Below are 70658 nucleotides of genomic sequence, written 5' to 3' on the forward strand. Positions count from 1 at the left end.
TGTTGAAATAAATTCATTCTATGATGTCGATTTTTTTATTCCTTTGGATGATAATTTTGATAATTTTGTTCTTATTAAAGAGACGTTGGGTGTTAAAGAGCTAGCAAGAATGATCATTAACTTCGACAGTGATGGCATTAAGGAGAATGATGTGATGGTACGTGCACTTTATGTAAGTGGTTCTTACACTTATGCACCAAAGAAGCTTGATTTGGATTAGAATAATTGAACTACTCCTCCTGCTCGTCCATCTATAAGGAGCCACTCTTCTTAGAGTTGAAGGCTCTCCCTATTCATTTGCAATATGCATTTTTAAGATCCAACAAAACTTTGCTTGTAATTATTACAACAGACTTGGGTGATTCAGAAGTTGAAGCTTTGTTATTATTGCTACAAAGATTTAAGAGGGCCATAGGTTGGACAATTGCAAATATTGTGGGTATATCGCCTCGTATGTGTACACATAAAATTCAACTTGAACCGGAGTGTATTCAAAATTCCAAGTATAGAACATCAGTGTCGATTCAATCCTCCTATGCAGGAGGTAGTGAAGAAAGAGATAATCAAGTGGTTGGATGTTAGTGTAGTGTATCCCATTACTGGTAGTAAGTGGGTCAGTCCAATATAATGTGTTTCAAAAAAAGGTGGTATTACTGTGGTGCCTAATGTGAAGAATAAGCTAGTGCCAAAGAGACTAGTCACTGGATGAAGAGTGTGCATGGACTACAAAAAATTGAATTCATGCACTCAGAAAGACCATTTTCCCATGCCCAACATGGACCAAATAGTGGATAGGCTTGCGGACAGAGGAGTGTGCTACATTTTTATGGGTATTTGGTTTAAAACAAAATGACTATTACATCAACAAACCAAGATAATAATACCTTTATTTGTCTTTATGGATTTTTGCATAAAGACGTAAGCAATTAAAGTTATGTAACACTCCATCCATATTTCAGAGATGTATAGTATCATTCTTCTCTGTGATGGCAGAAAACACCATCAAAGTGTTTATGGATGATTTTTCAGTCGTTGGTGAATCATTTAATGATTGCTTAGTACACTTAGAAAATTCTCTTAGAAGGTGTGAAGAATGCAACTTGGTACTTCATTGGGAAAAGTGCCATTTTATGGTCAAAGAAGGTATAGTGCTTGGTCACAAAATTTCAAAAAAGGGGTATTGAGGTAGATAGAGTGTAGAATGAAGTGATTGAGAAATTACCTCCATCGATTTTATTGTAGGGTGTTCATAGTTTTTTTGGTTATATTGGGTTTTATAGTTGATTCGTCAAGGATTTCTCAAAGATTGCCAACCCTCTTTTTAGGATTCTTGAGAAAGAGGTGAAATTTGAGTTTACTGAAGCATGCTTGAAGGATTTTCAATGCCTAAAAGAGAAATTGATGACTACTCCTATCGTAATATCCCCAGGCTGGTACTTGCCATGGGTTGTACTAGGACAACGAAAAGAAAAAATCCTTCACCCCATATACAATGCAAGAAAGGCACTAAATCTTGCTCAAAAGAACTACACCGTGGCAAAAATAGAGTTATTGGAAGTTGTTTTAGCCTTTGAGAAGTTTACGTCTTATTTGATTTGGACAAAGGTCATTGCTCACATTTATCATGCAACATTGTGGTACTTAATGTCAAAAAAGGATGCAAATCCTTTACTGATTAGGTAGGTTTTATTGATGCAAGAATTAGTTCTTGAGGTGAATTATAGAAAAGGCACTGAAAATCAAGTTTTAGATTATTTGTCTTGACTTGATGAGGAAGCTAAGTATAATTTTGAAAATGGGCTAGAGATTGATGATATTTTTCCAAATGAAAAAATATTAGTAGCTTACCAAGATCTATTTCCATGAATTGTAGACTATGAAAATAATCTAGCAAGTGATCTAATCCCAGAAGATCTTTTCTTTTAGTAGAGAAAGAAGTTTATGCATGAAGTAAAGAAATTTTTGTGGGATGAGACTTATTTATTAAAAATTTATGCAGATGGGATTATTCGTCGATGCATACCTTAGGTGGAGATGATGAGTATAATTGAGACTTGTAATTCTTTGCCTTTTTGGGGTCATCATGGAGGAACCCACAACTCACAAAATCTTACAATGTAGGTACTATTGGCCAACAATCGACAAAGATGCTTATGATTTCGCTTCTTCTTTTGATCAATGACAAAGACAAGAAAACAACTCCAGATGAGATAAACTTCCTATTAATCCTATCTTAGATTTATAATTGTTTGATGTATGGGGCATAGACTTCATAGGCCCTTTTGTGAGTTTGTTGGCATGAAATATATACTTGTGGTTTTTGATTATGGAAGCAATTGCATTCCCTAACAATGAAGCACGTAGTGTCACAACATTCTTAGAAAAATCACATCTTTTCTCGATTTGGAATGACACATGCTATCATTAGTGACGGTGGGTCATATTTTTGCAATCGTCTATTCAAAAGACTGCTTGAGAAAAATGGAGTAAAACACAAGGTGGCGACAACTTATAATACACAGACTAGTGGACAAGTTGAGACTTCGAACAGAGAAATCAAGTCAATCTTAGTGAAGATAGTAAATTCAAATAGGACTGATTGTCACGAAAGTTAGATGATGCATTATGGGTTTACCTAACAGCCTTAAAGACCCCTATTGGTTGTTATCCTTATCAATTGGTGTATGGAAAGGCTTGTCACTTTCCTATTAAACTTGAGCATAAAGTACTATGGGCTTTAAAGAAGCTAAATTATTAGTGGCAAGATGCATCCAAGTCAAGGATGAATAGTATGAATGACTTGGATAAATTTCAACTCTAGGTGTATGAAAGCTTTGCACTGTACAAAGAAAAGATGAAGTTTCATCATGATTAAAAAATTGATAAAAGAATATTTAAAAAAGGTGATCAGGTATTGCTCTACAACTCAAGGCTTTGCTTGTTTCCAGGTAAGTTAAAGGCTAGATAGTATGGTCCCTTTAGTGTGCTAAAGGTGTACCCATATGGTGCTTAGGAATTGATGTGGGATGGTGAAGCCCCATTCAAGATGAATAGGCAAAGAGTAAAGCACTACATAGGTAACACTAAGGAAATAAATATCATTTTTGAAATGGAGCTTGGTGATGTCTTTGTAACTAAGGAAACAACGTCCTACCGCGACGTTAAGTCAAGAACTGCATGGGAGGCAACCCATAAGTCTAGTTGGTGAATCTGAGTAACCAACTTTGCCACGTTGTTCCATGGTATTAAATCAAGTGTTGCATGGGAGGCAACCCATGATTTGTACTTATTCATTTATAGGATAAAATGTTTGTTCAGTGTGCAGGACTAATGGTTGTAGAAAAGGTCTAGAAAAGTTGAAAAATTCAGGTCATACGGACTCTTTACAAGTCATATATTGATGGTAAAACTCGTGTGTAGAAGTCATAAGGACCTGGAAGGAAATTCAGAATTAGGTTAAAGTTTTAGGAATCTTTAGGACTCTAAGAACAAGTTGTACCTTCAAAGTACCACTCGTTAAATTGAGTCATATCCACTGCAAAATCCAGGTAATGTTCCAGGCCCTTACGAGTTCAAGAAAATACCCATAAGCTTGGGTAAGAGTCATAAACATGACTCGTACGTAACCTTACCAGGTCAGGGCTGCGGGTCAACATGTCCCAGAAATTATTAAAAGATTAAAGTGTACCTGATTTAGGTACTCGATATTTAAATCATCTCTCAACCAAATATTCCTCTATTTTTGATTGAATTTCAAGCTCCTAAGGCACAAAATCATTGTGAATCACACACCTACTTTCTCTAATTCCATCACATTGTGTGAATTAGACTGAATTTTGGGAAGAAATAGTTGAAATCAGAAAAGCTAAGAACTCAACCAAACATGTATGTTTTTGAACAAAAAATCCTTACATTTCCAGTTAAAAATTTAGATGTGTGTTATTTTCAACTTGCTTTAAGTTAAATTTACGTGTAGGTTGATATTTGATACCCTAGTTCTTATGATTTGAGTTAAAAATGGAAAATTAGGGTGAAATTGATTTTGGGTGTTGTTATTATGTGGTATTTTGATAAAAATGGGGTAACATTATTCTACAAGTCGAGGGTAATTTTGGAAATTTGAATTGGAGTCATCTATGAAGTTGAAATTCGATGTTGCAGTGGATACAAGTCATAGTACAACTCGTACCCATTCATAACAACATAGAAACCTGACTCATATCCATGTTACCCATTCTAGAACCAAGTATAGGTTCTAGAATGGGTAAGACTTGACTATATGAGTCGTACCCTACCTATACGATTCGTTCCCTTTACTCGTACTGACTTGGGAAGAAATAATATTAGAGGATTGTTTCTTGACAACATACAACTATTGCTGATGAGTCATACCATGTCAATATAACTCATTAAGAGGAATCATAAGATATCTAGTGAATAATCCTTTATAGAGTATTTAGCATACAACTCGATCATTCAAGTCGTACCCAATCAATACGACTAGTACCCCCTAATTATACCCTTAATAAAACTTGCACACTAATAGTTATTTTATAATTTTTGCTTTATTTTATATATTTACTAACTAATTAATGTGTACTTTTCGGTCTTATGCCTCCCAAGGGTGTTTAATCATCTAAGCAAGTGCCTAAAAAGTGTAGGAAAAGGGCACACTCTTCAAGTTCTTAGGATACTAGGTCATCCAGCAGTAGCAGTGACTTATATGAATACCCAATGAAGGGTAAGGTTGATCGAAAAGGTCAAAACTCTGCAAAAGGAAAAAAAGTAGCAACTCTAGAGGACACATCTCAGAGGAGACAATAGAGAAAGAACACGAGCACATGACCTTCACACTCACATCCACCTTTGAAAGGCGATGTTGAATCTAGTTCTAAGGAAGAATGCTCAGAGAATGTTGGTTATAAAGAGGTTGATGCCACACAAGTTGATTGACAGGGCTCCCCATTGGCTATCACAAATGCTTCGGTACCAACATTGAATGGTAGGGGTATCCTGACCTGTAAGATATATTAACGATGGGTTAAGCAGGCTCCCAACTAGCAGAATTAAATGAAGTTTGTATTTTGAAAGAAGTTTGATGAATACTAGGTTGACAGAGTTGCCCAGTTTTGAGGAATAATTCCATATGTATGGATTCCAATGGATGATTACTGCACTCGGGAATAATAATAATGTGCTAGTAAAGAAATTTCGTATGACATACAAAGGAAAGTTAAAGAGGCAGTATCCCCAGGGTCAATTGTTAAAATGTGGTGACCCTATTACTCCACTAATTACCCGAGGAGCGCAGGTAGATATTTCATCATGCACTATTAGCAGATTTTTATATGGACTAGATTATTAGCCTTTAGTAAATACTGGTGAATTGGATTACCATCATGCACTCTAGTATTTTTGAGATACTATAGATACCCTAGGTTTTATTGTTTATTAGGTTTCATTCTTTAACATCTTTTGTATTCCAATATATTCTATTACATACTTTACAATTATTCTTGAGATTTTGGGTTTTAGTTCAATTAAAGACTTTGGATTTTATTCATCTCATTATTGTGTATTTAATTACATGATTTCTTCATTGATATTCATGGATTCTTGCAAGAACATAAGTGACTAACTTCCCTGACTAGGGTTGTGGAAAACTTGGTGGATTAACAATGTAAGTGAAGGTGGAGATTAATCTATTCTAAAATAGTTGTATGTATCATAATATTTTGTATCATAATTGACTTCATAGCTATTGTAAGATCATGGGGATAGCTTTTATTCATAATTGTCCTTACAAGGAAGTTTGGGATGAGGAAAATAGGATTAAGACAGTAATTGGAGATTTACTTCCATTCTATTATTCTTCCATCTCACCTAATCAAGTCGAGCCTCAAAAGGTAAAAGGTGAAATAAAGTCATAAAGAAGGAGCCATCAAGCAATGCCTTGAAACTCACAAGGTAAAAGGTGAGATTTATCAACACGTTCACAAAACTGTTGCTAATACATTACTTGTTGACTCTACATACAGAATAAATAAATAAGTGGGTTGAACACGAGCAACTTACAGAGTTAAAAAATTAGGGGGAACACAGTCCTAGTGTTCGTATTTTATTGTTTAAAACTCAAAGCATTCAAGTTCGGCTACTACTTATAAATTACTTCCAATTTCCTCTATTTATTTTTCAGCACTGCTCGTGGATTCCATATTGTTAAGAAACTGTTAAACATTTTCCCTAAGGGATGAACACAATCTAGTTTGGTTACTATATTTGACATCGACTACACATACTTTATTGGAGGTTATTTGTGGGCGACATCAGCTATGATTTAGAATGGTATGACTTGTAGTGAGTCTTTGCTACTCGCATAGTTTTAATAGTCATTAGAATAAGAACCTAGCCAAACAAATTAGTCAGGCTATAATTAGGGCCCTAAGACCTGTATAGACATCCTATGACTCATACGGAGAGTTGTAGTCTGGGAAGTGAGCTCAAAGGTCAAAAAATATTTAGGGACCAAAAAATAGAGTGTTACATGGATTATATATAAGTTTCTCATAGGCCATTGGCGTGGGACATTCAAGTCCTTAGAAAAGTTGTTAGTTCTCCTTAATACTATAGACCCTAGGAGAATTTTTACTAGCATTGAGGTAAGGTCTTTATTGTTTGAGCACATTTGAGATCGTCAATTTGAGGATAGTAAGCTTTGCTTTCTATGTAATCAGGTGTTGAGTGGTGAGTCCAGAAGGAACACCATAGATTTTGAATATGTTTTTAGATTTGATGATTTCCTTTGTGTTCTATAGATTAATGACTTGATTCAGTAGATTTTGCATGAGGCTCACAACTCTAGATATTTCATTCATCCTGGCACAACCAAAATGTATAGAGATTTGAGAGTCATATTAGAGGAGTCATATGAAGAGAGATATAGCAAACTTTGTAACTCGTTATCTATGTTATCAATAGGGAAAGGTCAAACATCAATGACCAAGTGGATTGAATCAGACATTTCTGTAATGCCCTAAAATCTGATCTCGTGATGTCACACGGTGCTCAAGACTACGAGTAGCCTTAAGCTAACCCTGTCTGCATACTACTGAATAATTTGAACATAACATCTGAAACATAAAAACTAAATAATCTGCATCAAAACTAGTAGTCTAATAAGCCTCTACTACTAATACTAGAGAGTCACTAGGACAAACCCCTAGCAACTCGAACTGTCTGAAAGAAATGCTAAATATCATAAATGGATAAACTGCAAAATCTAAATGAATAGGTCCCTAAACTATGAGGAATCACCAACTGTCTTATGTAGATAGAGATTGTCAAACTGCTCACGCTATTGATAATGAGCACCTGAACTTACATTATGAGACAATACAGCACATAGATGTATATGTGGATCAGTATCTTGAGGTTGTACTGATTATATGGAGGTGATATGCATAAGTAAAACATCATCTCATAATCATCATTTATAAAACAATGCATGCTAAATGTTAATGACTCACATAAGCTGGAATATCTAAAATACTGGGATGTGTAGCAATAATAAGCAAAACATACTTTAAAAATATTATTATCCATAAAAGTTAGTTCTAAAAGATGTACTAAACTCTGTCTTTTTAGTTTCTAAGTGTAAAAGAGCTCACTCTAAATCTGAAATCTGAAAGCTAAATTTTGGCTATTATCGTTTTGAGATGCATATTTTGAATAAAACTGTGAGCCTTTACACTTAGTTTTCTAAAAGCATTTATTTCCTTCTTTTAATTTTATTTTTAGGGTTTGAAAAATATATTTTTAATCTGCAGGGAGGTTCTCTTCACCTACATAAACCATGTAAGCTAACATAGAGTCCAACATATCATCTTCCTAAGTAAGATACCTCACGTGGGGGAGAGGTGTCATACTCTTTCCAAGGAGTATAACCTGAGATAAGTAATCATATCTGTAACTATCATCCACATAGAAGTGGAAATAATCTAATAATCTATACCTACATTGGCTACGTAGTTCTATGGAAGTAGGATGTGCTAAACCCACACTTCCCGCTTGGTGCTAAATACTACTCCTTTTTTATTTGGTATGCTCAATTTGTTGAAAATCAACTTTAAAACTAGCATAAAGGTTTATCTAAAACCAATGATGCATTAATCTTGTAAAATCTGTAATAATCTGAATAGTAGATTCCAAACCTAATCTGAGGATCAAAAGATCAAAAATTTATTGTAAATCTGATTTAATCTGTTTATTAGATATTTAAAGAATCATTTTTCTCAAAATCACAAAATATAAATTTAGGGCTTAAAACCCTTGTGTCAAAGTCATGTCAAATATCATATTAATTATGCTTGATAATGAAAACAGTGATAATTCATCTCAAAAACTGAAAATAACTGCAATAAGCATGAAAATACGAAAATAAACATGCAATTCAACCTGTAATTCACTTGAAATCTTATGATCTTATAAACGGCAACATTAGGTATGAACCCTAATTTTAATTTCATGGAAAATCAAATAACTTTGTAATTTAAAACAAGTTTTTGTCACAAGGATGAAGGAATTATCCTTGTTCAAACCTCACATACATTAATTTGATGATCTAGATGCTAGAACTTGAATCTTGGATCTCTATTAATGTTTTAGAGATGACTTCTTAGAGTTTTTGAATTGGGAATTCTCAATCTTGAATTTTCTTGGAAAATAATGGTAGAATTTGGGTTTCTTGGAGAAGGAAATTTTGATTTCTAGGGTTTTGTTTTTGAAAATAATGGTGACTAAAGAGCATAAAGTGCTTGAAATATGATTAATCTATTATTTTTGGACGGATTGGGGGGTTGGATATTTACCAAAATACCCCCTTTAAACTTTTGTACGAAATGGGAAAACATATATTTTCCTGATCTGGGTGGGCACTGCGATGCACCACTATCGCGGTGGCTTACTAGAAATCGATGAATGGAAATTGGGCAGACTCTGCGATGCGGAGACATCACGGTGCCCCTTTGAAATGCCATTTTGGCAGATGGCGCGTTGGACCCCTGGAAAATGACAAATGGGAAATTAACCCTCTCCAAGATGCGTCAATATTGCATTGGGCCATTGGAATGGCTCAATTGGGAATTTACACTGATCAGCAATGGACTAATGGTCCAAACGAAGGTGTTTTTTGACAGGAACTTAAAATAGTCATAACTTTTTACTCGGTTATCGGATTTATTCGAATCTTATATCGCTATAAAGCTAATTCAATTTCATATGCAATGGAAATTCCAAATTTGAGGAATTGCACACCAAATAAAAGTAATTATTTTTAAAGATATCTTGTAACACTTTAGGGACAAATTTATGATTGTAAAATCATAGGGTATTACAATATCTCCCCTTGAAAACTTTTTTCCTCTAATATGGCCATTTAAAACTGAAATTTCTAAGGAATCTGAGAATATAACATAGCATCCACAACTGAAATAAACTGCGAGTTTGAATCTAAGGAGTGTATAAACTTTCATGAGGAAAACTATATAGCTGAGTTTATAAGTAGAAATGAATTGAATCAAGAAAGAGTGTTACCTTCTGCTACATCTAAGTTTGCGTATAGTGAGGGTACTTGGCTCGCATATGTGCTTCTACTTCCCAAGTGGCACCCTTAACAGACTGATTCCACCAAAGAACTTTGACCAAGGGAACTTCTTTATTAGTCTACAGATTTGATGATATAAAATCTCAACAAGAATCTCTTCGTAAGAAAGACTATTCTAAATATCTGAGCTTTCTAATGGAACTACAACATTGGTGTCATCGATACTCTTCTTAAGCATAGAGATGTGAAATACAGTATGAATTGCTGACAAATATGTGGGCAAATTAAGCTCATAAGGTACTTTCCCAACACGACTCACAATTCTGAAAGTGCCAACATATCGGGGACTAAGCTTTCCCTTCTTTCCAAATATCTTCACCCCTTTGATGGGTGAAATCGTCAGGTACTCTAAATCACTAACGTAAAACTCGAGGTCCTTTCTTCTCACATCCGTGTAGGATTTCTGATGACTATGGAATATTTTCAATCTTTCCCTAATTGACTTAAATTTCTCCATAACTTCATACACTGCATCGAGACCTAGCAAAGTGGCCTCACCCACCTGAAACCAACCTATGGGTGATCTACATGTCCTCTTATAAAGAGCCTAAAATGGAGCCATCTGAATGCTAGAATGATAACTGTTATTATAAGCAAACTCAATCAATGGCAAAATTCTCATCCCAACTGCCGTTAAAATCAAGAGCGCATGCCCTCAACATGTCGTCTCAAGTTTGGATGGTCCTATCTTATTGACCATCTGTCTAAGGGTGGAAAGCTGAACTAAGATGGACTTAGGTACCAAGACCTTTCTGCAAAGCTCTCCAAAACAAGGAAGTAAACTAAGTACCCCCATCTAATATGATAGATAAGGGAACCCCATGCAATCTACCTATCTCTTGGATATATATCTTAGCATAATCGTCAGATGTATAAGACATATGAACTGGCAAAAAATGTACTGACTTTGTCAATCTATCTACAATAACTCAAATAAATAATGATGACGACGCGAGTGGGGTAAACCAGTCACAAAATCCATATTTACCTCTTCCCATTTCCAAGTGGGGATACCAAACTCTTGCAATGTACCATCGGGTCTTTGGTTCTCTACCTTAACTTGTTGAGAAGTTGCACTTTTGGCTACAAACATTGCTATATCTCTCTTCATACCACTCCACTAATAGATTTCCCGCAAGTCACAGTACATCTTTGAGCACCTGGATGAATAGAATAACACGCACCATACGCCTCAGCCATAATTCTCTATCTCAAATCATCAGCACAAGGCATACACCATCTATTCTGGTATCTCAACACGCCATCTTCCCCTTGGGAGAAAACCTCTACTTTTTTATTTTTAACCGACTCCATTAGTTTGACCAAACTAAAATCCTTATCTTGTTTCTTCTTTACTTTTGAAACTAGAGAAAATTTGGAACTACTCTGAACCCAAACATTCCCTTCAGCTGAATCAACTAACCTAACACCCAATCTAGCCAAACGGTGAACTTCTCGAGCTACCTCTTTCTTATTATTCTCAACATGGGAAACACTACCCATAGACAACCTACTAAGGATGTCTACCACTACATTTTCCATGCTCGGATAATACAACACACTCATATCATAATCCTTCAACAACTCCAACCACCTTCTCTGATGGAGATCCAACTCCCTCTGAGAAAAGACATACTACAAAATTTTGTGGTCCATGAACACATCAACATGTACACCATACAGATAATGTCTCCATATTTTCAAAGCAAACACCAAAATAGTTAATTCAAGATCATGGGTTGGCAAATTCTTTTTATGAGGTTTCAACTGTCTAGAGGCATAGCTATAACCTTACCACTCTGCATTAACACACAACCCAAACCAACTCTAGAGGAAACACAATAAACAACATAGTCGACTATACCATTAGGTAATGCAAGAATTGGGATTAAAGTGAGTCGAGTCTTTAACTCCTGACAAATCTTCTCGTAGGAATCTGACAATAGGAACTTAACTTTCTTTTGGGTCAATCTAGACATAGCAGACGCGATAGAAGAGAAACCTTCAACAAAATAGCAGTAATAACCAGCTAGATCCAAGAAACTTCTAATGTCTGATGAGAGATAGGTCTAGGCTAATTTCTTACGGCTTTTACCTTTTGGGGATCAACTCTAATACCCTCACAAGAAATAATACGACCAAGAAAGGCTATTGATCTTAGCCAAAATTCACATTTGCTGAATTTGGCGAACAATTGTTGCTCTCTTAGAGTTTGCAAAACAACTTTAAGATGATCTACATGGCCGTCCTCATTACGCGAGTATAAAAGGATATCATCTATGAAAACTATGACAAATATGTCAAGATATTGTTTGAACACTCGATTCATGAGGTCCATGAGACCATAATGGGTTTTAAAGGCTGTCTTTGGAATATCACATTCCCTTACTTCAAGCTGATGATAGCCGGATCTAAGGTCTATCTTTGAGAAACAACTTGCACCTTGGAGTTGATCAAATAAGTCATCAATTCTCGAAGGGGGGTATTTGTTCTTAACTATAACCTTATTCAGCTGATGATAGTTAATGCACATTTGCAAAGAACCATTTTTTTGCACGAATAGAATGGGAGTGCCCCATGGAGAAACACTAGGCCTTATAAAACCTTTATCTAGTAGATCTTTGAGTTGTTCTATCAGCTCTTTAAGCTTTGCGGGATCCATATGATATGGAGGGATAGAAATAGGCTAAGTATCTAAAGGAAGGTTAATACTGAATTCTGTTTCCCTATTGGGAGGTACCCCTAGCAAATCTTCTAGTATGATATCAGGAAACTCATTAACCACTCGGACATACCAAAATGTTAGAGTCTTAGACTTTGTGTCTGTGAATCAATCTAGATTATAAATACAACCTTTGGATATCAACTTTTTGGCCTTAAGGTAAGATATGAAATGACTCTTGGGAGACACTGAATCACCTGACCACTCAAAGACTGGCTCATTTGGGAATTGACATTTCACTACACTGGTGCGATAGTCTATAGAAGCATAAAATGAATGGAGCCAATCCATACCAAGGATAAGATCAAAATCAACCATGTATAACTCTATCAGGTCTGCTAACATCATTTTATGGAGGACAACAATAGGACACTTTTTATAGATTTTTTTAGTTATAACTGACTCACCTACTGGAGTAGAATCCAAGAAAGGCTCAGGGATCTTTTATAAACTTGTCTTAAAATTTACTGCAACTAATGAGGTCACATAAGAAAAACTTGACCTAGGGTCTAACAACACACAAACATCAAGATGAAAGACATGAATCATACCCGTAACCATATCAGGTGAATCTTTCTGCTTCTGATAGGATGGTAAGGTATAGAATCAATTATAGCATTGATGGCCGCCAGTAATAGATGATGCACGGTTAGAAGGAGTTGGGCAACCTAACGGAGCTGATGCACTAGTAGCCTGAGTTTGGGGATGGTCATACCTATTTCCTTGCTTAGCATGCGGATAATATCTAATGCTATGACCCAACTTACTAGATATAAAATAACTTTTTTGACCCACCAAACACTCACTAAGATGATTCCTACCATACTTAGTCCACGTAGGATAACTAGGCCTACCTCCCACGCTACTCTAGGATCTAGACATAGAAGACTTACCCCACTATTCTTTCCTATTTCTAGGTGTAGGAGCACTGGCTGAAGAAGGTGCAGCCATAGATGAATGATTCTGAAACTACAAATGATTTCCTTCTCCAAACGTATTCTGACCATGATCAAATTGCGCTATTATAGCCCTCTTATTTTCTCTCTCTCTTTCCTTCCTCTTTTCTACCTCAATATGCTTAGAATGTATCATTAATCTAGGAAGATCCATATCTCCAATGAATATATTAGTCCTGCACTCCTTAACTACCAACTCAGATACACTGGTCACAGACTTACTCATGCTTGACCTAGGGTCAGCCGTTTTTGTAGGGGCATACTAAGACAACTGGTTGAACTTAAGAAAATACTCTTTCACAGTCATTGAGCCTTGCCTTAGGTTCATGAAGTCTTGTATCTTAGCTTCCCTTATCTTATATGGGAAGAACTTTTCTAAGAATGTATCCTAAAAAATTTGCCAAGTCATAGGAGCTATATTCTCTCCTCTACTTTTCTTATACATCACCACCCAATTATAAGAAATAACTTTTAGCCTATTGGATGCTAATTCCGCACTCTCCTCTTTAGAAACAAGAATAATTCGAGTGAAGTACCTGTCTTACTGAAGTGGGGCTGTAGCCTGATGGATACTTTAAATATTAGCTGTCACAGCTTGGGATAGAACTTGAAAGAAAACACAAAACTATGTATGTGACATATTCTTATTCAAGGGATCTGCGGGCTTAGGTGGCTAGTTATTATTTCTGAGGGCATTAGCTCAACGAGGAAGAATTTTTAATTGTCACATAAAAGAATGAGTTAAAAGAAGATAAAGACACTGTAAGCATGATAGATCATGAAAGAAAGATAAGATTACCTAAGAACGTTCCACAGCCTCTTGCTCAAAGATGTTATGTGCTTCACACCCATGATCAAGACTCTATGTAATGTGACATGTCGGACTCCCTAGGACTCTCGAAACCTTAGGCTTTGATATCAAGTTTGTAACGCTCTAAAATCTAATTCGGAGACGTCACATGGTGGTCAAGACTACGAGTAGCCTTAAGCTAATCCTCTCTGTATACTATTGAGCCTGAATCTTATAATAATGGAAATATAGAGATTAAGGTCATGCTAGAATACAGAAACTATATGTAATATCTGAGAATAATCTAAACATAACATCTAAAACATCAAAACTAGTAGTTTGACAAACCTCTACTAATAATAATAAAGAGTCACTGGGACAAATTGTAATACCCCATACTTCTACTTGGCTTGAAATTGTCCAACGTACGTTAGAAACTTACTTTGACAGATGAATCCACTTTTATAAAAGTGGAATTTTTAAGATTTTCACTTTTATTCATATGAGAAATTGAATAAGCTTTCTATTAGGAGAGAAAGTTATGGCGGAAATATAGAAAGTAGTCAAAAATACCCAGGTACGATGGTGAAGGACGATGGACCATCGGGCTAGCGATGGACAATCACCTAAGCCATCGTAGCAGGGTTAGTTAGACTATATTCTACCTAAGAGTGATGGCTTAGGCCAACGGACTATTGAGCTAGCAATGGACCATCACCAAGCCGTCGCAACAGAGAAAATGAAACCCTATTCTACCCAGGTGCGATTGTCAAAACCGACAGACTATTGACCCAGTGATGGTCCATCACACCCATCGTCGTATAGTTTGTTTTATTATTTTAAAGTCAATTTTAAAAGGATATTTGAGTTTTATTCCACCCATTTTAACCCCTAATAATAGCAGATCAGGGCTCATAAGTTCATTATCTATCTACAATATCAAATTAGGGTTTTGTCTCAAGGATAATCCCTAAGAACAAGATCCAAATCATTCTTCAAGAACCTATGAGATTCCAAGTTCTTCAATTCAAAGAACTTCAAGAAACTCACAACCCAGGTATGTCATGTATTGATTAATGGGTCCTTTTAACCCACAAAGATCAAGAATCTCTTTTCAAAATCTAAGATTTGTGTATTAATGAATTTTCATGATTTAAATTGAATTAAAATTCATGTTCATGATGTTGTGGGGTTTTTATTTGTGTTTAAAATTGCATATTCCAATAATTAACCCTAGGATGTGGTGATTTACATAATAATCATGATAAACCCTTAAATATACATGTTGATTGATGTATCCATGATTGTTAGATATATTGATGATTGTATAACCAAAGCATTCTCCCCATGTGTTAGATTAAATGCCTATGTGAAGGAAAAGTGCCATACTAGTATGATACTATGAAATCCCCATTTATGTACAAGTTTATGCATGTGCAGTGTTTGATGAAATGTATTAGCCAATGAATTATGTATATATGTGTTGACATTGTGGTTCTTTAGAAGTTGTACTTCATGAAATCTCCAACTATTATATTATGGATTATGATGTTGGTCGTGTATTTAAGAAAATCATGGTTTTTTAGTTTCTTACCATCGAGTCCTGGAGGTACTTGTATCCAAAAATTTTGCTGTGTGCCTAGAATCAATGTCATATTTTTAAGATACTCTCATTACAGCCTTGATCTATTGAATTCAGTCAGTCTCATGACTCATGAAAACTCAATAATCTTAGTAGTATTCCGCTAGTCAATGAAACTTAGTTAAATCAGTCCAGTTCAATTTAGATAATCACATTCAATATCTATTCATATGGGAGTAGAAATTAGCACCGAGTAAACCTAAGGATGGGAACCCTCCTATTATATGAGAGTGTGATTCTTAGAAGCAATCCTTGCATTCAAGAACTATGTAGCCAGCGTAGGCTGAGACATCATAGCCTATTTTATGAGGGTAGGTAATGTGGCTTAACCTGTTATATGAGGGTTTCCACTATTCTCACTTGAGTTGCCTATTATGTAAGGGTTAGTCACAGATTGTCCTTACCAGTGGTGCGGTATTGACACCCTTCCCATTAGGGTTATGGATTGGACCCCAACTCATCTATATTATGTTATTTAGGGCATGTTGGTTATAGATCAGGACTATCAGATACAGTCATTCAGTCTCAATAAAAGAACTCAAATAGTTCTTCAAATTTCAGGACTGTCAGATACAGTCAACTCAGAATAGTGTGAAACTCAACTAGTTCAATCAGAACCTAGTTTGGCTAATACAGTCGCTCAGTATTACTTATTTCAATAATCAGTATCTCATGTTATCAGTACCAAGACTCAGTAATCTTGTTATCATGAACTTAGTTATAGTTACTATGTATTCATGCATGTATTCTCATGTTTATGTTATGTAGTCAGTTAGTATAGTTCATGCATGTGAACCCTTTGCATTTAGCCTATGTAATATGCATACCAGTACATTCAAACGTACATATGTATTTACACTATGGTGTTTCATACCATAGGTTTAAAAGCACGAGCTTCAGACAATAGTAGCAGTCCAATCTTAATAGTCAGAGTTAGCAGTGAGTCCTCATCCCTTTTTGGACATGACCATTACTTGATTATCTCATTAATTAATTTATTTAATTAGTTGGAGTTAGTTGGGGACATGTCCCATCAACTCCTTATTCAGACAGTTTAGAGGATTTCAGGCTAGCATGTTTAGGTAGTTATTTTTGTTGTTTTTGGTATGTCATACCCGCTCAGATGTTATGTTTTATCATTTATATAGTTGTTTTGAACCTTATGTCCTTTAAGACTTTATTCCCGTATTTATATAGTATGTTGTATAGTGTCCAGGTACAGATATCAGTCATGGGTTAGCTTATGGTCTATCGGGGTCATGATCACCATGTAGCATTCCCGGTACTAGATTTGGGACATTACAAACTTAGTATCAGAGCCTAAGGTTCAATAGTATCCTAGAAAGTCTAAAAGCCATATCTAGTAGAGTCTTTTTCATGGGAGTATTGTGCACCATATTTATGTGCAGAAGGCTATAAGATGTTTTAGGAATAATTTCCCTTCTTTCAGTTATTATGTCGTGCCAGTGAGCATAATCTCAAGTCAATCTCTCAGTCTAATTTGTTTCTCCCTTTCTTCTATCAAACATGCCTCCTAAAAGAAGAAATAGGAATTAACTAGCCTCTCAACCCGAAGATCCTTTGGGAGAACATGTCTCTTATGAAGAGTTCAGAGCTGTATTCACTACTCTCGCTCAGTTAGTTGCTACTCAGAATGAACGACCAACTATCTTTCTAGGTAACCTAGCGGCCAATTTAGCTGAAGCCAGGATTTGAGACTTCACCCGAACGAATCCTCTATCATTTCTCGGGTCTAAGTTATATGAGGACCCTGAGGACTTTCTTGACCAACTTTAGAAGGTTATAGATATAATGAGGGTTACTTCTAGTGAGAGTGTGAAGCTAGATGCATATAATTTGCAGGACGTTACTCATACTTGGTACAAATAATGAAAGTCAGAGAGGGCTATAGATACAAGGCCTATTGAGTGGAAGAATTTTCTACTGCCTTCTAAGATAGATTCTTTCCCCTTTAGCTTAGAAAAGCTAAAGTGCTAGAATTTATCAACCTTAGGCAGGGCAATATAATGGTGAAAGGGTATTGGCAATATAATGGTGAAAGAGTATTCTCTTCAGTTTACTCAACTAGCCAGATATACTCTTCATATGGTTATAGATAACGGGGCTAAGATGAGTAAGTTTATTTCTAGGGTAAATGATAGTGTGGTCAATAAGTGCAGGTCCGCAATGTTGAATAGTGACATGAACATAGGAAGGCTAATAGCTCATGCTCAATAGATAGAGGGGCAAAAGATTAAGATGAGGGGGAAGAACAATATGAGCGCAAGGTCAGGTAGTTAAAACTTTGCTCATCCTAAGTCAGAGGGAGGAAACCATTCTCAATTTTGTCCTAAGTCAGTAGTTCCAGCTCTTTCTTTAGCTAGTGCTCCATCTCCTAGATTCAGAGATGGCAATAGAGATAGAGCGCTACGCTTTAAGTCTTATGACAGTGTTAGTAGTGCCCACACCTATCATCTTTGCCAGACTTATGGCAAGCACTATTAGAGTATTTGCAGAGCTAGCAGTGGTATTTATTTTGGACGTGGCAAGCTAGGCCATAGAGTCAGAGACTGTCCTCAGCCAGGTCCTCAAAGTCAGCAAAACTATTTCTCAGCTCAGTCAGGTTACCCAAACCAGCAAGGTGCCACCTCCAATGCTACTAGAGAACTACACCCAAATCGAATTTATGCTCTCCAGTCCCAAAAAGATCAGGAAAATTCTCCTGATGTGGTTACTGGTATATTATAGATTTTTTATATGAATATTTATGCTTTGCTAGATCCAGGAGATTTTTTGCCTTTTGTTACTCCCTATAAAGCTGGAGATTTTGGAACCAGTCCTAAAATTCTAGAAAATCCCTTTTCAATCTCTACCCTAGTGGGTGAAACCATCATATCCCGACAGCTATACAGGAACTGCCCGGTTATGTTATTTTAGAAAGTTACTTCAGCAGAGTCAGTCAAATTAGAAATGACTGATTTTGATATCATTCTCGGCATGGATTGGCTTTATTCCTGCTATGCCATAGTCTACTATAGAAATAGAATAGTCCACTTCTAGTTTTCTAATAAACACATCCTAGAGTGGAGGGGTAGTACTCCAGCTTTCAGAGGTCAGCTTGTTTCCTACCTTTGAGCACGAAAAATTATATCTAAGGAATGTGTCTATCATTTTGTTTGAGTTAAGACACTAGTTTTAAAACTCCCAGTATTGATTCAGTCAAAGTCTTGAATGAATATTCAGATGTCTTTCCCAAAGATCTTCCAAGAATTCCTCACGAAAGGCAAATAGACTTCGTGATTGATCGCCTTCCAGATACTCATCCTATATCTATTCCACCATATTAAATTGTACCAACATAACTCAAAGAGAAGAAATAATTATTGAAAGATCTCTTAGATAAGGGATTTATCAAGCCCAGTGTGTCCCCATAGGGTACATTGGTATTATTTGTGTGTGAGAAAGAAGGTTCTCTCATAATGTGCATAGACTACCGTCAACTCAATAAAGTCATAGTCAAGAACAAGTATCCACTTCCCAGAATTGATGATTTGTTTGACCAACTTCAACGTGCAGTTATTTCTCTAAGATAGACCTTAGATTAGGCTACTATCATCTCTGAGTAAGAGAATATGTCACTCTAAAAATAGCCTTCCATACTCGGTATGGTTACTTCAAATTCCTAGTCATGTCCTTTGGTCTTACCAATGCCCCAGTAGGTTTCATTAACATAATAAACTAGGTGTTCAAGCAAAACTTAGACATGTTCGTCATAGTCTTCATAGATGGCATTCTGGTCTATTCCCACAATAAGCATTATTATGCAGACCATCTCAGATTATACTCCAGACCCTTAGAGATCATTAGATATTTGCCAAATTCAGTAAGTGTGAGTTTTTGCTAAGTTCATTAGCATTCCTTGGTCATATCATTTTCGGTAATAGCATTATCATTGATCCTCAAAAGACCGAAGTTACAAGAAATTGGCCCAGACTAATCTCTCTATTAGATATTAGGAATTTCTTAGGTTTGGCTGGCTATTACAGATGGTTTGTTGAGTGATTTTCCTCTATTGCATCTTCTATCTCCAGATTGACTTTGAATAAAGTTAAGTTTCAGTGGTATGATCCTTGGGAGAAGAATTTTTAGGAGTTCAAGACTCGACTCACCTTATCTCCAGTCTTAGATATTCCAAATGGTTTTGATGGGTTCGTAGTGTATTGTGACGCATCTACAGTAGGTTTGGGTTTTCTCCTCATGCAACATGGTAAGGTCATAGCCTATACTTCCAGGCAACTTAAACCCCATGAGAAGAGTTATCCTACTCATGATCTCGAGTTACCAGTCATATTTGTTGCCTTGAAGATTTGAAGGCATTATCTATATGGAGTTCATGGATATATGTTCACAGATTATAAGAGGCCTCAGTATGTCTTTTTTAAAAAATATGTCAATCTTCATTAGATAAGGAGGTTAAGGCTCTTGAAAGATTATGACATATATATCTTGTATCACCTAGGCAAGGCCAATGTTGTGGCCGATGTTCTTAGTGGACTGTCTATGGGTAGTGTTGCTCATGTTGAGGATAGTAAGAAAAAGCTATCTCAGGAAATCCATCAGTTTGCTAGACTATGCATTCGCTTAGTCGATTTATAGAAGGGTGGCATATGTGTTCAGAGTAGTTCAGAATCATCTCTAGTTTTTGAGGTAAAAGAAAAGAAAGATAGATATCTCAGGCTTTTTGAGTTAAAAGAGTCAGTCAAGGATCAAAAAATAGAGGTTTTCTCCCTAGGGGGAGATGGTGTATTGCATTGTCTGGGTCATCTGTGTGTTCCAGGTGTAGATGTCGTGAGGCAAAAAATTCTTGTAGAAGAGCATGGTGCGATCTACTCTATTCATCCAGGGGCCACAACGATGTACCGTGACTTGCGGGAAATTTATTGGTGGACTGGGATAAAGAGAGACATTACAGATTTTGTGGCTAAGTTCTCTATATATGACCAAGTTAAGATAGAGCATCAAAAGCCTAGTGGGTCCATGTAGGAGTTCAATATTCCTAATAGGAAGTGGGAATGACTGAACATGGACTTCATGATGGGTTTGCCTCGTACTTATCACCAACATGATTTAATTTGGGTCATTGTAGATAGGATGACCAAATCAGCTCATTTCCTTTCCATTCATACTACTTATTCTGCTGGGGATTAAGCCAAACTCTACATCAAATAGCTAGTCAGATTGCACAGTGTTCCATTATCTATTATCTCAAATAGAGGTACGTAGTTCACCTCTCATTTTTTCAAAGCATTACAAAATGGTCTTCGTACCCAAGTTCATCTCAGTACAACCTTTCATCCTCAGACAGATGGTCAATCAGAAAGGATAATTCAGACTTTAGAAGATATGCTAAGGGCGTGTGAAATCAATTTCAAGGGAAATTGGGATGACCACTTGCCTTTGATTGAGTTTGCGTACAATAGCTATCAATCTAGTATTCAGATAGCTCCATTCAAAGCTCTCTACGATAGTAGATGCAAATCTCTAATCAGTTCGTTCGAAGTTAGGGAGGCCTCAGTCTTAGGGCCTGACTTAGTATTTGATGCTTTAGAGAAAGTCCAGTTGATTAAAGAAAGAATTCAGGCTACTCAGAGCTGATAGAAGTCTTATGCAGATGTGCTAGAGAGGATCTTGAGTTCGAGATTTATGATTAGGACTATCTAAAGATCTCTCCCATGAAAGGAGTGAAGAGATTCAACAGAAAGGGAAAGCTTAGCCCCCAATATGCCAGTCCCTTCAAAATTCTCAATTGTTTTAGCAATGTAGTTTATGAGCTTGAATTGCCTTTAGATCTAGCCTCAGTTCATCTAGTCTTCTATGTCTCTTTCCTCAAGAAGTTCATAGGTGACCCAACAGTTGTACTCCCTATTTAGAGCATAGATGTTCAGAATAGCCTCTCTTATAAAGAGATTCCAGTCAAAATCCTAGAGTATCAGACTCGTAGACTAAGGAATAAAGAAGTCCCTCTAGTCAAAGTTCTTTGGTAAAATCAGTCCATCGAGGTAGGTACTTGGGAAGAAGAAGCAGACATGCATACAAAGTATCCTCACCTGTTCTCCATCAACTCAGATCAAGCTAAAAGTAATAGTTCTCCTTAAACTTATTCAGTTTCACGTTCAGAATAATATCATGAACTTGGTATTAAATTCCATTGCATACTTAGTCATACAGTCATAAATCAGTTACTCATGCATCATATATGTATGGTCGGTATGATATATTCAGTTATCAGTCATGTCAGTCATGAGATCATGTTCCACTTATTCATGTTTATTATGTATGTCAGTTTACCTTTTCCCCTATCACTCAGTCTTATTGAGGACAAATTTTCTCAAGGTAGAGATATTGTAATACCCCATAATTCTACTTTGCTTGAAATCATCCTAAGTATGTTACAAACTTACTTTGAAAGATGAATCCAAATTTATATACATAGAATTTTTAAGATTTTCACTTTTATTCATATGAGAAATTGAATAACCTTTCTGTCCATACCTATTCCTTCAAAATACGATATCAGAATAGAAAGTTATGACCAAAATACAGAAAGCAGTCAAAACTGCCCAGGTGCGACGGTGAAGGCCGACGGACCATCGAGCTAGCAACGGACCATCACCCAAGCCTTCACAGCTGAGACAGTGAGATCATATTCTGCCTATGGGCAACGGCTCAGGGCGACGGACCGTCGCCCACGTCATAACAGCATAGTCAATAAACCGCTATTCTGCCTAGGTACGATGGTCAGGACCAATGGACCATCGACCAATGACAAACCATCGCACCCACCGTCGCATAGTTTGTTTAGTAATTTTAAAGTCATTTTAAAAATGGTATTTGGGTCTTTTTTAACCCGTTTTAACCCCTAATTATATCATATCATGGCTCATAAGTTCATTATCCATATACTACATCAAATTAGGATTTTCTCTCACACATAATCCCCAAAAACAAGATCCAAATTATTCTTTAAGAAACTAAGAGATTCAAAGTTCTTTATGTGCAGGAACTTCAAGAAACTCACAACCCAGGTATGTTATGTGTTGATTCATGGGTCCCTATTACCCATGAAGCTCAAGAATCACTTTTCAAAATCCAAGAATTGTGTATTTATGAATGTTCATGAGTTTATGGGGTTTTGATTCGTGTTTCAAATTATATATTCCAATCATTGACCCTAGGATGTGGTGATTTGAATAATAATCATGATAAACCCTTAAATTTATATGTTGATTGATGTATCCATGATTATTAGATATGTTTATGATTATATAAACAAATCATGCTCCCCATGTGTTCGATTAAATGCCTATATGAAGGAAAAGTGCCATACTAGTAGGATTATATAAAATCCTCATTTATGTACAAGTTTATGCATGTCCAGTGTTTGATGAAATGTCTTAGTAAATGAATTATGGATATATGTGTATCCATTGTTGTGCTTTAGAAGTTGTACTTCATGAAATCTCCAACTATTATATTATGGATTATGATGTTGGTCGTGTATTCAAGAAAGTCATGCCTTGTCAGTTTCTTCCCCATCGAGTCCTGGGGGTACTTGTACCCAAAAATTTAGTTGTGTGACTAGAATTTGTGACATGTTTTCAAGATACTCTCAGTCAAGACATGATCCATAGAGTTTAGTCAGTCTCATGACTTAGGAAAACTCAGTAATCTCAGTAGTATTCCGCTAGTCAATGAAACTTAGTTGAATCAGTCCAGTTACGTTTGGATATTCATGTTCAATATATGTTCATATGGGAGTAGAAATTAGCACCGAGTAAACCCAAGGATGGGAACCCTCCTGTTATATGAGGGTGTGATTCTTAGAAGCAATCCTTACGTTCTAAAACTATGTAGCCAGCGTAGGTTTAGACTTCATAGCCTATTATATGAGGGTAGATGAGATAGATTAACCTATTATATAAGGGTTACCACTGTTCTCACTAGAGTTGCCTATTATATAAGAGTTACTCACAGATTGTCCTTACCAGTGGCACGGTATTGACACCCTTTTAATTGGGGTTACAAATTGGACCCCAACTCCGCTATATTGCATTATTTGGGAAATGTTGGTTAGATAACTACATCCCACAATTTTAGTTATAGATCACAACTGTCTTAAATAATATTTAGTCTTAGAAAAAGAACTTAGATAGTTTTTTCAGATTTTAGGACTGTCAGATATAGTTAACTTAGAACAGTAATGAACTCAGCTAGTTCCATTAGAACCTAGAATGTCAGATACAGTTGCTCAGTAGTAGTTATTTCAGTTATAAAACTATCAGTATCTCACGTTATCAGTACTCAAACTCAGTAATTATGTTATCACAAACTTAGTTAGTATTACTATGTATTGATGCATGTATTCTCACATTCATGTTATCCAGTAAGTTAGTATAGTTCATTCATGTGAACACTTTCCAATCAACCTACGTCACTTTCATACAAGTATATTCAAACATACTAATGCATACCATAGGTTTTGAAGCACGAGCTCTAGAGCAACATTAGCATTCTAGTCTCAGCAGTGAGAGTTAGCAGTAAGTCCTCCTTCGAGGATATTACCATTGCTTTATTATCTTATTAATTAGTTTATTTTAGTAGTTGGAGTTAGTTGGGGACATGTCCCATCAACTCCTTATTCAGACAAATTTGAGGCTTTCGGACTAGCATGTTCAAACAGTTATTTCATCTGTTTTAGGTATTTCATACCCCCTTTAGATGTTGTGTTTTAGCAGTTATGTTACAGTTTTGAACAATATGTCCTTTCATCCTTTATTTGTGCATTTATAAAGTATATTATGTAGTGTCCAGGTAAAGATATCAATCATGGGTTAGCTTATGGTTCTTCAGGGTCATGAGTACCGTGTAGAGTTCTGGGTACCAAATTCGTGGCGTTAAACAAAGCCCGAGCTAAGTCTCATAAACTGATTAACTATAAAATCTGAATGATTAAGTCCCCAAACTATGAGGACTCACCCACTGTTGGATGCAGATAGATATACTCAAACCACACATGCTGCTGACACTAAGCACGTGAACCTATATTATGAACCAATGTAGCACATAGACGCATATGTGGATCATTACTTTTACGATGTACTTAGTATATGGGGGTGATTTGCATAAGTAAAACATCATCTCATAATCATCATTTATAAAACAATGCATGCTATATGTAAATGACTCACATAAGCTGAATATCTAAAATACTAAGATGCATAGCAATAAGAAGAAAAACATACTTTATAAATCTTGTTAGCCATAATATTAAGTTCTAAAAGCTGTACTAAACTCTATCTTTTTACTGTCCAAGTATAAAAGAGCTCAATCTATATGTGAAATCCGAAAGATAACATCTAAGCTATTATCATTCTGAGAAGTATATTTTGAATAAAACTATGAGCCTTTGCACTTAGTTTTCTAAAAACATTTTGTCCTTTTTTTACTTTGATTAGCAGGTTTTGAAACATATATTTTTAATATTCCAGGAGGTTCTTTTAACCAACATAAACCATGTGGGTTAACATGGAGTCCAATATCTCATCCTCCTAAGGAAGAAACCACTAGTTGGAGAGAGGAGTCATAATCTTGCCAGGGAGTATAACCTGAGCTAAGTGATCACATCAATAACTATCATCCACATAGAAGTGGGACTAATCTGATAATCTGTACCTATGTTGGATATGTGGTTCTATGGAAGTAGGATTTGCTTAACCCACGCTTCCCGCTCAGTACTAAATACTACTCCCTTTTTATTTGCTACATATTCTATTGGAAATCCACTTTAAAATAGCATAAGGTTTATCTAAAACAAATTATGCAATAATCTGGTAAAATCTGTACTAATTTAAAAAGTGGATTCCAAAATTAATCTGAGGATCAAAAGATCAAAACTTTATTGTAAATATGATAGAATCAGTTCATAAGATGCTTAAAGCATCATTTTCCACAAAATCTCAACAGATAAACTTAGTGCTTTAAACCTATGTGTCAAACTCATGTCAAATATCATAATAATTATGCTTGATAATGAAAACAATGATAATTCATATCAAAATCTTGAAATTATTGCAATAAGCATGAAAATATGAAAATAAACTTAAAATTCAACCTATAATTCACTTAAAATCTCATGATCTTGTAAATGACAACATTGCGTATGAACCCTAACAAGTATTGATGTTTTATAACAAGTATTGGGTACAAGGATGAAAGAATTATCCTTGTTCAAATCCCACATACCTTAATTTGATGATCTAGATGCTAGAACTTGAATCTCGGATCTCTATTGATGTTTTGGAGATGACTTCTTAGAGCTCTTGAATTGGGAATTCTCAATCTTGAATTTTTTTGGAAAATTAATGGAGGAATTTTGGTTTGTTGGAGAAGGAGATTTTTATTTCTAGGGTTTTGTTTTTGAAAAAAATGGTGAATAAAGAGCATAAAATGCTTGAAATATGATTAATCTATTTTTTTGGATGAATTGGAGGTTTGGGATTTACCAAAATACCCCTTTAAACTTTTATATGAAACTGGAAAATGTATATTTTCCTAAGATGGGTGGTCACCGTGATGTGCCATGATTGTGGTGGCTCACTGGAAATTGAAGAATGGAAACTGGGCGACTCCGCGACGTGGGGACATCACGGTGCCTCTTTGAAATGCCATTTTGGCATATGTCTGGATGCGTCATTATCGTACTGGACCTCTAGAAAATGACAAATAGGAAATTGACCCTCTTCGCGATGTGCCAATATCATGGTAGGCCACTTAAATGGGATAATTGGGAATTTACACTAATCCACAATGTGCTAAGGGTCCAAACGATGCAATTTTACGACAGGAACTTAAAATAGCCATAACTTCTTACTCGATTATTGAATTTAGGCAAATATTTTATCGTTGGAATGCTAATTCAATTTCCTACACAATGAAAAGTTCCCATATAAGAAATTCTACACCAAATAAAATGTATTTGTTTTGGAAGCTATCTCTTAACACTCTAGGGATGAATTTAAGCTAGGAAAATCACAGGCTATTACAATTTCCCATTCTTGAGTGCAAATAGTAATAGATTACCATGGATTTTGTTAGTGGCTTGGCTCTAACTTCCTATGGTTCTGATTTATTTGGTTCATTGTAGATCATTTGACCGAGTAAGCATATTTTATTCTTATTTTGATGTCCCTCAGTTCTGAGAGAATATCCCATAACTATGTTTAAGAAATAGTATGTTTGTATGGTGTGCTCATTTTTGTTCTTGTAGATTGAGGTTCAGTGTTAACTTTGAGATTTTTGAGGACATTTTAGGAGGAGTTAGGTACTGTAGTGGATCTCAGTACAAGCTTTAATCCATAGATAAATGGTCAATCCAAGCTAACTATTCAAGTACTCAAGCATATGCTCGAAGCCTGCGTTATGGATTTTGGAGGATAGAGGGAGCAACATTTAGCCATGGTATAGTTTGTATATAATATGATAAATTATATGAATATTGAGATGGAATCTTTTGTGACTTTGTATGGAAGGAGATGTTATTCTATGATTCGATTGTTTGAGACTTCTAAAGTTAGGCCCCATAGTATAGATTTTCTTAAAGGGCCATTGGGTAGAGTTGTGGTGATTCAGGATAGGTTGAGAGCATCTCTATGTAGGTAGAAGGCCTATGCAGACTGTATACTTTATTCCTTAATATTTTGATTTGGTAATAATATATTCCTGTGTGTATCTCTTATGAAAGATGTGATAAGATTCGAGAGGAAGGACAAGCTCAATCCTAGAAATATTGACACTTTTGAGATTCTTCATGTAATTGGTGAGGTAGTCTTTGAGTTAGCTCTAGCTCCAAATTTTTCCCTTATTCATTTAGTTTTCCATGTCTCCATGATGCGACGATATATTCCAAATTCATCTTATGTGCTTAGATGGGACTAAGTCCAATTAGATAATTGTTTGACATTTGTAGAGGAGCTAGAGCTTGTTTTGGTCAGTGATGTCAGACAGTTGTACACTAGAGAGATTCCTGTAGTTAATGTTTAGTAGAGGCTCCACCTATTGTAGGCAGGTACTTGGGAGATCTCGAGCGAGATATAGACCCAGTATCCTCACATGTTTAATACTTCAGGTATATCCTAATCCTTAAGTTTCGTGAATGAAAGTTCCTTTAGTAGTGTATATTGTAATACCTCTTCCGGTTATTTTCCATATTTCCATATATTTTCACCATTAGAGATTTTTTATAGGTTCCCCAAGTCATTATTTATGACTTACTGGGACTGACAGTTTTTTCACTGGGAGTCTTATTTTGTTTTTAGCGCCATTTCCCTATTTTGAAGTTTTTGCTAGTTCCAAATTGTTACGAAGTGAAAAATTTGGTCAAACAATATCGTCTAAAAATTTCATCTATGCCCGCAACTTCGTAATATTAATTTTAGGCTAGCTAGCCCTTTGATTTGGGTCTCGAGGTACCTGATCTTATTTCGACGTATTGGTTAAAAAATTAAGAAAATAAAATATAGGTGTGGGACTCATATTTGGTTGAAACAACCTTAGATGGAAATTTTGGGTGCACCATCACATTAGGAATGTCGAATTTGGTGTGGTTACGTAGTTTATTTTCTTATATGAGATTCTGAACTAATCTCGAGCACTCTATTAAAGTCCATATTGGACTTGGAAAATCTAATGCACCAAGTTTCTGTTGTAGTGTGATAGCAGCAATTTCGATCGCGATCTTCACTCTCTTCATAGAGGATATGTCGTGATCACGATGGGTTATCACGATGGTAACTGAACTTGGCAGCCACATGATATAGCGATTGCAAGGCCTCAGGTCATGATAGCAACTGCTGAGGACCTGGACTAGGTATAAAATGACCCCTTTTCCATTATTTTTGTCATTCTTCATCACTCCCTTGAGAGATAAGGACCTTAAATAGAGAGATTAAGTAAAATTATAGCTTATGGGTGACTTGTGTGAGTTTGATTAACATGTATTTTTACGATTATCTTCTGATTTGAGGTAAGAATTCACCCTTTTTAGTGAAATTTCTTGATTTTTAGATGAAAACCTCAAATCCTTTAGGACTTGATTTTAGCCCCAATTTATCTTGTCGCTTACCTATTTTTTAGGGTAATGATTCTTTGAGTTTGAAAGAATTTTGGGTTGGTTTGGGAAACACAATATTCGTAAGTGAGACCCACATAGGGTTTTTTTTGTTTATTTTTGGACATGATGTATAATGGTGTAATATGGGTATCATTATTCTCGTAATGATAAGTAGAATATGCTTTTGACATCTTTGAATCTTGAGGAGGCTTCTTGGAAGGAAAAATCGGTGTTTTAGCAATCGTTGAAATTTTTTCAGCGTAGAGGTAGGCTAGGTTTATTCCTTGTTATATTGAGCTATATCATAGTATTCTTATGATATTGTTAATTAGATTAGTATGGGTTTTAGGTATTGAATTGGTTAAAAAAACACCTGGGTTGGTTGGATCATTTAGGTTAAATTGAAATTGTATGGTTGAATACTTAGCTTGTTTCCGTATGCCTTGGATGAATTGGACTTCATTACTCATGTTTATCATGAGAATGCTTTCTATCGAAAGATTAAGTAAAATTCTCCAATTGATCATTCTTAGGGTAAGTTTGGCCTTTGTTATATACCCTAATAGAGGTTGCCTTAGTTTCCCTTAGAGTTATCTAAAGTTCTTAAGACGGATCTCTAGCTTAGGTAAAATTGTTTCTTGCTATACATCTAAGAGTGGATTTAGATACATTAAACCCAGTTCAAGTAATTTTTTCATAAAATTGAACTCGAGGATTAGAAGTGAAGTCTTAATTTATTTTGGGATATGACATATGTTAGATTTGATAAAATGGTTTATGTTAATTCAAAATTTATATTGAGGTGAAATTGAGAAATATTGATGGTTGATGGTTATGTTGGTTAAGTGAGGGTTTACACCTATTAATTTTTCCATTATTTATGTTATTGTTGATACTAGTAATGACACTATTGATTATATATACATAGTTATAGTCTGGAGGTTGATTATGAAACTATTGATTATTTACCTATTGAAGTCTAGCTATTGATTATATTTACCATTTCAAGTTCGGTGATTTGCTATTTTTTGAGCACTTTCGATGCTTAAAATGATGAAAACATGCAAGATTCTTTGGTTGTTTTGTGAGATATTATGTGTTTTTGGTATGTTTTATACAAAATCACGTTTTAAATACTAAATGGAAGAAAAATATGAAAATTAAATTTTTGGGATACTTCTTAGGCATTTCTTGGCCTAAGTGCCACTTACTGGGCTTAGGTGATCAAAATAGGTGTCAGATCTTGAACTCTAGAGGCTTAGAAGTAGGAAAAAGACGACTCTGTAACTTACTAAGGGAACCTACATTCCGCAGGTACAACCTCTGGTCCATAGGTGACCAAAGTAAGTGATAGAGGTCCAAGTCAAGAGAGTTTCAGAAGCTGTGCTGGAGTTTGGACACTTACTTAGGACCACCTATTGTCCATAGGTAGTACCTTCGATCCGTAGGTGGACTAAGTAAGTTCCCACCGACCTCAATTTTACTTTTATTCGGGTATTGTTTTTTAGGGTTTCCTTGTATCCTATAAAACCCTTCTGATATTTTGTACTTAGTTTATGCACTATTAGCACTTACAAATATTCATCCGACTCCAACATTGGATTTTGATCTAGGTTATTTTGTTCTTGATTTTGGTTTTTAATTAACTTAGAAACTTTGGGTTTTACTTGTTAATCATTTTGATATTATTTAATACTTTTCATTATGAATTTCATTGATTGTTTCACAAGAATGAGTGGCCAAATCCCTTCTCTAGGGTTGTGGGATGCATGGCATATTGATGAAGTAGGGGAAGTGTTAAGTTTTTCTGAACCATTCTCTTGCATGTATTGCATTGTCTTTAGCTTAATAGATGTCTTAGCGATTCTAAACGGTAAGATCTTTCCTATAATATCACTACTTCACAATAGGAGTACTAACTAGGAAAATATAATTACAACAATAATTTGAAGATTGATTGTCTATCTAGGCTAATCAGTATTATCTATGTAAGACGGTTATCTATAGTCTAATAACTTGAGACTCAAAAGATGATTGTTAACTGAGATCAAGGATAAGGGTTAGTGAGGTGACACCCTGAGACTCAAAATATGCAGGATGAAATCCATTAATGAGTCCACAAGGTAGTTGATGGTACATAACTTATCTGATTCTGCATGTAAGGTACCGGGTTGTCTCTATAGAGCACGATATGCTTGCTGAGTTTAGAAGCCATGGGGAATAAAATCCTAGTATTCATGTCCGACTAATTAAAACAAATATTAAGATTTGCTACTTTTTTAAACTGTTACTTCAAGTCCCCCATTTGCTTTCAGTTCTGCCTATTGAGTTCAATAAACCAGAGATACAGATCAGAATCTTCCCTGAGGTTCGACCCTGGCCTAGTTAGGTTACTTTACTTGAAAACGACCTATTTATCCTTCAGTTGGAGGTGTAGTTTGGGAATTGATCATCCGTCTATCAACTATTCACCAATTCTAGTGTGGGTATTGATTTTACTTACCGATTCGAGTCCAGATATGCATAATGTGCTACGATGACATACTTATTATGATTGATGATTTTTGGGTGTGAGATTGAAGGTAGTAATTTGGTTAGGTTAGAAATATGAGTAAATAGTTATAATGTGGCATGGCATAAATGGACTTAAGTGATACATAATGAACAGTTGACAAATGGTGGTTAGATTATAAATGATGACTAGTAGTTATATGATGACTAGCCGATAATTGAATTAATGATAAGAAATGGATATTCGATTAACAGTGACTAGTGTATGAATTATGAGAAGGTTCCTATATGATGATAAATTTCAAAATGTTGTTTAAGTGACGGTGAAGGTTAGTTATAATGTTGGGTGATTATTTTATTTTATTTTGTCGAGTTATTTACTTTTCCGCACCATTTGACGTATAGGAATGAATTTTGTAGTTTATGATTACTTGTAAGATGCTATGTTGCATTATGTTATCATTACAACTTATTTATTTATTATGTACAGTAGCGTTGGAGATGACTCAGGTTTGTTTCTATACCCTAACTTAGTTATGATATCTTACATTTTATTATACTTATTTCATTATTTAGCTCAGTCATCCGATAATTCCTACTAAGTACTCGTTGTTTTGGTACTGATACTACACTTCTATACCTTTTTAGTGTAGATCAGAGTACTAATTGCCACCTTTGATCAATATTCATGAAGTGATTGATTTTAGGATGTAGGTTGAGATCTTGGAGTTTGAGCCACCCATTTCCCCCTATCTTTTATATTCAGTCTATTGTTATCAACACTGACATTGTTAACTATTCTAGACATTTGAGTTGTATTATTATTAGACACTCTTGTACTGGCTCTACTAGGTCATGGGATGGTATTTTGTATTGACTACTTTATCTATTTAAAACTCCTTACTTTTTTATGTATTATGTTCTTGAATTTCACCTATGTTGGGCATTTTCTACCAAATTAACCCATTGTGTTAGCTCCGGGTTATAGATTAGCTTGCCTACAGGAGGAATTTAGTAGGTGCCATCATGACTTAATAGTGGGTGTCAAACTCTTCGCCATCGTTTTGGTATATTTTGATTTGTTCATGAGTCAAGACCACACGTTATGATTTTATTAGTTTTGGCTTAGTGGTATACGCTTGCAAAAAGTTTTATAATGCAAATATAAGACAAAATAAATCGAACAAGGCAACGACTTCAAACAAATCTGTAATGTTAGTTGAATGTCATGTCCTTTTAACTATAGGTAAGGTATGACCGAGCTCGATTCTAATAATGAAAAACCAAAAAAACAAATAAATAAAATGGAGAATGCTTAAGGAAAAAGCTAATGATAGTGTATTACTTATATTGTACGGATGAGTAAACATCAGATTATTTACTGTGGAGAAGGGGGTGCATATTTATAGGGTATAGAAATTATCTAATGGCCAGTGAGTTTTTCACTCATCCTAGTACTGATGGAGAGCAGTTAGCCTATTAACATATGTTAGATACAATTTTGTCGAGGGTCCTCGGTGCCTTCTAAAATTCCTAACCTATCTTCCTTCCATTTGTTTGTTAGCACATGTTCATTATCTCGATTATTCTCAAGCGCCTCTACCCTTTCCCGGGTGAGCGTCTCATCGCATTGGTATTATTCTCAAGATAGTACCATTATGGGCCGGCTCCTTTTATACCCAACCCAAGTTGTTCTAGTTGGCCTAGCTGACCCAATTTTTTTTGAAGCCACTTTGAGTCCATACAATGAGTGTTTTTTACCTTTCATCAATTTTGATATAAAATACTTTTGCATAAAAACTAAACACATGGATAAAAATCATCTAACCTTATTTCTCTGTTGAACTTTAAATTTCAAATTTTATTTAAATATTTATCTCACATCATTAAAAATAACAACTAAGTTATATGTATATCTAGGGTTTATACGGGGAAGAGAACTCAAGAACTTAAAAGGTGCATCTTATCCAATAAAATAGAGTATGCAATATTGTAAGAAATAAGTGGGAGTAATTTTATTCAAGCTTGAATTGTTCATGATAAAAAAAAGAGTTAAAAATGGATACATCAAAAATAAAGGAGTTAAAACTGGATACATCAAACTTTTGAGGTTCGATAACGAAATAAGGGCATAACTGAACCAAGTTGCTGTGATAATAGTTTTGTCCAATTTCTAATAATTGAAAGACAGTTTCGGATGAAAAAAAAAAGAGGTAACTTCCCTTCCATTTCTATTAACTCAAGAGAATTTTTGATTACTTCCTATTTTATTTATATTTATAATAGAATAGAAATCTGCTACTCCTTGAATATTTCTCCTTTATCAAAAATAAGTTTTTCTTAAATCTTCTCATCTATCACTTAAACAACAACAACAAAAACAGGACAGATCAATGCACTCAAGTTTCCCCAATGCACGGAATCTAAAAAAAAGTGCAGACCACATGAAAACAGAGGCAAAAGGAGTTTCACAGGAAAAGCCTTTTAATAGACGAACAAGCTAACAAAACCAAGGGACAAACCAAAAATTTATCAACACCGAACACGTATAGTGACGAGAAATACTTACTGGAATACAAATCCCTCCCTAGGAAAGTAGCAACTCAAAATGAAAAAAACACATAACAACATTTAGTCGCAACTAGCACAGTGGCAACTCGCAAGTTGCAAGAATTGTTTGCATTCTTTGGACACTAGAATTTTTATTGGGGATTTAGTGGACAACTATTAGCTACTAAGACTCAAGAACCCCATTCAAGAAGCTCATTGCTAGTATCATCATTGTGGACAATCATTTCAATAATGCATAGACAACCTTTCTTGGCTCCATTTGTTCTTTCAATTGCTTCCACCCACTCCTCTTCATAATAAACCTACATAGAATTGAGGCGTGTAACATTTTCCATTAAGACAAATCCTTTATCTCTATATTAAGAGTAAAAAAAAAGGATACGATTGAAATACGATTGAAAATTGAGATTTGACTCACCTTAGTTGTCCAATATTTCCCTTCTCCTTTATGGATTGCATCGACTAATCTGGTGTAGTTCCAATTCTTGATCACATTGTAAGGTCCATCATGGATCTCAACTTTGATTGTATAACCATAATTATTTATCAAGAAGATAATGGGCCTTTGCCCACACCTTAGCATTGTTGAAATCTCCTGAGCGGTCACCTTTAAGTATTTGATCATAAATTAGATTAGACACAATAGGAAAAAGCAGCAACTCATTCTCTTTAATTCAATTCAAATGGAGACAGTTTGTTTACCTGAAAGGTGCCTTCACCGATGCATGCAATCACCTATTTTTCTAGGGTAGCATGTGCTCAACCAAGAGTAGGACCAACAGACCAACCAATCGATCCATACCGTATTTGGAACTCATACCTAAAAGAAAAACAAGAACAACAGAAATTATTATAATGATCATGGAAATAAATACCAAATGACAACCAATTTTATAGGTTTGCATTTTATTTATTCTCACCCACATCCTTGCAGTAATGTCATCTTCTGACAATTGAACCACCAACCATGAGTCCCCTGTCTCGATAATCATAGTAATGTAATTAGAAAATATATTCTGAATGTGGTAAAATAGATCATTAACCCTTAATGCCTCTTTAGGCTCAAATTTGAGAGGATGTCCATCAGGAACATAAATCCTATGATAATTCTCTTAAGAAGTGGGATTATACTTCAATCTCTTTGCTAATGCAGAAAGAAAATACTTGATCAGAACACACCAAAAAATAGATCCATTCTTGATTGTCACACGATCAGGCGTGACAATGATTGCTTTCTCTTTGTTGAGAAGTAGAGACTAACCAAAAGATCTATAGTTATTAAAAATAGCTCCAACAAACAAGTACACATTAGCGAATTCCACAATTTTAGCACAGAAGGTAGTGCTCACTGCTCCTTGGTAATTTTAGATAAAATGAGAATGGTGCTTTAGAACCAACCCTTTAGCATATCTTATCACTAAAATCGGATAACCACAACCATCAGCCAACTCAACAAAATCATCACATGCCTATGCAACCTGTATTTTTTCCCTCCAACAAGCACTGACTTAACTGCTTTATTCAATAACTCAGCCGCTATTTCCACTGCTGCTTCCAATCCCATCAAATAACTTAATCTATGACCCAAAAAAATAAACAACACCAAATAAGCAACTCAGACACAAACAGCGGCAGATACATCATATAAGGAGTGTCGATGTATATGCATAACTGTTCAAGATTTAAACTTTAGCTTACAATATGTATCTAAATTTTTTTACTATATATGTTATGTTTCTCGAACTCTTCAAAAACATCATTAGGTTCAAGTCTGATCCTCTAATGTAATTCATTTTTGGAGGATACAACTCAGGTGTGGCAATATTTTTTAATAGTTCAAGTAGCATAGTAAAGGACATAACAAGAGATGCATCCATAACCTTTCAAAACAAAGATCCATTAATGACTAGCTAAATATCATCGAAAACATATTTCGTATTTCAATACAATTCACCAAAAAGAACATATGATCTATTTCAAAAAATAAAAAATATATTAATACCTGGGAAAGAGGGAAAATGAAATAAGTTCACGACTGAAATTAAGGTGTGGAATCCTTGGAAAATTAAAGCCTATACTAATATATTTTAGGTTTTTTTTCCAAATTTTTTTACTAAATTTAAATTTTATTTTTCTTAGAAGGAAAATAAAAGTAATATAATAATTACTTTTACTTTTTTTGAAAGGAAAATATAAAACATTAAAAACAATAGAATCTACAATATAGTCGTTTAAGAGTTTTGTTTAGGGGGAATTTTCTCTCAATTTATATTTATGTTTTATGCTTTTTATTTACATTTTTAATATATAGGCCTATTGGTAGATTTATATCAATTATATTATATCTTGGTTTATTTTTTGTCATCTTATTTATCATCTCAAATAGTTTACAACAGTTAGATTCAGCATGACGCCCTCTCGATTTTGGACCCAACAAGTAGTATTAGAGCCTATGGTTGAAAGATCTAGTGGTTTAGTAAAACGAGGTTGAAGACAAGTTCAAGGCGGTTCAAATCAATTTGGAACTAATTTGATGATGCTGAGTATTTTTTGTCGAACTACATATGGAGAGAAAGTTTTACGCATATTTTAACATTACTATTGACGTATCTTTAAAAATAAAAATAAAATCTATATTTTTAACTCACTTTTAACCATAATATTTTAAATATTATTTTTAACCATGGCAAGGAGTTGTGATGAAGATTTTATGAAAAAGAAATTCATACATATGAAGAAAGTGGATCAAGTGATAAAAACCATGCCAAAAAGGAAAGATGTGTTAGGGGTTTTTCCCTAATTTTTTTACCAAATTTAAATTTTACTTTTCTTAGAAGGAAAATAAAAGTAGTACAATAATTACTTTTATTTTTCCTGAAAGCAAAATATAAAACATTTTCATATTTGGCTAACCTTTTTTCTTGGAGAATGATTTTGGATCTCTATAAATAGAAGCCCCTATTCTCATATAAAAAACACAACATCATCTACATTGTAGTCTTTAAGAGTTTTGTTTAGGAGGGATTTTCTCTTAGTTTCTTTATATGTTTTATGTTTTTGATTTAGGTTTTAATACATAGGCCTATTGGCCGTATTATATCAATAATATTATGTTTTAGTATGTTTTTTTGTCAATGTAACTTATCATCACAAATAGTTTGCCATTATTAGCTTACGGATGATGCCCTCTTGATTTTGAACCCAACAATATAAACCGTCTTACTCTCTTTCAATAATATTGAAATTGTAGTATCAATTAGTTCATAAGCATCCTCTAAATTATTCAACACATCTTGCAATACACTGGAAAGTGAAATATTCTAAAATCAAGCAACATGATTACGCAAAAATGGCACAATAAAGTTCTCCCTTCAGTAAATTACTTTGACATTCAAAAAAATGCATCATATATCTTTCTTATAATACAAATGCCAACGGATAATATTATTCTCACCAAATTTAAAAACCATATAGATTTAGATTTACAAAAGGACCATGGATTCATGTGCCTCATTTTTACGCTACAAATTCATCACTGCCTGTGTTCCAATTTACATGTTCAATTTCAAGATTAAACTTTTTAGATTAAGCATCAAAAATTTTGACAATTCACACAAAAAACCTTCAACTTTATTGAATAAAATTTATATATTTCAAAATCACCTAAGAATATTATAATCACAATAATTAATAATTTAAATTATTTAAAAGACATAATTAAATAGGTTGACACTAAGGCGAGAGATGTGGATGGATATAAGTTGTCGTACTCAGGTAGTGTGAGACATAGAAAATAGGGTAGGTATTTTAGTAGATGAGGATCTTAGGGAGCAGGACATGGAGGTTAAGAGAGTCAAGGATAGGTTTATGTCTATTAAGTTGGTCATTGAAGGGTCTTCAGTGAATGTTATTAGTGCCTATGCTCCATAAGTAGTTTTGGATGAGAAGGAGAAGAAGAGCTTGTGGGAGGTTTTGGATGAGGTGGTGAGGGGCGTCCAAAGCACTTAGAAGCTTTTTGTGAGAGGAGATTTCAATAAGTATTTTGGGTCTTTATCGAGAGGGTATGATGATGTGCATGACTATTTTGGTTTTAGGTAGAGGAATGAAGGTAGATCCTCTCTTTCTTACTTTTATTTGGCTTTTAGGATATGGATAGCAAATTTGAGCTTTCCATAAAAGGAGGAGCGCCTTATTACTTTTTGTAGTTCAATGGCCAAGACTCAGATTGAATTTTTGCTCCCGAGGAAGGGGGAGAGAGTGCTATGTAAAGACTCTAAAGTCATACCAAGCGAGAGTCTTTTGACTCAACATAGGTTGTTGGTGATAGACTTAGAAATCAATAAGGGAAAAAATAAGAGAAGCGTGGAGGCTCAGTTCATAATTAAGTGGGAAAGCTTGATGTTGGCTAGTGCTATAGAGATGGGGGAGGAGTTGAAGAGGAGAGGGCTTGGGAGAGTAGAGGGGATATAGATAATATATAGGAGACGACAACTAGCTATATTAGGGAGACTATTACAGAGGTGTTGGGTGTCTCGAGTGGTCGATCAGGTAAGTATCAAGGAGATTGGTGGTAAAACAAAGACGTTTAGAGAAAGGTGGATTCTAAGAAGGTGGCTTAGACAAAGTTGGTTGAGAGAAAGAATGAGGAGGAGAGGCAGAAGAATAATGAGTATAAGGTTACTAGAAAAGAGTCTACGCTGGCAGTTACATGAGTTAAGACAACAACTTTTGAGAGCATGTAGGGGAGAAAAATGGGGATAAAAAGTTGTATAGGCTTTCTAAGGCCAGGGAGCAGAGGGATCGTGATCTGGACTAAGTGAGGTACATGAAGGGAGATGGTGGTACAGTGTTGGTTGAGGATACCTTCATAAGAAAGAGGTGGCGGTCCTATTTTGACAAACTTTTAAATGATAAGGGGGATAAAGGTTTTATGTTTGGGGATTTAGAGAAGTATGAGGAAGGTCGAGATTATGGTCATTGTAGGTATATTAAGGTTGAGGAGGTCAAGGGGGTTATTCGCAGGTTGTGTTGGGGTAGGGAGACCGGTCCAGATGAGATTCTCGTGGATTTTTTTCACTGCACTAGTGGGGCAGGATTAGAGTAGTTGACAAGGTTGTTTAACATTATTTTTAGGGCAACGAAGATGCCTGAAGAGTGAAGGTGGAGTATGATGATTCCTTTATATACGAACAAGGGAGACATCCAGAGTTGCAACAACTATAGAAGTATTAAGCTATTGAGCCATACTATGAAGGTTAGGGAATGGGTTGTAAAGTTAAGACTGGGAAGGATTGTGACTATTTTTGAGAATCAGTTTGGTTTCATGCTAGGTAGCTCAACTACGGAGGCCATTTACCTTGTGAAGAGATTAGTGGAGAAATTTTATAAGAGGAAGAAGGACTTGTATATGGTTTTTATTAATCTCTAGAAGACATATGACAGAGTACCTAGGGAGATTATATAGAGGTGCTTGGAGGCTATAGGGGTTCTTCTTGTGTACATTAGGTCAATTCAAGACATGTATGATAGTGTAAAAACTCATGTGACGACAATAGGTGGATATTTGGAGAACTTTTTGGTTCTGATAGGGTTGCATCTAGATCGACCCTTAGTCCTTTTTTATTTGCCTTGATGATGGATGTGTTGATGCAACATATTTAGGAAGGGGTGCCTTAGTGTATGTTATTTGCAGATAATGTGGTTATGATTGATAAGACTAGGGGAGAATTTAATAATAAGTTGAAGATTTGGAAAAAAAATCCTTGAGTCTAAAGGTTTTCGACTGAGCAGGACCAAGACAAAGTACTTGAAGTGTAAGTATAGTGATTTGTTGTAGGAGACTGATATGGTTGTGAAGATGGATTCTCAGTACATTCATAAGAAAGAGAGTTTCCAGTATCTGCGGTCTATGATTCAAGGTGATGGTGAGATTGATGGGAAAGTCATGCATCGTATTGGGGAAGGATGGTTGAAATAGAGGCTTGCTTTGGTGGAAGGTACCCCCAGAGCTTTAAGGTAAGTTCTAGAGAGTGGCAGTCTAACAAGCTATATTGTATGGAGCAGTGTGTTAGCCAATTAAGAAATCCAATGTCCAAAAGTTAAAGATGACAGAGATGGGAATATTATGATGGACGTGTGGTCAGACCAGGAAGGATAGGGTGAGGAATAAGATTATTCGGGAAAAGGTGGGAGTGGCTTTGATAGAGGATAAGATATGAGAAGTAAGGTTATATTGGTTTAGGCATGTGATGAGGGTGTTGATGTGCCTATGTGGGGTGTAAGATATTAGCTATGGATGATTTTAGACGACGGAGAGGTAGGTCAAAAAATATTAGAAGGAGGTGATTAGACATAATATGGAACAATTATAGCTTATGGAGGACATGACCCTTGATAGGAAGGTTTAGAGGATGCGGATTACGGTAGAGGGTTAGGGGGTGGGAGATTGTCGGTGACTGTAAGGGAGTATTCTTAATTGTGTCTGAAGTTTTTTGTTTGTAGGTGTTGTGTGTTGTGTATGGTTTCAGATGTATAGTTTTATTATAATCTTATGGCTAGCGTTGTTAGTTTATTTTTTGATACTGTACAAGTTTATATACAATTATGTATATGTCTATTATATTGTTATTGATTCTAAGTTGGGGGTGTATTGGAAACGGCCTCACTACTTCACCTGAGGTAGTGGTATGGACAACGTACACTCTACCCCCTCTAGACCCCACTAGGGGGAATACACTAGGTATGTTGTTGTTGTTGTTGTTGTATAAAGAAATTTATTAAAAAGAAAAAGAATCATGAAATTATAATATGGCCATTTAAATTGGACACAATAGTACTAGGTAGCAAGTGACAGTATGAAAGCAACGAAGCTCATGACTAAATTATGCAACCCAATAGAATGATGAAGAACCCTACTAGTCCAATAATCATTCGAATTAGATTCACTAATAATACATATCAATGAAAGATTTTCACAATAAGCACCAGCAATAGCATTAAGTACACTTAACCCAACAATAGTAAATGTAACAACACAAGCACCAAACCTCGTGCTCTAGTATAACCATCAAAAATATATAACACTTTTAAATCATTAAAACTACTTATAAGGTTAAGTTCACGTTCAACAGTGGTCGAGAGGTATTCTGTTAAAGTCACTCGACATAGAGAACACGTTGGTTATTCAAATTGTGACTAATAACATATGAGGTGATGACCGAGTGTTGAGTTATGAGAGTTGAAGAGGATGTTGGGGGTTTGGATTCTAAGGCAGTGTTGGTTTGTAAGTTCTCTATGTCATTGTTTATGGGATAACAAGTGTCAATTGTACCGATCATCAAGTCCATTGATGATGATAAATATTATTAATATGAAATTTTTTTGGTTTTGTGAGTAAGAGAGACAGAGTAGAGCAGTTTATATACTATTTGGATTGACTTAAACCGGGTGCCATATTTTGGCTTTTTAAAAGTTTTAGGCAGTTGGTTTATTATAGACTTTTTGGTAGTTATTTTATTTGGTGGTAAGTTGAGATTTGAATTAAAAGTGAAAAACAAGTTTTGTCAATTAAGTGGGGTTCTTGAAGATTTAAAAATTCGGTAAAAGTTATACTCCTTCCGTTTAAATAAGAATAACCTACTTTCCTTTTTAGTCTATTTAAAAAAAAATGACTCCTTTTCCTTTTTAAGAAATATTTCAATTTCAACTTTTCAAATGGAATATTTAGGACCACAAGATTAAACAAAATTTTGGTACATTTGACTCAACCTTAATTTAAGGCCACAAGATTCAAAAGTCTTCTTTATTTTCTTAAGGTTTGTGTCAAGTCAAAGTAGGTCAGTCTTTTTAAAATAGAGGGAGTAATTTTTTCAGTTTTTTCTTAACATTTTTGCTCCAAAAACTATAAATGCAGACTCAATAACTATAGAATTTGTCCCAACAACTATCAAAGTTTTTTAACAACTGTGCAAAGTTGTTCGACAATAATGTGAAGTTGTTGGACAACTGTGCAAAGTTGTTGGACAACTTTTATAGTTGTTCGGACAATTAATGCAGTTGTTGAACAACTATCTATGATTGTCGAACAACTGTCTCCAATTTTAGGGAACAAGGTTTTGCATGAGATTTCAAATATTAGCCTGGATTGTGTAGTATCAACTATAAAAAAAAGGCATGTATGGGCTAAATAGGTCTGGCTTCCCCCACCGAAAAAGCCCCAATGCATGTTAGTCATACAAACTTGAGGTATCAAGGAAGACCAAGGAATCCCATATCACACATCAGTCCAGGATACATATATATGTAGAAAGTGAGCCACATGCATACAATCATTAAGACCAACCCCAAAGCCGGTAAATTCAATTTTCCAAAATCGGTACTTTGGGACTTTCACCTTCACGGCCAGCTATTCAACCTCTTTTAAGCCCAATAAAAATATATATATGCATTCTCATTCAATAAACCAAGGACCAATCATTAAGGCACATATTGTTTATATCATCACACCAATTACGATTGCAAGCTAAGGTTCATTATGTCATTACAATTATTAATCACCTTGGGGGAATGCCCCAACCCTCATGATTTATCAGATTTGGGGGAATTCGGCGACCATCATAGTTTATAAGAAAATCATCTTGGAGGAATGCCTGGAGCCACGTAGTTTATAACTAATTCAACAAATGGCAGACAAGGACTTCCAAAACCATTTTTATCCATTTAACAATTTATGCAATGCAATAGTTTACACAAGTAAGACAAATCATGTGATTATCCATATTTCAAGGCCAATTATGCAAGTGGGCTAAGGGATCACAAGTTAAAAAATAATTCAAATAAAATCATCAAATTGGGGAAATGCCTTGACCCCGATCACATTAACTTTAACCATGCACCCCAACGGTTTTAAAATTCATAGATAAAGCATGAACAAAGGCATTATAGCCATAAAATCCCATTTCAAGTAACCATTATTCCAAAACCTTTAACACAAATTGGTGTATCTTGTTTTGATAATGAGTAACTGACTTCAAGGGATCAGGTTCCTGAAGGTTCAAGGCTATAGTATAGTTGGCACACATCTACATATTTTTGTCCTCTTGTGTAACAAACTCTGCCAGTATTGCTTGTACTATTTAGGATACGTGGCCCAATTGCAGTTCAACCCTAATCGTCACTCAACTATAAAAGAAAAAGAATGTTTCTCTATTAAGTAGTTTTAACAAAATTTAGAATTAAATAAATTGAGAGAGGTTAAGACTCAATCTAGCTTCATTTCTAAAGTATAGCTCAAGTTCATATTTTTTATGAACAAAAAGTAGTCAGTGTTCTTGAGTTGAGTCATAAATTGTAGTTGAATTACTCATGTTATAATAGTAATGTTCTTTTATTCTTGCTTTAAGAGACCTTAGGTAGAGTTACCTAAGGTGTATATTAGTTAGAGTTAATCAATATCAAGGTGCATTCTTGGAAGAGTTGTCAAGGTAGGCTTTTAGTAGAGTTATTACAAGCAGTAGAAACCTAGAGTTAGGTTCAATGGAGTCTGTAATAAAAAGTTTAATTATGGTGGAGTTTTGGGTTCTTGTAAGGGCAAGTTGTGGTTTTTCCTCCATAGAGCAAGGGGTTTCCATATTAAATATTATGTTATTTAAGTTTCCTGCACTGTGTTGAGTTCTTGGGTTATTTACTGTATTTTTACCTTTGACTGATTTTGAGGGACATAGTCCCTCACTGTGTGGTAAAACCCCGTAAGGTTCCAACAATTGGTATCAGAGTGGGAATACTCTAAAAGGTTCACACCTAAAGTGATTTGGTCAGCATGGTTGCTCTATCTAACCTGGTAAAAGGGTAACCTACCACTAAGCAACCAAGATTTAATGGGCTGTATTATGGGTTGTGGAAAACTAGGATATTTGACTCCATTATGGCTGAGGATAGTATGTTTACGTACATTATTCTTTATGATTCCCATGACCTTATAAGGCAAGTCAAAGAAGGAGAAATAACTAGAATAGTTGTTAAAAGTAGGAGAGAGTATGATGATAAAGACAGAAAGAAAATTAAGAAGAATTATAAGGCAAAGAAATTGCTAGTTTGTCGTATAGAGCCTGATGAATACAAAAGGATTTTTGCATGTGAAAATGCTAAAGATATCCTGGGGCTGCATGAAAATAGCTCATGAGGAAACTACAGAAATGAAGTATTCCAAAGTCGACATGCTGATTACTTAGTATGAAACCTTCACTATGAAAGAAGGAGAGACAAAACATGATATGCATACAAGATTCACTTCCATCACTAATGAGCTACATGTATTAGGAGAAATAATTCCATTTTATAAGCAAGTGAGGAAGATTTTTGGGGTTTTGCCAAAATCCTGGAAAGAATAGTAGATACTATTACTGAGGCAAAAAACATAAAACACTCACTATGGATGAGCTTATTAGGAATTTAAGGACATATAAATTCAAGAAGCAGAAAAAAAAAGAGTAAGAAAGAAAAAAAAGGGAAAAATCTTTGACACAGAGGGCATTAAAATCAAAATCTAATGAATAAGACACTAATGTTGCCTATTTGGAAAAATGAATTGTTAGATCTATAAAGAAAAGTATCCAGTTTCAAAGAAGTGGAAATAGAAAAAAAAAGAGGCACTATTGTGTTTTGTCACGAGTGTGGAATTCCTGAGCATTTCATTAAGGATTTTCCAATGTACAAAATGGACTATCAGGAATATCTCAAGACTAAAGCTGACATAGGAAGGAACAGGGACTAGGTCTATGTAAAATTAAGCAGAAAGGCTACAATGGATTTTGCAGTTAAGTAGGCCTTATCTATCTAGGGGGATTCCTTCAGTGAATAAGAGGAAGACAGAAAGCATAAAGATGTCTCTATATTGGTAGTGGAAAATGAGAAAGTGGCCTTTTATTCCTTGTTTACTTTTATAGAAATTACTAAGATGAAGAAGAATATGAGGTAACACTTTCTGACCATAAAGAAAACTTTGGAAACTATTTTGTTAGAAAGACAAAAAAGCCTGCAAATATGTTGATTGATTCTATGTGTGAAATGATTGAGAAAAAAATTCCTCTAGAAGAAAAACTGGAAAGTCAAGAGCTTGATTTAATTGCTTTGACTTTTCAAAAATCTGAAATTGAGGAGCAGGTTACAAAAATAAAATCTAAAAATCTAAATTTAGTAAGTCGGTTGGAGAAAAGAGATAGTGCTTGTGATATAGAGAAGAATAATACTCTTGAAGAAAAAATAGAAGATCAGGAGCTTGAGTTGATAGCTTTGACTCTCCTGATATGTGAAACAGAGGAACAAATTCTTAGTTGAAATTTGAAAATCTGAGCTTAGTGAATCAACTTGAGAAAGCAGATGATTCCAAAAAAAAAGGGAAGAAAGAATCCTCAAAGTTTCAGATCGAGCTTGAAGAAAAAATAAAGTATTCCCAAAAGCATCCGATGATTGTACTGTAGAGTAATAAGGAGTTTAGAAAGGGACCTGGCCCGTCAGAGGGAAGAATTTAAAAAATCCCTACAATGGGATTCATCCTCATAGATCCTTTCTAATTTAAATTTTAAAGGATTTAATACTAATAAAGGCCTTGGGTATCAGTAAAAAATTCAATAAATTGGGTCACAAGGCAAGGTGGTTCATGATTTCAGAAACAAAGACCACAAACATTTATGCATTCACTATGGAAAAAATGGAAACATAAAGGAAAACTGTTAAAGTTAGAATAGAGCAAGAATGATCAATGTTAGATATATCCAACAAGGGAATGCCTATTAAAAGGGTTTTAGACCTTTGAAAAGTGTGAAGAAGTTATCATTACAAAGATGGGCAAAGAAGGATTTGATCACACCTCTATCCTCCTACAGGGAACTTAAACTCAAGTGGGTTCCCAAATATAACAAATGATTTTGTTTGTAAGAGAGAAAAATGGTTTACAGCTAGAAAAAGTTCACTGATAGTAGTTATTAAAATTCTTTTGTCAAGAAGGTTTTCCTATATTCTCTCTCTTAAGACACTTCTAAGTAGAAGAATCTCATATAATAAAAGGCAATAAAAATATACGGTTGATGGGAAGTAACTTACTCTGTTGTTCGATGAAAATATGGTGATTCATGGTACATATAAGTTCATTTTTACTAAACCAGTGGATTTCAAGGGAACTGGTCCTTGGAAAACCAAAGCTGAAACTTCCATATAATATGTCCCAAGTAGAGATAGAAAAAATAGAATATCCAGGTTATGGTCAATATTAATTTTCTAAAGATCTGATCTCTACTCAGAGGGATGATATTGATGAAGCTATGGCTTAGAAAAAATTTAATACAAAGGGGAGTGATTATAGTAATGGTAATCCAAGATCTGAGTTAGAAACTTCAGCTTAAGTAGAAGAACCTTAAGAAATGTCTAGTCAAGATTTCAAATGGACCAAGTCCCAGTGAAATTTATCTTAGAAGATCAAACTGAAAGCATATTTCTTCTTATCTCCTTGGAAATTATAAATTCTTATTAGAAGACAAGAGTGAAAACAAGAGACACAATCAGAAATTTCTTGGATTTTACACCTTTCTATCACAAAAGAGAGATTAAAAGGGTGAAAAAAATTCTGAAAGATACTGGCTGGTTCAAAGTAATGTAGAAGGAACCTTGGATATTTGAATGATGTTAAGTCTGGGACCTAGTCCTCAGACCTTTTTCAGAAAAAATTTTGGTATAACATGGTGTATTGAACCTAAAAAGTTGAGGCTGGGATTGATCAAATTAACCTGACCTACTATATGAATTAGTTTCTCTCCTCAAAATTGGATATTACAATGAGACAAGTATCCTTAATAAAATAGGTGCATATTAATATAACTCAGTACCATACCTTTACAAGTATACACCCATGGTAATAACTTTAGAAGAGGAAAATATGACATCCACAAAGTCTCGGATTCACTCAAATAAATAGAGGGACCTAGTTCCATCTCTCAAGAATGTGCATTTTTGTTTGTTGTAATAGATAAAGCCATGCCCTCTCTGTTTTCCTTTGTCAAAAAATTGTCTTATTCAAAAAGAAAGGATAAGTCACCCCTGAATTGAAATTGATCACATCCAATTCTTTCAAAAACCCTTCCTATTCTTAATCTTTCTTTTATAGCTAGGCATGGCTATTCCTTATCTTATCAAAAAGAAATAGTCCAGTCACAAATAGTTTTTCGGTGGAAAAGATCTATAAATGTTTATAAATTCCTTATTGTCATGTCTTTTAAAGAAAACTGAGCTTAGTATTATTAGACGTCCTTTATTAAATCTTTTAAAAAAATACCCTTTGTCCCCTATTCTTCAAAATCCAACAACCTTTTTCACTCAAATTGTTGACGAATAATCATCTTGAAACCCTTAATTTTTCTTATAATACATTGATGGATGATGCCTGGGTTGCTGAAAATCTTATTTTATTGTCAAATAGCCAAGAAAGGGTATTTTTGGTATGAAAAAACCAAATGATAGAAAAACATTAAGATATTTTGGTGAAAAGTCTAAAAGTTTTACAGAAAAGAAGAAGACTCTAGAGGAACCTGGTCCCAAAAAGAGGAAAATGGTTGTCAGGAAATCTGTGATTACTAATACTAGAATGAAAAATAGGGAGTGAAGTACAATTTTCTCTAAAGAAGTGATAAATAAGTTCTTCCAAAAACAAAAGATATTAACTGAAAGATTTTTGACACAAGTGTGTTAACAGAACCTAGAAAATTGGAGTTAGTTGAGCTGGTAAAACATGAAGGCTCAATGCATCTCATAGAAGGACCTATTCCCATAGTCTTTGATAAGGTGGTTAGGGAGTTCTAGTCCACATTTGAGTTTTATGAAGATCAAATAAATATGATAGAAATAGTTCAAGGGAAGAAGCAGAATATTGATGTTCCTTTACTTGGGAGAATTTTTGATGTTCCTATTATGGTATGAGGACTGTCATAAGGAAACAACTATCAAAAGAGTTTTTTGCAAGTATATCAAAGGTTAAAGGAAAATTAGTGGTTGTAGTGAATAAGAAATCACTCAAGAGTGAGTTGCAATTGGACTTTGATTTTGTAAACAAAATAGTTTTAACCATATCACAAAAAGAACATTACATCAGTTGATGAATTGTACGTAATGAAATATCTTAGTAGTTTTGAGTTCATTGGTTTACCTTCATTAATGATGTAACACATACATAAAGTGGTTTTTTGAGTCACTGGACAGGGTACAGTTAGAGTATACCAATCATATGCTTGGGTAAAGGTTAAGGTCCCTCTCTCATACATTTATAAGTGAGTTTTGGCTTGGTTTCTATCCAAGGTATGACTAGGATCATACAAGTTGTATGATAGTGTATGAGTCATATGTGGTTGGGTCGTATGATGCTCTACACTTAGCCTAGTTGATTCTTCTTATGGTACGAGTTGTATGGTACCACTTGTATATTAAGATATGAGTTGTTCATATGGGTTCATATATTGACCTTTTTGGGGGTCCAAGGTGTGGTCTAGGGTATGAGATATGGTACAACTCATACCCTAGGGTATGGTTAATAGGGTATGGTCATACCTTCTTGCTAGTTAGTTTTTAGCTTTTAAGCCAGGGGTATTCTATGCATTTCCCACCACAAAACCCTTAAGTCCCCACTTCTTAAGACATGGTGTGTCCTCTCATAACACAATATTGAAAGAGTAAACACTCCAAAAAAACTCTCTAACTTACTCTTAAGGATTGAAGGCTAGGGTTTCTACAGGTGTTCATCTAGAGGCTAAAGAGGTCAAGTTCTTTTTGTGAATCATCTTTTATAATGCATATGCCTCTTCTCTATTTGTTAGTTCATAAATTTAAGGTGTTTTATAGCTTGATTATGATTCTTAAATGGTGGTTTTACAAACCCATGACGAGGGTTTTGGTGCGTATTATTGAGTGTTATTTACTCTTGATTTAAATTGTCTTTATGCATGATTTTGGTAATTGTTTGAACATATGGATGCTTGGTAATTATGGTTTAAAAATAGGGTCAAGATTTACCCTAAATTTAATGATTTTTACTTTGCATTCGGTCTTGGTAAATGCATGCCCTCAATGTGTTTGTCGAAATACCTAAACGCATGAACTAGTCACTTGATAATGTTGTTTTGAACTAAGTCTTGGCCTAATGATTATGAATGGTTAGTAAATGGTTTGAAAGGCCTTATTGTCCATGTAATAAACTAAATTATGACCTTTGTGGTTAAATTGCTAATGAGTTTGAGTCCCGAAATATATACTTTATTTATGTCTTTATTAGACATTGGGTTCGAGTCCCTAAACTTCAAATTAAACAAGTGTCTTTCTTAGAGGATGGGTTCGAGTCCCAAAGTCAAATGAATGAATGGTTAATTGATAATGGTAATGGCATGTGATATACTTGCAAGTAGTGTTGGTATGACGATGCCAAAGAAATTCCTTTGATAAGTAATTGACTTATTGGTTATGTATGTGGAATGATGGTTTTAAATTGGGCTTAATGGTGGGATCGGTAGCCGGGCCGTGAAAGTGGAGTCCAAAGGATTAACACTGGAAACCACTCTAGCCGGTGCGGGCGTCTTATGAACGGGTGGTTTTGGTACCCCTAATGACTATATGAATGGGAGGTTTAGGTCTCCCTTTACTACATATATTAGTTCTTATGTCTCCTTGTTTATGTCAGGAGGTTTGAGTCCCCTATATAGGCATTACAGTTATGGACACTCTCTGGTTTGTGTAGCTACACATACTGGGGACCTTCCATCTAGGGGAGAGCTGGGCTCATATAGCCCGTGGGTTCCTTATTCTTGGATAGTCATGTTACATAACCCAGGTAAATGGTTTCAAAACTTTATGCTAATCTTGTTCCCTATCCCGGCATAGTATATATATGTGTGTGTGAATTAGTTATATGTATTAATTGCTTTGGTTTTGAACTTTTGGAACTATTTTATCCCTATCCTTGAGTTATATGCTAGCGTACCACTGCTAATCGTCTACAATATTATATCCCCACGTGATGCAGGTGTTGGCCATACTACACCTCTAGTTCAGTAGATTTGGACTTCGGATACAACTTGTGCTCAATTGAAGTGGTGAGCTTCCATAGTTTGTAAGGCTCCTTTACATGTTTTGGATACTTATGTTTTTCATTGGTTTAGTTTTGGACATTGATTTTTGCCATGGTCGGGGAAATGTCCTAATGGGATATTTTCTTGATTTGGGATAGAGGCTTTGTGAAACTGCTATGGGTTGGTATATGCTGTATCAGTAGTGGTGTCAGCCTTAGTATTAGCATTAGTATTGGGGATATTACAATATGACTATATTGTTGGTTTTTCTATCCTATATTATTATGTTATGAATGGTTTGGTGTTGAACATGGTTATTCTTTTCATTTTGGCTATGATTGTGTGGTTGGTATCAGTTGGTCTGACTTGGTTGGGTTTGTAAAGGTCATGAACCTATCCCAGAGTCTTAGTGTTGCTAGACACGCAATATTTTGGAACTTGTTGGGCCTGAGATGGCCATTATGACAAGGCCTAGGTTTGGGTCGTATCACCTTACATTATGAAATGATGTAGTGTTGTAGGTCGGTCAGTGGGATAACCATTGGCATGTAAGTCAGGAAAGGTGATAAAATAGTGCCAAGTCAAAAACCAGAAAAAACCACATGCACACATTCGTATATACACATATAAGACAACGGGATACGGTAAAGGGTCATGAACATGAGCGTTTACAAATATTGGCTTGGAATTTGTATCTCTTTCCATCATAAGGGCACTCAGGTCTATATGGATTCAGCTCTCTATTGAAAGGTACTGAACATATATTAGCTGCATGAACCGAGGAAATCCGAAGGAGATCCAGAGATACCAAGGCTCCAGAAATTTTAGAGTTTAAAACCTTGGTTATTAAACCCCTATTCTATTTTTATTTAGTTTTTTATTAGTTTTTAAGCCACATCAATTCTTTGATTTATATAGATTGATACATGAGTAACGTCCCCTTAAGATGTCCATAATTATCCGTAGCTATTAAATATATACAATAATCAGTTGCATATATACTTATTTTGAGGTGTAGAATTTGAGGTTAAGGGTTAGAACTTTAGAGTTTGGGGTAAAGGTTTGAAGTTTGGAGGGTTTTTAGGGTTTATAGTTCTTAGACGGGTTCAAATTTAATAAGCTATTCTTTAATAATGGTTTATTATTGTCTATCCTGATCATTAGTCAATGGAAGATCGGTGTGACATTTATTTAGTCGTCTTTATTGATATATTCTTAATCAATGTTATAGTTTAGAAAATTCTTTGTGTCGTCTATCATTACTGGCTGTTGTGTTCTGTAATTACTGATATGTTGTCTATTGAAATCTTTAACTACCAAAAATTTACTAAATATTTCAATGGTAATATCTAACAGTAATAGTTCTATAGCTAAAAGATTTTCACCCCTTATCTATGTAAACCCCTCACTGTTCTGTTAAACAAATTCTCTCCTATTTATTTTCATTTTCATGTATGATAAATGTCTCAATCATTTAAAGCATCTTAAGAAAAAAATATGTAACTCAAGGAAATGATAAAATAATGCCAAGTTAAATACACATTCACACAATATACACACACATGCACATATGTATATGTATATGTATAAAATCTTGTAGGGGTAGGTAACAGGGATTTTCATGATAGTAAACCATTACCTTGGACTAAGTATCCCAACAATCATAAACAAGCACCCATAGGATATATGGGTTAAGCTTCCCCTGCTGAAATGGACCTAGTGTGAGTTAGACACACAAACCGAAGGTATCAAGGAAGACCAGTGAATGATCCGACCCTACGTCAATCCTAGAAACAAATATATCAATAGTGTGAACCATGAACATGGTCATCAAGACCAGCCCTTATGTGAGCAAATATAAGTTTCCTGTATAAGTCATTCGAGATCCATACCTTAAACAACTTAGCTACATAACCCCCATTAAGCTCAATTAAACAAGTTTCACATAACCCATTCATTAACCAAGGAATCATAAATTAAGGTACACCGCAGGTATCGTCATACCATTGAGCTTGCAAACTCATAATTATACCATTACAATTCCTCTAACTTAGGGGAATGTCTCAGCCCCCTTTGTTCATTAAATCAAGTTGGAGGAATGACTCGACCTCCTTTAGTTTATAAAATCAAATTAGGGAATGCTTTCATCCCCTTTGTTAATTTAATCAAAACATTAAATAAGGCTTTCAAAATCCATGTTCATTATTTAATCATTTATGCAATGCAATAGCATAGGTGAGTATGTCAAATGAAGTGATAATTCCACAATTCAAAGCCATTTACACAAGTGGGTTGAGGAAACAAAGTTATCCAAGACCAATTTAAGTCAAAAACCATCAATTTGGGGGAATAACTCGACACCCATTCCTATTCCTACACCCATGCAACCCATTAGTTCAAAAAGTTCTATTTAAAGAATTAACAACCTATGAAAATCATGGGAAAATAATTCAAGGGCCAACAATTCAAAAAACCCTCAGCCTATGTCAAAACACACATTCAAATCCATACAATTTAAACAATTTAAAACACATGTTTTTGATAAAATAATATTTGGGGAAGAGTATCATGCCTCAGATATCAAGATTTACTATGAGAAATCAACCCTTAGAAGCTTTAGATTCCAACATCTTGAAACCCTAGCCTTGTCTTTTATTGGGGAATTTGAGAGAGAGAAAAGTGTTTTTGATTTGATACAAAGTTATAAATAACACCCTTTGGGTGGTTTATGGATATGGGGGTAGAAAAAGGGAAAAGATTGGATTGCCTTTAATTAAATGACATAAAATTGGATGCCTAGTCATTACGGGAAACCTTACGACTTGTAATGTCACCCTAAGACACATGATGTCCATTTATAGACTTGGTAGTATTCATAGGGCACCAATATCTGAATAAGAGTCAAACCCTATGACTTGTATTCAAACCCTACAATTCATTAGGTTCAACTGTTGTCAAGGAAGAATCATTTCGGCATTACATTGTTTAGGCAACGAATAAGCACGATACGATTCGTAGTAAGTCTTGACAACTTATATAGTCTCAATTGTGATAAGAAAAAAAGCTTGGACAAACATAACGGTTAGGCTAAGATTAGGTTCCTATGGCCCGTATAGACACTCTATGACTCATAGGTAAAGTTCTAGTCTGGGCAGTGGAGCTGAAATGTCTACAAATTTTTAGGGACCAATAACATAGGGTGTTACATTCTCCCTCCATGATTATTCATCCCCTAAAAATGAGACAAGGCATCCATTAGCATGATTTAACATAGAATAAAACCAAACTTACCTTTAACAAAGACATAAAACAAAGGTATTAAGGAATACACATACCTAAATGTACGATTATCCAAGGTGGGAAACAAAAACAGATAGTTGGACTTCATGTCCTCTTTAGCTTCCCCAGTAGCTTCTTCGACCTTATCGTTTAACTTTATGTCTTTGACTCAAAATAAATGATAAATACAATCTTTGGATATGAACTTTCTTGCCTTAAGGTAAGATATGAAATCACTTTTGGGATACACTGAATTACCTGACTACGCAATGACTGGCTCATTTGCAAATTGAAATTTCACCACTCTAGTGTGACAGTCAATAGAATCATAACAAGAATAGAGAAAATCTATACCAAGGATAAGATCAAAATCAACCATGTATAACTCTATCAGGTCTGCTAACATCACTTTCTAGTGGACAGCGATCGGACACTTTTTATAGATTTGTTTAGCTACACCTGACTCACCTACTAGAGTAGAATCCAAGAAAGGCTAAGGGATCTTTTATAAACTTATCCCAAAATTTACTGCAACTAATGGTGTAACATAAGAGAAACTTGACCCAAGGTCTAACAATAACATTAATATGAAAGACATGAATCATACCCGTAATTATATCTGGTGAATCTTTCTACTCTTGATAGAATGGTAAAGTATAGAACCAATTCTGGCACTGATGGCCACTAGTACTGGATGATGCACCCTGAGAAGGAGCTAGGCAACCTAAAGGAGCTGGTACACTAGTAGCCTGAGTCTGGGGATGGTCATCTCTATTTCCTTGCTTAGCATGCGGATAATATCTAATATTATAACCCAACTTATCACATCCAAAATAACCTTTCTGACAAGCCAAACACTTACCAAGATGATTTTTACCAAATTTAGTACACGTAGGATAACTAGGCTTACCTCCCACACTACTCTAGGATTTTGACATAGATCACTTACCCCACTGTTCTTACTTATTTCTAGGTCTAGGAGCACCAGCTGAAGAAGGTGCAGTCATAGATGAACAATTCTAAAATTGTAAACGATTTCCTCCTCCGAACGTATTCTGGCCATGATCAAACTGCCCTGTTATAGCCCTCTTATTTTCTCTCTCTTTCCTTCCTTTTTACTACCTCAATCTACTTAGAATGTATGATTAATATAGGAAGAGCTATGTCTCCAATGAATATATCAGTCCTACACTCCTTAATTACCTACTCAGATACACTGGTCACAAACTTACTCATGCTTGACTAGGGTTAGCCATTTTTTTAGGGGCATACTTAGACAACTGGTTGAACTTGAGGCAATACTCTTTCATGGTCATTAAGCCTTTCCTAAGGTTCATGAAGTCTTCTATATTAGCTTCACTTATCTCATGTGGGAAGAACTTGTCTAAGAATGTATTCTAAAAAATTTGCCAAGTCATGGGAGCTACATTCTTTCCTCTAATTTTCTAAAACATCACCGCCCAATCATAAGCAATATCTTTTATCCTATTGGATGACAATTCTACACTCTCCTCTGCAGAAACATTTCTAATTCAGGGGATCTTTTTCACCTCATAAAGATAAAACTGTGGGTTCTCACATGCCTTTGACCCAAATAACTCGGGCGGGTTCATCTCATTAAATCTTGGATTTTGGCTACGGCTAAGTCCCCGTATTACTGATGTGGGGATGTAGCCTGATGGTTACCCTAAAAATTAGCTATCACAACTTAGGATAGCGCCTGAAAGACAACACTAAACTCTGTATGTGACATACTCTCATTCAAGGGATCTGCGGACTTAGGTGGCTGGTTATTATTTTTGAGGGCATTAGCTCAACGAGGAGGAAATTTTAACTATCACATAAAAGAATGAGTTAATAGCAGATAAAGACACTAAAAGCATGATAGATCATAAAAGAAAGATATGATTACCTAAGAACATTCCATAGCCTCTTGCTCGTAGATATTATGCGCTTCACACCCATTATGAATACTCTATGTAATGTGGCATATTTGACTCCCTAGGACTATCTAAACCTTAGGCTTTGATACCTAATTTGTAATGCTCTGAAATTTAATTCAGAGATGTCACATAGTGGTCAAGACTACGAGTAGGCCTAAGCTAACCCTCTCTGCATACTACTGAGCCTGAATCTTATAATTATGGAAATATAGAGATTAAGGTCATTCTAGAATGTGGAAACTATATGTAATAACTGAGAATAATCTAAACATAACATCTGAAACATCAAAACTGAATAATCTACATTAAAATAGTAGTTTGATAAACCTCTACTACTAATACTAGAGAGTCACTGGGATAAACTGTAATACCCCATACTTCTACCTAGCTTGAAATTGTCCAACGTATGTTAAAAACTTACTTTGATAGATGAATCCACATTTATAAAAGTGGAATTTCTAAGATTTTTACTTTTATTCATATTAGAAATTGAATAAGTTTTCCATCGGTAGAGAAAGTTATTATCAAAATACAGAAAGCAGTCAAAATTACCTAGGTGTGATTGTGAATGATGATAGACCATCCAGATAGCGATGGACCATCGCCCAAGCCGTCGCATCAGAGTCAGTGCGACTAAATTCTACCTAAGGGTGATGGCTCAGGCTGATGGACCGTCGAGCTAGCGATGGACCATCGCTAAGACATCGCAGAAGAGGAAGTGAACCCCTATTCTACCCAGGTACAACAGTCAGGAACGACGGACCATCGACCAAACAATGGTCCATCATACCCATCATCATATAGTTCCTTTGATTATTTTAGAGTCATATTTAAAAAGGCATTTGGGTCTTATTCTACCCATTTTAACCCCTAATAATAGTAGATCAAGGCTTATAAGTTCATTATCTATCTACAACATCAAATTAGGGTTTTGTCTCAAAGATAATCCTCAAGAACAACATCCAAATCATTCTTCAAGAACCTAAGAGATTCCAAGTTCTTTAATTCTAAGAACTTCAAGAAACTCACAACCCAGGTATGTCATGTGTTGATTAATAGGTCCCTTTCACCCACGAAGCTCAAGAATCTCTTTTCAAAATCCAAGATTTGTGTATTTATGAATTTTAATGATTTAAATTGAATTGAAATTCATGTCCATAATGTTGGGGGGTTTTTATTTGAGTTTGAAATTGCATATTCCAACGATTGACCCTAGGATGTGGTGATTTACTTAATAATCATGATAAACCCTTAAATTTATGCATTGATTGATGTATCCATGATTGTTAGATGTGTTGATGATTGTATAACCAAAGCATACGACCCATGTGTTCGATTAAATACCTATGTGAAGGAAAAGTGCCATACTAGTATGATAACATGAAATCCCCTTTTTTGTACAAGTTTATGCATATACAGTGTTCGATGAAATATCTTAGACAATGAATTATGGATATATGTGTTTCCATTATGGTTCTTTAGAACTTGTACTTTATGAAATCTCCAACTATTATATTATGGATTATGATGTTGGTCATTTATTTAAGAAAGTCATTCTTTGTCAGTTTCTTCGCATCGAGTCTTGAGGGTATTTGTACCTTAAAATTTAGCTATGTTCCTAGAATCAGTGTCATATTTTCAAGATACTATCAGTCAAGCCTTGATCCATTAAATTCAGTTAGTCTCATGACTCAAGAAAACTCAGTAATCTCAGTAGTATTCCATCAGTCAACGGAATTCAGTTAACTCTGTCTAGTTGAGTTTAGATAATCATGTTGAATGTCTATTCAGATGGGAGTATAAATTAGCACCGAGTAAGCCGAAGGATGGGAACCCTCTGTTATATGAGGTTGTGATTCTTATAAGCAATCCTTACGTTCAAGAACTATGTAGCTAAGGTAGGCTGAGACATCATAGCCTATTTTATGAGGGTAGATGAGGTGGCTTAACCTGTTATATGAGGTTTTCCATTGTTCTCACTAGAGTTGCCTGTTATGTGAGGGCTACTTACAGATTGTCATTACTAGTGGCGCGGTATGATACCCTTTAATTAGGGTTACAGATTGCTAATCAGCTATATTGTATTATTTAGGGCATCTTGATTAGATGAATACTTCCCACAGTTTCACTTATGGATCAGGACTATCAAATACAGTCATTCAGTCTCAATAAAAGAACTTAGATAGTTATTCTGATTTTAGGACTGCAGATATAGTCAACTCAGAATAGTATGGAACTCAGCTAGTTCCATCAGAACCTAGTCTGTCAGATATAGTCACTCAGTATCAGTTATTTCATTAATACAGCTATCAGTATCTCATGATATTATTACTCAGACTCAATAATCTTGTTAACACGAACTTAGTTATAGTTACTATGTATTTGTTCATGTATTCTCATGTTCATGTTATGTAGTCAGTTAGTATAGTTCACGTATTTGAACACTTTCCATTCAGCCTGCGTCATATGCATACTAGTACATTCAAACGTACGGATGTATTTGCACTATGGTGTTTCATACCATAGGTTTAGAAGCACGAGCTCCAGACAATATTAGCATTCCAATCTCAGTAGTCAGAGCTACCAGTGAGTCCTTATCCATTTTGGACATGACCATTACTTGATTATCTTATTAATTAATTTATTCAATTAGTTGGAGTTAATTGGGGACATGTCCCTTCAACTCTTTATTCAGACAGTTTAGAGTCTTTCGGACTAGCATGTTCAGATAACTATTTTTTGTTGTTTTGGGTATGTCATACCCCCTTCAGATGTTATGTTTTATCAGTTATGTAATAGTTTTGAACCTTTTGGCCTTTAAGCCTTTATTTTCGTATTTATATAGTATATTATACAGTGTCCAGGTACATATATCAGTTATGGGTTAGCTTGTTGTCCTTCGGGATCATGATCACTGTGTAACATTCCTGGTAAAAGATTTGGGGCCTTACAAACTTGGTATCAGAGCCTAAGGTTCAATAGTACCCTAAGAAGTCTGAAATTCACATCTAGTAGAGTCTTTTGCATAGGAGTGTTGTACACCACATTTATGTAGAGGAGGCTATAAGATATTTTAGGAACAGTTTCCCTTCTTTCAGAAATCATGTCGTGCTAGTGAGCATAATCTCAATTCAATCTCTTAGTGTAATTTGTTTCTCCCTTTCTTCTATAGAACATGCCTCCAAAAAGAAGAAACGGGAATCAGCTAGCCCCTCAGGCTGAAGATCCTTTCGGAGAACATGTCTCTCATGAATAGTTTAGAGCTGTATTCACTACTCCTGCTTAATTAGTTGCTGCTTAGAATGAATGGCCAACTGTCACTCTAGGCAACCCAGTGGCCAATTTAGCTAAAGACAAGATTTGAGACCTCACCCGAATGAATCCTCCATCATTTCTCTGGTCTAAGTCAGATAAGGACCCTCAGGAATTTCATGACCAAGTTTAGAAGGTTACAGATATCATGGGGGTTACTTCTAGTGAGAGTGTAGAGCTAGCTGCATATCAGTTGTAGGATGTTTCTCATGCTTTGTAGAAATAATAAAAGCCAGAGGGGACTGTAGATGCAAATCCTGTTGAGTGGAAAGAGTTTGCTACTGCCTTCTTAGATAGATTCTTTTCCCTTTAGCTTAGTAAAGCTAAAGTAGGAAACATAACGGTGAAAGAGTATTCTATTAGGTTTACTCAACTATCCAGATATGCTTCTCATGTGGTTGCAGATAGCGAGGCCAAGATTAGTAAGTTTGTTTCTAGGGTGAATAATAGTGTGGTAAATGAGTACAAGTCAACGATATTGAATAGTGACATGAACATACCAAGGACTATGACTCATTCTCAACAGATAGAGAAGCAAAAGATTAAGATGAGGGAGAAGAACAATAAGAGAGCAAGGTCAGGTAGTTTCAACTTTACTCAGCCTAAGTCAAAGGGAGGAAACCATTCTTAATTTTGTCCTACGTTAGAAGTTCCAGCTCCTTCTTCAGCTAGCTCTCCATCTCTTAGATTTAGAGACGGTAACAGAGATAGAGCGCTAGGCTCCAAGTCTTACAGCAGTATTAGCAGTGCCCACACCTATCCACTTTGCTAGACTTATGGCAAAGACCATCAGGGTATTTGCATAGCTAGCGGTGGTATTTGTTTGGGACGTGGCAAGCCAGGCTATAGAGTTAGAGATTGTCTTCAGCTAGGTCCTCAGGGTCAGTAAAACCATTTCTCATCTCTATCAGTTCACCCAAACCAGCAGAGTTCTACCTCCAACGCTATTATAGGGCCACACCTAAATCGACTTTATGCTCTCCAGTTCTGAAAAGATCAGGAAAATTTCTTGATGTGGTTACTGGTATGTTACAGATCTTTTATATGCATATTTATTATTTTCTAGACCTAGGAGCTTTTTTGTCTTTTGTTACTCCCTACATAGCTGGCAATTTCAAAACTAGTCCAAAAATTCTAGAAGAGCCCTTTTTAGTCTCTATCTCAGTAGGTAAAACCATTATAGCGCGGTGGGTATACAGGAACTTCCTGATTATGATATTTCAGAAAGTCACTTCAGCAGACTTAGTCGAATTAGAGATGATTGATTTTGATGTCATTCTTGGCATGGATTGGCATTATTCCTGCTATGCCACAGTCGACTACAGAAATAGAATAGTCGAGCTTCAATTTCTGAATTAATACATCCTAGAGTGGATGTGTAGTTCTCCAATGTTCAGAGGTCAGCGTGTTTCCTACCTTTGAGCATGGAAAATTATTTTTAAGGGATGTGTTTATCATCTTGTTTGAGTTAACAACACTAGTTTTGAAACTCCCAGTATTGATTCAGTCAAAGTTGTGAATGAATATTCAGATGTCTTTCCCAAAGATCTTCCAAGAATTCCTCCAGAAAGGGAAATAGACTTCGTGATTAATCTCCTTCCAGATACTCAACCTATATCTATTCTTCCATATAGAATGGTACCAACAGATCTCAAAGAGCAGAAATAACAGCGGAAAGATCTCTTAGATAAGGGATTCATCAGGCCCAGTGTGTCCCTATAGGCTGTACCGATATTATTCGTGTGCAAGAAAGAAGGTTCTCTTAGAATGTGCAAAGACTACCGTCAACTCTATAAAGGCACAGTCAAGAAGAAGTATCCACTTCCAAGAATTGATGATTTGTTTGCCCAACATCAAGGTGCCAGTTATTTCTCTAAGATAGACCTTAGATTAGGGTACTATCAGCTCAGAGTAAGAGAATGTGTCATTCTGAAAACAGCCTTCCATACTCAGTGTGATCACTTCGAATTCCTAGTCATGACCTTTGGTCTTACCAATGCCCCAGTAGCTTTCATTGACATAATAAACTGGGTGTTCAAGCAAAACTTAGACATGTTTATCATAGTCTTCATAGATGATATTCTGGTCTATTCCCACAGTAAGCATGATCATGCAGACCATCTCAGAATTATATTCTAGACCCTTAAAGATCATAATATGTTCGCCAAATTTAATGATTGCATGTTTTTGCTAAGTTCATTAGCATTTCTTGACCATATAATTTCTAGTGATAACGTTAGCGTTGATCCTCAAAAGATCGATAAGAAACTGGCCCAGACCTGTCTCTCTATTAGATATCAGGAGTTTCATAGGTTTGGTTGGCTATTACAGATGATTTTTTGAGGGATTTTTTTCTATTGCATCCCCTATGTCCAGATTTACTTTGAATAAAGTCAATTTTTAGTGGTCTGATACTTGCGAGAAGGATTTTCAGGAGTTGAAGACTCGACTCATCTTAGCTCCAGTGTTAGATACTCCAAATAGTTCTGATGGGTTCGTAGTGTATTGTGATGCATCTATAGTAGGTTTAGGTTTTGTCCTTATGCAATATGGTAAGGTCATAGCCTACACTTCCAGGCAACTTAAATCCCATGAGAAGAATTATCCTACTTATGATGTCGAGTTAGCAGTCATAGTTGTTACTTTGAATATTTGAAGGCATTATCTATATAGAGTTCATGGAGATATGTTCATAGATCATAAGAGGCTTCAGTATGTCTTTTCTAAAAAAGATCTCAATTTTCATTAGATAAGAAGGTTATGGCTCTTGAAATATTATGACATATATGTCAAGTATCACCTAGGCAAGGCCAATGTAGTGGCTGATGCTCTCAGTAGACTGTCTATGGGTAGTGTTGCTCATATTGAGGACAGTAAGAAGAATCTAGCTCAAGAAATCCATCAGTTTGCCAGACTAGGCGTTCGCTTAGTCAATTCAAAAGAGGGTGGCATATGTGTTAAGAGTAGTTCAGAATTATCTCTAGTTTCTGAGGTAAAAGAAAAGCAAGATACAGATCCTAGCATTGTCAAGTTAAAAGAGTCAGTCAAGGATCAGAAAGTAGAGGTTTTCTTCCTAGGGGGATATGGTGTATTGCGTTGTCAGGGTTATCTGTGTGTTCTAGGTGTAGATGAGTTGAGGAAAAGAATTCTTGTAGAAGCGCATGGTGCGCGCTAATCTATACATCCAGGGGCTACAAAGATGTACCGCGACTTGAGGGAAATTTATTGGTGGAGTGGGATGAAGAGAGATGTTACAGAGTTTGTGGCTAAGTGCTCCACATATCAGCAAGTTATGATAGAGCATCAAAAGCCTAGTGGATCCATGCAATAGTTTAGTATTCCTACTAGGAAGTGGGAAGGAGTGAACATGGACTTCATGATGGGTTTGTCTCGTACTCATCACCAACATGATTCAGTTTGGGTCATTGTAGATAGAATGTCCAAATCAGCTCATTTCCCTTCAGTTCATACCTCTTATTCAGCCAAGGATTAAGCCAAACTCTACATCAGATAGCTGGTTAGATTACACGGTGTTCCGTTATCTATTATTTTAGACAGAGGTACCCAGTTCACCTCTCATTTTTGGAAAGTATTTCAAAAGGGTTTTGGTACCCAATTTCATCTCAATAAAACCTTTAATCCTCAGACAGATGGTTAATAAGAAAGGACAATTTAGACTTTAGAAGATATGCGAAGGGCATGTGAAATTAATTTCAAGGGAACTTGCAATGACCACTTGCCTTTGATTTAGTTTGCATGCAACAGTTATCATTCTAGTATTCAGATGGCTCCATTCAAAGCTCTCTATGGTAGGAGATGCTGATCTCTAATCATTTGGTTCAAAGTTAGGGAGGCCTTAGTCTTAGGGCCTGACTTAGCATTTGATTCCTTAAAGAAAGTTCAATAGATTAGAGAAAGACTTTAGGCTTCTTAGACCCGATAGAAGTCTTATGCAGACGTGCGCAGAAAGAATCCTGAGTTCGATATTGGTGATTATATCTATCTAAAGATCTCTCCCATAAAGGAAGTAAAGAGATTCTGCAAAAAAGGAAAGCTTAGCCCCCGATATGCTAGTCCTTTCAAAGTTTTCAGTCGCTTCAGCAATATAGTTTATGAGCTTGAATTACCATTAGATCTAGCCTTATTTCATCCAGTCTTCCATGTATCTTTGCTCAAGAAGTGCATAGGTGACCCAATAGTTATAGTCCCTATTAAGAGCATAGATGTTCAGAATAGCCTCTCTTATAAAAAGATTCCAGTCAAAATCCTAGAGTATCATACTCGTAGACTAAGGAACAAAGAATTTCTTCAGGACAAAGTTCTTTGGCAAAATCAGTACGTCGAGGAAGCTACTTGGGAAGAAGAAGAAGACATGCATACCAAGTATCCTCACCTCTTCTTCGTGAACTCAGATCAAGCTCAATGTAATAGTTCTCCTTAAGCTTATTAAGTTTATTGTTCAAAATTATACCACGAACTTCGTATTAAATACCATTGCATACTCAGCCATGCAGTCATAAATTAGTTACTTATACATCAGATATGCATGGTGGGTATGATATATTCAGTTATCAATCATGTCAGTCATGAGATCACGTTCCACTTATTCATGTTCAGTATATATGTCAGTTTACCTTCTTCGCTCTCACTCAGTCTCATTCAAGGACAAATTTTCTCATGGTGGAGATATTGTAATACCCCATTCTTCTACCTTGCTTGAAATCATCCTAAGTATGTTAGAAACTTTCTTTGAAAGACGAATCCACTTTTAGATATATGGAATTTTTAAGTTTTTCACTTTTAGTCATATGGGAAATTGAATAAGCTTTCCGTCCATACCCATTCCATCAAAATATGATATCAGAACACAAAGTTATGACCAAAATACAGAAAGCAACTGCCTAGGTACGATGGTGAAGGCCGATGGACCATCGAGCTAGCAACGGACCATCACCCAAGCTATCACAACAGAGGCAGTGAGAGCACATTTTGCTTATGGGAAATGGCTCGGGTAAGCAAACCATCGAGCTACCGACGGACCATCGCCCAAGTCATCACAATAAAGGCAGTAAACTCCTATTTTTCCTAGGTTCTACGGTCAGGACCGATGAACGTCGACTTAATGACAATTGCATATTTTGTTCATTTATTTTAAAGTCATTTTTAAAAGGGTATTTAGGTCTTTTTCCACCCATTTAACCCCTAATAATATTAGATCGAGGCTCATAAGTTCATAATCTATCTAGTTCATAATCTATCTACAACACCAAATTAGGGTTTTCTCGCTAAGATAATCCCCAAGAACAAGATCCAAATTATTCTTTAACAAACTAAGATATTCCAAGTTTTTTGTGTCTAGGAACTTCAAGAAACTCACAACCTAGGTATGTTATGGTTGATTCATGGGTCCCTATCACCTATGAAGCTCAAAAATCATTTTTCAAAATCCAAGATTTATGTGATTATGAATATTTATGTTTTAAATTGAATTGAAATTCATGTTCATGATGTTGTGGGGTTTTGATTCGTGCTTGAAATTACATATTCCAATCATTAACCCTAGGATGTGGTGATTTGAATAATAATCATGATAAACCCTTAAATTTACATGTTGATTGATGTATCCATAATTATTAGATATGTTGATTATTGTATAACCAAAGCATGCTCCCCATGTGTTTGATTAAATACCTATGTGAAGGAAAAGAGCCATACTAGTATGATTATATGAAATCCCCATTTATGTACAAGTTTATGCATGTCCAGTGTTTGATGAAATATATTAGTCAATGAATTATGGATATATGTGTATCCATTGTGGTTCTTTAGAACTTGTACTTCATGAAATCTCCAACTATTATATTATGGATTATGATGTTGGTCGTGTCTTCAAGAAAGTCATGCCTTGTCATTTTCTTCCCATCGAGTCCTGGGGGTACTTGTACCCAAAAATTTAGCTTGTTCCTAGAATCAGTGACATATTTTCAAGATACTCTCAGTCAAGCCATGATCCATAGAGTTCAGTCAGTCTCATGACTCAGGAAAACTCTGTAATCTCAATAGTATTCTGTCAGTGAATGGAACTTAGTTAACTCAGTCCAATTCAGTTCAGATAATCATGTTCAATGTATATTTAGATAGGAGTAGAAATTAGCACTGAGAGAACCCAAGAATGGGAACCCACCTATTATATGAGGGTGTTATTGTTAGAAGCAATCCTTATGTTCCGTAATTGTGTAGCAGTATAGGTTGAGACATCCTAGCCTGTTATATGAAGGAAGATGAGGTGGATTAACTTTTTATATGAGGGTTCCCACCATTCTAACTAGAGTTTCCAGTTATATGAGGGTTACTCAGAGATTTTCCTTACCAGTGGCGCGGTATTGACACCCTTCTAATTGGGGTTACAGATTAGATCCCAAGTCAACTATATTGCATTATTTGGGGAATGTCGGTTAGATGACTACTTCCCATAGTTTTAGTTACAGTTCAGGACTAGTATAAACTGTCATTCAGTCTAAGTAAAAAAAATTAGATAGTTGTTCAAATTTCAGGACTGTCAGATACAGTTAACTCAGAATAGTACAGAACTTAGCTAGTTCCATCAGAACCTACAATGTCAGATACAGTCGCTCAGTATCAGTTATTTTAGTTATACAGCAATCAGTATCTCATGTTATCAGTACTCATACTTAGTAATCAAGTTATCACAAACTTAGTTATAGTTACTATGTATTTATGCATGTATTCTCACATTCATGTTATCCTGTAAGTTAGTATAGTTCATGCATGTGAACCCTTTGCAAGAATCGTACCTTACATTCATACCGGTATATTCAAACATACTGACGTATTTGTGCTATGGTATTTTATACATAGGTTTAGAAGCACGAGCTCTAGAGCAACATTAGCATTCTAGTCTCAGCAATCAGAGTTAGCTATGAGTCCTCATCCTTCAAGGACATTACCATTACTTTATTATCTCATTAATTAATTTATTTCAGTAGTTGAAGTTAGTTGGGGACATGTCCCATCTACTCCTTATTCAGACAATGTAGAGGCTTTTGGACTAGCATGTACAGACAGTTATTTAAGCTATTTTGGGTATTTCATACCTCCTCTAGATGTTATGTTTTATCAGTTATGTTACAGTTTTGAACAATATATCCTTTCATCCTTTATTTTCATATTTATACAGTATATTGTGTAGTGTCCAGGTACAGATATCAATCATGGGTTAGCTTGTGGTCCTTCAGGGTCATGAGCATAGTGTAGAGTTTCAGGTACCATATTCAGGGCGTTACACAAAGCCCCAGCTAACTCAAACTATCTGTAAGGAAATGCTAAATCTCATAAACTAATAAACTATAAAATCTGAATAAATAAGTCCCCGAACTATTAGGACTCAACCACTATTGGATGTAGATGGAGATGGTTAAACTACTCACACTGCTGACACTAAGCACCTGAACCTATATTATGAGACAATGTAGCACATAGACGCATATGTCGATCAGTACTTTGATGATGTACTGAGTATATGGGGGTTATTTGCATAAGTAAAACATCATCTCATAATCATCATTTATAAAATAATGCATGCTATATGTAAATGACTCATACAAGCTGAATATATGAAATACGTAGATGCATAGCAATAAGAAGAAAAACATACTTTATAAATCTTGTTAGCCATAATATTTAGTTCTAAAAGTTGTACTAAACTCTGTCTTTTTACTGTCCAAGTGTAAAAGAGCTCAATATAAATCTAAAATTCAAAAGCTAACATCTGAGCTATTATCATTCTGAGAAGTATATTTTGAATAAAACTATGTGCCTTTAAACTTAGTTTTGTAAAAGCGTTTTTTCCTTCTTTTACTTTAATTCGAAAGGCTTGAAACATATATTTTTAATCTTCCAAAAGGTTCTTTTAACCAACATAAATCATTTGAGTTAACATGGAGTCCAATATCTCATCCTCCTCATGAATAAACCACTCGTTGCGGAGAGTGTAATTCTTTTTTCAGGTAGTATAACCTGATCTAAGTAATCACATCTATTACTATCACCCTCATAAAAGTAGGACTAATATGATAATCTGTATCTATGTTGGGTACATAGTTTGGTGGAAGTAGGATTTGTTTAACCCACACTTCTCGCTCAGTGCTAAATACTACTCCGTTTTTATTTGCTACACATTCTATTAGAAATCCACTTTAAAATAGCATAAGGGTTTATCTAAAACCAATTATGCAATAATCTGGTAAAATCTATACTAATCTAAAAAATGGATTCCAAAACTAATTTGAGGATCAAAAGATCAAAACTTTATTGTAAATCTGATATAATCAGTTCATAAGATACTTAAAGCATCATTTTTCTCAAAACCTCAACATATAAACTTAGTACTTCAAACCATGTGTCACACTCATGTCAAATATCATAATAATTATTCTTGATAATGAAAACAATGACAATTCATCTCAAAATCTTGAAATTACTGTACTAAGCATGAAAATATGAAAATAAATATGAAATTCAACCTATAATTCACTTAAAATCACATGATCTTTTAAATGGCAACATTGGGTATGAACCCTAATTTCAATTTCATGGAAAATCATATAAAATCATCTAACTTTCTAATTTAAAACAAGTATTGGGTACAAGGATGAAAGAATTATCTTTGTTCAAACCCCACATACCTTAATGTAATGATCTAGATGCTAGAACTTGAATCTCGAATCTCTATTGATGATTTGGAGATGACTTCTTACAGTTCTTGAATTAGGAATTCTCAATCTTGAATTTTCTTGAAAAATTAATGGAGGAATTTTGGTTTGTTGGAGAAGGAGCTTTTCATTTCTAGGGTTTTGTTTTAGAAAAAAATATTGAATAAAGAGCATAAAGTGTTTGAAATATGATTAATCTATTTTTTTGGATGAATTGGAGGTTGGAGATTTACCAAAATACCCCATTTAACCTTTTATACAAAACTGGAAAATGTATATTTTCCTAATCTGGGTAGCCATCGTGACATGCCACTATTGTGGTGACTCACTGAAAATTGACGAATGGAAACTAGGCAGACTCCACAATGTAGAGACATCGTGGTGCCTCTTTGAAATGCCATTTTGGCATATGGCGGGATGCATCATTATCGTACTGGACCTCTAGAAACTGACAAATGGGAAATTAACCATTTTCGTGATGTGCAAATATCGCAGAGGGCCACTTAAATGGGATAATTAGGAATTTACACTAATCCGCAATGCACTAAGGGTCCAAATGGCGCGGTTTCGCGACATGAACTTAAAATAGCCATAACTTCTTACTCGACTATCGAATTTAGGCAAATCTTATATCGCTCGAAAGCTAATTCAATTTCCTACACAATGAAAAGTTTGCATATAAGTAATTCTATACCAAATAAAAAGTATTTGTTTTGGAAGCTATCTCTTAACACTCTAGGAATGAATTTAAGCTAGGAAAATCATGGGGTATTACAATTTTGCATTCTTGAGTGAAAATGAGAATGGATTACCATGGATTTTGTTAGTGGCTTGCCTCTACCTTCCCATTGTTCTGAATTATTTGGGTCATTGTATATCATTTGACCAAATCATCATATTTCATTCTTATTTTGATGTCGCTCAGTTCTAAGAGAATAGCCCATAACTATGTTTAAGAAATAGTATGTTTTCATGGTGTGATCAATTTTGTTATTGTAGATTGAGGTTCCATGTTCACTTAGACATTTTTAAGGACATTTCAAGAGGATTTGGGTACTAGAGTGGATCTCAGTACAACCTTTAATCCACAGATAGATGGTCAATCCAAGCTAACTATTCAAGTGCTCAAAGCCTGTGTTATAGATTTTGGAGAATAGTAGGAGCAACATTTAGCCGTGGTAGAGTTTGTATATAATATGATAAATTATTTAAATATTGAGATGGCACCTTTTGTGGCTTTGTATGGAAGGAGATGTTATTCTATTATTCGATTGTTTGAGACTTCTAAAGTTAGGCCCCAAAGTACAAATTTTCTTAAAGAGTCATTGGATAGAGTTTGGGTAATTTGGGATAGTTTGAGAGCATCCCTAAGTAGGTAGAAGGCCTATGCAGACCGCACACTTTATTCCCTTAATATTTTGATTTTGTAATAATATATTCCTGTGTGTATCTCTTATGAAAGTAGTGATAAGATTCGATAGGAAGGACAAGATCAGTCCTTGAAATATTGACCCTTTTTAGATTCTTCATGTAAAAAGTGAAGTAGTCTATGAGTTAGCTCTAGCTGCAAATTTTTCCCTTATTCATTCAGTTTTCCATGTCTCCATGTTGCGGCGATATATTCCAAATTTATCTCATGAGTTAGATGGGACTAAGTCCAATTAGATAATTGTTTGACATTTGTAGAGGAGCCAGAGCTTGTTTTGGTCAGTGATGTCAGGCGGTTGTGCACTTGACAGATTCCTATAGTTAATGTTCAGTGGAGGCTCCACCTATTATAGGCGGGTGCTTGGGAGATCTCGAGCGAGATATAGACCCAGTATCCTCACATGTTTAATACTTCAGGTATATCCTAATCCTTAAGTTTCGTGAATGAAAGTTCCTTTAGTAGTATATATTGTAATACCTCTTCCAGTTATTTTCCATATTTCCATATATTTTCACCATTAGAGCTTTTCTATAGGTTCCCCAATTCATTATTTATGACTTACTGGGACTGCCAGTTTTGTCACTGGGAATTTTTTTTAGAGCTATTTCCCTATTTTATAGTTTTTGCTAGTTCCAAATTATCATGGAGTGAAAAATTTGGTCAAACAATATCGTATGTAAATTCCATCTATGCCCACATCTTCAGAATTTTAATTTTAGGCTAGGTAGACCTTTGATTTGGGTCTCGAGCTACAAAATCTGATTTCGACCAATTGGTTATAAAATTAAGAAAATGATATGGCGTGTTCACGATGGGTTGTCACGATGGTAACTGAACTTGTCAGCCACATGATATGGCAATTGCAAGGCCTCAAGTCATGATAGCAACTACTGAGGACCTAGACTGGGTATAAAATGACCCTTTTTCCATTATTTTTGCAATTCTTCATCACTCCCTTGAGAGATAAGAACCCTAAAAATAGAGATTAAGTAAAATTAAAGCTTATGGGTGACTTGTGAGTTTGATTAACATTTATTTTTGCGATTATCTTTTGATTTGAGGTAAGAATTCACTATTTTTTAGTGAAATTTCTTTATTTATAGATCAAAACCTCAAAGCCTTTAGGGCTTGATTTTTGCCGCAATTATCTTGTCGTTTACCTATTTTTAGGATAATGATTCTTTGAGATTGTAAGAATTTTGGGTTAGTTTGGGAAACACAATTTTCGTAAGTGAGATCCACATAGTTTTTTTTGTTTATTTTTGGACATAATGCATAATGGTGTAATATGGGTATCATTATTCTCATAATGATAAGTAGAATATGCTTCTGACATCTTTGAATCTTGAGGAGGCTTGTTGGAAGGAAAAACTGGTGTTTTAGCAATTCGTTGAGATTTCTTCAGCATTGAGGTAGGCTAGGTTTATTCCTTGTTATATTAATCTATATCATAGTATTCTTATTATATTGTTAATTATATTAGGATAGGTTTTAGGTGTTGCATTGATTAAAAATAGACCTGGGTTGTTTAGATTGTTTAGTCTAAATTTAAATCGTATGGTTGAATACATAGTTTTTTTCCTTATGCCTTCGATGAATTGAACTTCATTACTCATGTTTAGCATGAGAATGCTTTATATCGAAAGATTAAGTAAAATTCTCCAATTGATCATTCTTAGGGTAAGTTTGGCCTTTGTTCTTTACCCTAATAGAGGTTGTCTCAGTTTCCCTAAGAGTTAGCTAAAGTTCTTAAGAAGGATCTCTACCTTAGTTAAAATTGTATCTTGTAATACATCTAAGAGTGGATTTAGATACCTTAATCCTAGTTCAAGTAAATTTTTC

General features: G+C 35.2%; 1 pseudogene; it reads right to left on the reverse strand.

Moving 5' to 3' along the window:
- Positions 1-34152: 34152 nt before the first annotated feature.
- Positions 34153-41367, reverse strand: LOC107842023 (annotated as a pseudogene).
- Positions 41368-70658: the final 29291 nt, after the last annotated feature.

Source organism: Capsicum annuum, unplaced genomic scaffold (assembly GCF_002878395.1).
Source record: "Capsicum annuum cultivar UCD-10X-F1 unplaced genomic scaffold, UCD10Xv1.1 ctg82735, whole genome shotgun sequence".
NCBI lineage: Eukaryota > Viridiplantae > Streptophyta > Magnoliopsida > Solanales > Solanaceae > Capsicum > Capsicum annuum.